Source organism: Solanum verrucosum, unplaced genomic scaffold (genome assembly GCF_900185275.1).
Source record: "Solanum verrucosum unplaced genomic scaffold, falcon-dt-bn FXZP01000163.1, whole genome shotgun sequence".
NCBI classification, from domain to species: domain Eukaryota; kingdom Viridiplantae; phylum Streptophyta; class Magnoliopsida; order Solanales; family Solanaceae; genus Solanum; species Solanum verrucosum.
In genome coordinates this window covers 4,280,481-4,352,569 of record NW_026020379.1, presented here as the reverse complement: position 1 = coordinate 4,352,569, position 72,089 = coordinate 4,280,481, and the positions used below count along the sequence as shown (strand labels likewise).

Genomic DNA, 72,089 nt, shown 5'->3' with positions numbered 1-72,089 from the left:
TGATTGTTAGTTTGAATTAGGGATTGTTTGATTGTTAGTTTGTGTTTGTTGCTTGGGAATTGAAAATTTTAATGTTAGGGTTAGCTAGTTTGAATTAGGGTATCTTAGGATTTGTTTGAAATTCGGTATTTCTTGAGTTAATTAGTTTGATTTTGGAATTGTAAGATTAGATTGAATTAGGGTATTTAAGGAGTTGTTTGAATTTGGGTATTATTTGAGTTAGTTTGAATTATTATTGAGATTTAAGGACTAGTAGTTTGAATTTGGGATTAGGAATAGCTAGCTAATTTGAATTTAGGATTTTAGCACTAGTTAGATTTTGGGATTTTAGGGCTAGTTTGAATTTGTGATTTTAAGACTAGTTTGAATTTTGACTTTAGGACTAGTTTGAATTATTATTGAGATTTTAGGACTTTTAATAGTTTGAATTTGGGATTTTAGCACTATAGTTTGATTTTTGAATTCTAGGAGTACTTTCAATTTGTGATTTTAAGGCTAGTTTGAATTTGGAATTTAGGACTAATAGTTTGAATTATATTTGATATTTTAGGACTAATTAATAGTTTGAAGTTGGGACACTAGCTAGCTAGTTTGAATTTAGAATTTTAGGGATTTAAATTACAATTAATTAGAACTTATAATTAATTATAACTTGAATTTACTATAAATTGAACTTAATTAGGAATATGAACTTGAAATTAGAACTTGAACTTGGAACTAATTAGCTTGAATATATAACTAATTAAGTTTAGAAATTAGATATGAACTTGAATTGAAACTTGAACTTATTAAAACTTGAATATATATATATATATATATATATATATATATATATATATATATAACTAATATTCTTGGATATGAAGTTTACATTTAACTGATTTAAGAACTTTTCGTGCTAGGCAACTGAGGAAGCTCAACATGTAAAAAAGTTGATACAGGACTATATTGCTTCTTGCATCAAAGTTGGAGATAAGGTTGGTGCTTCTAAATTTCTCAAGTTCAAGTACAATTGTTTTGAATAATGTGTTTGTGTCCATCTAGTATTAATACTTAGCTTTAATTCTAGTGATTATAATTGATTGTTTGTTGGTATATTATTGTTTTTGTTTGTTGGTTGTGTTATTCAATTGTTAATTTGATTTGATTATTGTTAGTTAGGTATAGATAATTGAAGATTTTTATTTTAAGGTTTTTTTAAAAAGAAATTAGGCATTTTTAAATTGGGCATTGTTAGTTAGTGAAGAATTAGCATTTTTATATTTTAGAACTAGTTTAAACTTGAGAATATGTAATTTGAGGTTGAATTGAGATTTTTTTGGATTTGATTTTAGGACTAGTTAGTAAAGTGTTAATTTGAAGTTAGAAATTAGTAATTGAAGTGTTATGAGTAGAAGATGAATGTTTGAATGTCATGAATTTGGATGATGAATGTTTGAATGCCATGAACTTAATTAGAATTTGAAGTTGAACTTAGAATTTGAACGTGAACTTAGAACTTGAACTTGAAATTAGAACTTGAACTTGAACTTAGAATTTGAACTTGAACTTAGAACTTGAACTTGAAATTAGATCTTGAACTTGAACTTGAACTTGAACTTGAACTTAGAACTTGAACTTGAACTTAGAATTTGAACTTGAACTTATAACTTGAACTTGAAATTAGAACTTGAACTTGAACTTGAAATTAGAACTTGAACTAAATTTAGAACTTGAACTTGAACTTGAACTTGAACTTGAAAAACTTGAACTTAGAACTTGAACTTAGAACTTGAACTTGAACTTGAACTTAGAATTTGAAGTTTAGAACTTGAACATGAATTTAGAACTTGAACTTGGAACTTGAACTTGAAATTAAAACTTGAACTTGAACTTAGAACTTGAACTTGAACTTGAACTTGAACTTAGAATTTGAAGTTAAACTTAGAATTTGAACTTGAAATTAGAATTTGAACTTAGAACTTGAACTTAGAATTTGAACTTGAACTTAGAACTTGAACTTGAAATTAGAACTTGAACTTGAACTTAGAACTTGAACTTAGAATTTGAAGTTAAACTTAGAATTTGAACTTGAAATTAGAATTTAAAGTTAGAACTTGAACTTGAACTTGAACTTAGAACTTGAACTTGAAATTAGAACTTGAACTTAGAACTTGAACTTGAACTTGAACTTGAACTTGAACTTAGAATTTGAAGTTAAACTTAGAATTTGAACTTGAATTAGAATTTGAACTTAGAACTTGAACTTGAACTTAGAACTTGAACTTGAATTTAGAACTTGAACTTGAAATTAGAACTTGAACTTAGAACTTGAACTTAGAACTTGAACTTGAACTTAGAACTTGAACTCAGAACTTAGAACTTGAACTTGAACTTGAACTTAGAACTTAAACTTGAAATTAGAACTTGAAATTAGAACTTGAACATGAAGTTAGAACTTGAACTTGAACTTAGAACTTGAACTTGAACTTAGAACTTGAACTTGAAATTAGAATTTGAACTTGAACTTAGAATTTGAAGTTAAACTTAGAATTTGAATTTGAATTTGAAATTAGAATTTGAACTTAGAATTTGAACTTGAACTTAGAACTTGAATGTGAACTTGGAACTTGAACTTGAATGTGAACTTGGAACTTGAACTTGAACTTGAACTTGAAATTAGAACTTGAATTTGAACTTAGAACTTGAGCTTGAACTTAGAATTTGAAGTTAAACTTAGAACTTGAACTTGAAATTACAACTTGAACTTAAACTTAGAATTTTAACTTGAACTTGAAATTAGAACTTGAACATGAATTTAGAACTTGAACTTGAAATTAGAACTTGAACTTGACTTGAACTTAGAATTTGAAGTTAAACTTGGAATTTGAATTTGAAATTAGAATTTGAACTTAGAACTTGAACTTGAACTTAGAATTTGAACTTGAACTTAGAACTTGAATGTGAACTTGGAACTTGAACTTGAAATTAGAACTTGAATTTGAACTTAGAACTTGAACTTAAACTTAGAATTTGAACTTGAACTTAGAACTTGAATTTGAAATTTGAACTTGAACATGAACTTATTAAAACTTATATATATATATATATATATATATATAAAACTAATATTCTTGGATTTGAAGTTTATATATAACTAATTTTAGAACTTTTCGTGCTAGGCAACTGAGGAAGCTCAACATCTAAAAAAGTTGATATAAGACTATATTGCTTCTTTCATCAAAGTAGGAGATAAGGTTGGTGCTTCTAAATTTCTAAAGTTCAAGTACAATTGTTTTCAATAATGTGTTTGTGTCCATCTAGTATTGATACTTAGCTTTAATTTTGTGATAATTTTTTTGTGTCCATCGATTGTTTGTTAAGCATAAGTACGAACACTAGTTGATCCTATTGATGACAAAATTGATTTTCTTGCAAAATCGATTTGTGTCCATCTAGTGTTGGCACTTAACTTTAAATTTAGAAATAATATATTTGTTAAGCATAAGCACCAACACTAGTTGATCCTATTGATAACAAAATTGATTTTCTTGCAAGATCGATTTGTGTCTATCTAGTGTTGACACTTAGCTTTAAATTTAGAAATAATATATTTGTTAAGCATAAGTATCAACACTAGTTGATCCTATTGATGACAAAATTGATTTTCTTGCAAGATCGATTTGTGTCCATCTAGTGTTGACATTTGGCTTTAAATTTAAAAATAATATATTTGTTAAGCATAAGTACGAACACTAGTTGATCCTATTGATGACAAAATTGATTTTCTTGCAAGATCGATTTGTGTCCATCTAGTGTTGACGATTAGCTTTAAATTTAGAAATAATATATTTTTTAAGCATAAGTACGAACACTAGTTGATCCTATTGATGACAAAATTGATTTTCCTGCAAAATCGATTTGTGTCCATCTAGTGTTGGCACTTAGCTTTAAATTTAGAAATAATATATTTGTTAAGCATAAGCACCAACACTAGTTGATCCTATTGATAACAAAATTGATTTTCTTGCAAGATCGATTTGTGTCCATCTAGTGTTGACACTTAGCTTTAAATTTAGAAATAATATATTTGTTAAGCATAAGTATCAACACTAGTTGATCCTATTGATGACAAAATTGATTTTCTTGCAAGATCGATTTGTGTCCATCTAGTGTTGACATTTGGCTTTAAATTTAGAAATAATATATTTGTTAAGCATAAGTACGAACACTAGTTGATCCTATTGATGACAAAATTGATTTTCTTGCAAGATTGATTTGTGTCCATCTAGTGTTGACACTTAGCTTTAAATTTAGAAATAATATATTTGTTAAGCATAAGTATCAACACTAGTTGATCCTATTGATGACAAAATTGATTTTCTTGCAAGATCGATTTGTGTCCATCTAGTGTTGACACTTAACTTTAAATTTAGAAATAATATATTTGTTAAGCATAAGTACCAACACTATTTGATCCTATGGATGATAAAATTGATTTAGTTGGTGTATTTAGTTGTTGGAATTAACTCAAAACTAAATTATGTAAAGTTAAAAAGTTATGTTGTTTAAATAAGTTAAAATAAATAATATGGTTTAGTTAGTGAATTTAGTTGTTGGAATTAAGTCAAAACTAATGTAGTTAAAGTAAAAAAGTTGTTAAGTTGTTTAAATAAGTTAAAATAAATGTTGTGGGTTAGTTAGTGAATTTAGTTGTCGGAATTAAGTCAAAACTAAACTAGTTAAAGTGAAAAAGTTGTTAAGTTGTTTAAATAAGTTAAAATAAATGTTGTGGGTTAGTGAATTTAGTTGACGGAATTAAGTCAAAACTAAACTAGTTAAAGTGAAAAAGTTGTTAAGTTGTATGAATAAGTTAAAATAAATGTTGTGGGTTAGTTAGTGAATTTAGTTGTCGGAATTAAGTCAAAACTAAATTAGTTAAAGTGAAAAAGTTGTTAAGTTGTTTAAATACGTTAAAATAAATGTTGTGGGTTAGTTAGTGAATTTAGTTGTCGGAATGAAGTCAAAACTAAACTAGTTAAAGTGAAAAAGTTGTTAAGTTGTTTAAATAAGTTAAAATAAATGTTGTGGGTTAGTGAATTTAGTTGTCGGAATTAAGTCAAAACTAAACTAGTTAAAGTGAAAAAGTTGTTAAGTTGTATGAATAAGTTAAAATAAATGTTGTGGGTTAGTTAGTGAATTTAGTTGTCGGAATTAAGTCAAAACTAAACTAGTTAAAGTAAAAAAGTTGTTAAGTTGTTTAAATAAGTTAAAATAAATGTTGTGGGTTAGTTAGTGAATTTAGTTGTCGGAATTAAGTCGAAACTAAACTAGTTAAAGTGAAAAAGTTGTTAAGTTGTTTAAATAAGTTAAAATAAATGTTGTGGGTTAGTTAGTGAATTTAGTTGTCGGAATTAAGTCAAAACTAAACTAGTTAAAGTGAAAAAGTTGTTAAGTTGTTTGAATAAGTTAAAATAAATGTTGTGGGTTAGTGAATTTAGTTGTCGGAATTAAGTCAAAACTAAACTAGTTAAAGTAAAAAGTTTGTTAAGTTGTTTAAATAAGTTAAAATAAATGTTGTGGGTTAGTTAGTGAATTTAGTTGTCGGAATTAAGTCAAAACTAAACTAGTTAAAGTAAAAAAGTTGTTAAGTTGTTTAAATAAGTTAAAATAAATGTTGTGGGTTAGTTAGTGAATTTAGTTGTCGGAATGAATTCAAAACTAAACTAGTTAAAGTGAAAAAGTTGTTTAAATAAGTTAAAATAAATGTTGTGGGTTAGTTAGTGAATTTAGTTGTCGGAATTAAGTCAAAACTAAACTAGTTAAAGTGAAAAAGTTGTTAAGTTGTTTGAATAAGTTATAATAAATGTTGTGGGTTAGTTAGTGAATTTAGTTGTCAGAATTAAGTCAAAACTAAACTAGTTAAAGTGAAAAAGTTGTTACGTTGTTTAAATAAGTTAAAATAAATGTTGTGGGTTAGTTAGTGAATTTAGTTGTCGGAATTAAGTCAAAACTAAACTAGTTAAAGTGAAAAAGTTGTTAAGTTGTTTGAATAAGTTAAAATAAATGTTGTGGGTTAGTTAGTGAATTTAGTTGTCGGAATTAAGTCGAAACTAAACTAGTTAAAGTGAAAAGTTGTTAAGTTGTATGAATAAGTTAAAATAAATGTTGTGGGTTAGTGGATGCTGAGTTAGAAATGAATTTGGAGCATCCTGATCACATTTTAGAAGAAGTTAATAGAGAAGAGTTAGATATGCCAACAAATATGGAGGACGATGAGGAGTAAACTTTCGAAGAGGATGAATGGATAGATGAGGATGAAACTTCCGAAGATGATGCATGTGAATGGATAGATGATGAAGAAACTTCAGAAGAGGATGAATAACAATTTGTATGTTTAGTTAGTGGATTTTTAGCTATTCATATTTGAGTATAATTTATATTTTAGTAGTTTTAACTTTTGTTTGACTTTGTGATAGACTATTTGGATTAAGCCTTATGTTATGATAACTTTGTTTGATATATTTGTTCGACATTGTGACATTATTTTGTACTACTTTGTTTTAATCTTTACATTTAATTGATATAGATGGTAGATAAAGACAAGGGTAAATCAAAAAAATCCGCTAATCCAAAAAAGAAATTTAAGGCCAATGCTATGAGAAGGCCCACTAGGGTCGTGATATCTGATGAGCCCTCTCGAGTTAATATTTCAAAACGAGCCTCAGTTTCAACTACTCACTCGACACACTAGTCACATAATGCCTCTACTCATGTGGCTCCACAATCTGGTTATACTATATCTACACCCACTGTGGTACCTAGTTCGGGGTACCAAACTTTGCAAGCTATTCACATCTTGGTCGTGGGTCTACCATACCATCATCTAGTGCTAGTCAGTGCAATACTTTGAATACTAGTAGTGGATCAATTGGACTTTCCAATCTTCATCTTGAATCCAATGGCTCAGAGCCTAATACTCCCACCATCCAGCACTCAAATGCACATGGTCCTCAGCCAGACAATGGAGACAATTTTCGGAGACTCGTCATCGAGCCATTAGGATACAAGTATGATTTAATTATGTTTTATCTTTAATTTATCTATTTATATTTTAATTGATTGATTATTTTTTGTTTACTCTACTTTGTCAATGAACTCGTATTTCAGCTTATGTCCGACAAGGAGAGTGAGAGTGATTAGGAGTAGTTGTATCTATTTGACATTTTAGACTTCTATATTTTTGGAATTGTTTAATTGATCGTATTTTAGTTTATTTTGAAGTTGGATGAAGTTTATTTTGAAATACTTTAATGTATATGTTGAAAATATTGTGTTGTTTTGGTTGGATGAAGTTTATTTGGCTTTGGGTTGTTTTGGCATAAATATGCCGTGGGCAACTAAAAATTGCAGCAATTTGCTGCCTGTTTTGTAGCAGAAAACCGACCTCCGGAGGTCAGAATTTCAAAAATTAAAAAATAAAAATACCGACCTCCGGAGGTTGGAATTTTAACATTACAAAAATAAAAATACCGACTTCCGGAGGTCGGAATTTCAACATTACAAAAATAAAAATACCGACCTCCGGATGTCGGAATTTCAACATTACAAAAATAACAATACCGACCTCCGGAGGTCGGAATTTCAACATTACAGAAATAAAAATACCGACCTCCAGAGGTCGGAATTTTACAAATACAGAAATAAAAATACCGACCTCCGGAGGTCAGAATTTTACAAATACAGAAATAAAAATACCGACCTCCGGAGGTCAGAATATCAACATTACAAAAAATAAAAATACCAACCTCCAGAGGTCGGAATTTCAACATTACAAAAATTAAATTACCGACCTCTGGAGGTCGGAAGTTTAAAAATACAAAAATAAAAATACCGACCTCCGGAGGTCGGAATTTTAAAAATACAAAAATAAAAATACCGACCTCCGGAGGTCAGAATTTCAACATTACAAAAATAAAAATACCGACCTCCGAATGTCGGTATTCCAATTCTGACCTCAGGAAGTTGGAAATAATAATATATGAATTTTTCGACATAAAATAAGAGGTCAGTGAATACCGATCTCCAGAGGTCGGTATTGAATAGCGACCAAGCTTTTTCCGACCTAAGTTGGGATGTCGGATTTAGGTCGGTATTTCAAGGAATACCGACCTCCGGAGGTCGGTATTTGTAGGTCGGTATTCACTGTTTTTTTAGTAGTGTTCTATCTATCTATCTAAACTACCTTAATCTATACTCACAAACACAAATGTTAAATTACTATAATACCCCAATTAAAATACTCAATTTATTTTATTTATTTAATTTAATTATGTTTTATTAAAAGTAGATACCTTTTCACACTAAAGGATTGTGACTTTTTCGATGAATTGCTACTTTTCAAAGAATGTGATTTTTTAGAGGGTTGTGACTTCACCAAAGAGTTGTGTCTAACCCGATGAGTTGTGACATTTTTCAAAGGGTTATGACTTTTCCGATGAGCAATGACTTTTCCGAAGAGTTGTGACTTTTCTGATAAGGCACAATCAGTACCTATCATACTACTATTTTTTAGCTATAAATAGGGAGGTTTCCTCTCACTTTTAAACTACGATTTTTTTTAAAGGTTTTCTACTATTCTTCTTCTTAAAATATCCTCAAGTGTTATTTGCAACCGTTGATTAAGTTCAAAATTCAAAGAAATTGGAGGTACCACACAAGAAAGAGTTGGTGAACAAATTGTTATATGGAAATTTGATCAATCTATGTCTTTCTTAAGATGGCTAGTAGATGATCATTGTGTGATAAGTTGCATAGTAATTGAAGAGAAAATATGCAAGATCAAACCAATGAATGGTGAGCCTATTCAACCAAGATTATTATCAGTAGAAGGTAAATCATGCTGAAATATTGCTATCAAATGAATTTCAAAAGTACTATTCAAACAATTTTAAGTACGTAATTTTTTTAAATATATCAAGTATTCAACTTGATAAAAGTTTTTTTAATATGTCACAACACATAATTAATGTGTCTTTTATTGGTTCAAAATATTTCATGTTAATTTTTGCCTTTTTTCTAAGAAATTGTAGCCTCCACCTTTTTATAATCATATATATGTCAAGAAGTTGTTATCGAATGTGAATTGTGTTTTGTTAAAATTGCACATAAATTCGATCAACATTTATTATTCTTATGATAGCTAGTGGATCATTGTCAATTTTGTGGTGTACACCTACAAAAAAAAATAGTTATTATTAGTGATAAAAATGATAATTGCTAAAATATCTAATCGATGTATATAAATCATAATTAATATAGGTACGTGTACCCTTTGCCTAATTCAAAATTATTAGTTCTATCATCTGTGAATTTAACAAAAAAAATATTAATTAAATTATGTAAATTGATTCCTAACCAAAATTTATACAAACAAGAATATACAATGTCATGATACTCCAAGAAGTTATTATTTTTTTAAATAAGTAATCTTACTTGATTTGATATTTGCATGACGAATTTCTATGTTGCAAGAGGTGAAATTATAACTATGATACACACGTTTACCTACCCAAGTAAGATGAACTTTCAACTAATCATAAATAAGTCGAATTTAAGACAATAACTTATAATGTGAATAGAAAAAACAAAGAACATAAACAGAAGTAGAAAAGAGAGACACAAACACAAAATAAGTATGAGAAAATGTCGCCTAGACAAAGTAGGATTGATAATCTAATAATTTGATGAATTGGGATAGTTGTCTTGTGATTTTTCACTATATATACACAACATATAGCATTTAGCAAATAAATGTATTGTATTGAATTGATCAAAAGAATTTACTCCATATTGAATATACCAAACAACTTTTCCAATTTTCCATATGCTTATTAATACAAATAGATTTTTTAATTTTTGCATTAGGAATCGGAAGATAAAACGTTTACAGAAATTGAATACACATAACTCCATGTCTTTTAATTTATCTAGTTCATTCATTTATTATATTATTATTTATATTGATTAGAAGATAGACTTACTTTTTTTTTTATATATATTAGGAGTTAAATAAATTGCAAAATATTAATTGGTATTTTCGTGTATATATTCAATAGCCTAATGCATTGAACTAAGTGTTTATTTATATTCTTGTACAATATTATTGTAGGAATAATATTTGATTGAAGGATATTAATGTCATTCAATATTTTATGGACATTTTGATAATTCAATTTTTAAAATATTTTGGTTCCACTTATAAATATACTTACTATTTACTAATTTAATAGAATTTTTATTTCTCTTTTTTTTTTTTTATGTGAAGTTAATTTATGATTACTATTTAATATTTAATTAATAAAATAGTTTATAACTTTTTTATTTAGTATAAGGGTAAATTGACAATCCAACTTTAAATTTTGGAGTTTTCCACTTTTGATAATTTGTTTATTATTTATTATTTATTTATGATAATATGATGATAAGTTAGGAAAATGAAGAGGTGTAGTTATGAAGTTGGTTTTAAATGGAAAAATATTTTTTTAAATGATTCTAAGAAAATAAATTAATAGGTAAGGAATATTTTCGTAATTTAATTTTTGACTTAGATTCTTTTCACTTTTAGTATATATATATATATATATATATATGATATGATATGATTTTATATTCTTGCATTACTTAAGCATCTTCATTTGTAATATCCTCAAATGTAACAAATATTGAATTACATATCCTTCAAGAAGTTGTCTTCTTAATTTATTATATATATCAAATTAAAAAAAATGTGAGACTCAAATAGTAATTACTACAATGAAAGGTCGTTTCTCGTGTTAATGCAATAAAAGTCGTTTCCCGTGTTAATGCAAGATTGTAGAAGAAAACCAAGATGTTTACATTAATCAACATTTTTCCATCGCAATTTAAAATCAAGATTTTAAAGGATTTGTGTTGAACAATTTAGTAAATGACTCATTTAAATCGGTACATGAATCAAATTCACATTAATAATCAATTTCTCTTTTGCCGTAAAAATCAAGAGTATTTAAAGAGTTTTTCCATTAAATAAATTTGATATGGACTAAAATCATTGAACTAATTTAATGCAAATTAATTTTATTTACTCAAAGTTCATCCTAGCTACTGCTATAAAAAGCCTAGCATGGTCTTTCATGTAAATGATAAGTGGAGGATGAGATATTATCATGCAAAATATTAATCTTGCTCATCATTTTGTTTGTGCAGTAATTTCCTTTTGTTTTTATCCGGTCCTCTTTGTCAAACCTAAGCATTTTATATATCTTTTTTTATATATATTTGATATGTCTTTTTACGATTTTGTTTTTCTATTAGAATATCTTGTGTCCTACATGAAGAAATTAGTGATATACAATTCATGTTCTACTATATTTGTTAATTATTGACGAAGTTCATAATTAAAGATTAATCAGTTAATTTGATATGCTTAATTGGCTCTTGATAGAGTGTTGTACTTTAGTATAAATATACTATGATGAGAAGCTATTTATTGTTGATGTAAAATTTTAACTATGACTGAAAAATTGTGAAACTCCAGTCTCCAGGTTATTGGCTGGACCCAAAAGTAATTAAGGAGTAATTGTCCAAATTAGAATGTCTACTTTTGCCTTAGAGATATTATTTATGAGAATGTGATACATTCTTCTGCCTAATTATTGAATGTTAGTTATTACTCATACCCATAATTTTTTAAAATTAAAAGTTGAATATGAAGAGTCATTCTCCACTATTATGTAAAAACACTTTCAGAATTAAAATTTGAATTTGCTTTTTAAGAACCAATTTACAAAGATTGATGTTATCACAGGAAGAAAGTTGCACAATTCAACACGAGAAGAAAAGAGAATGAGAAACTGCAAATGAATGATAACAAAAAATACTCGAGTATATCATCTATTTAATGTTCTTTTTCATAGTATTTTTTTTTATTTACTGAATAAAATATAAATGGTAAAACTACTATTGTTAATTTCAACATTTTCTATTTTACAACTCAACTTTTTAGTATGTAGAAATTTAATAATAATATATACAAGTACAAAATACGTACATTTAACTAATTATATTAAGAGAGCCACAAATTGGCCCACCATCACATTGTAATCAATGAAACACTCTACCGCTTTCTTTGCAAGTAATTTCTGCAGTCTCAAGGTTAAATTTCATGAATAACGTAACAATGCTAATTAACATGTACGTCAGAGCAATTTCTAACTTCAGTATCTACTTTGGAAGCATATCAAGTCTACTCTTAAGAAAACTAGACTTGATATGCTACCCATTAATGAAGTTACATGGCCTTAATGCTCACGTAAGGCTAGTTTTCTTAAGGGTAGCTAAGTGTCGAAATCTTTTTTCCTGCACCAATATTTGGATCTACATATCCAGGCAATGCTGGAAAAAAGATCCGGACAATTTAGCTACTCTTAAGACAACTAGCCTTGATATGCTACAGGTTTTTTATATGTTTGTTTCCTTTTTTTACAGTGTAGTAGTAGTAAAAGACTAGCAGTACTTCCCTTTTAGACAAACCTATAATGTTTGTTCGTATTTAGATACAAACTGAAATGATATGGGTGAAGGTAATTCATTTCTTTAGTTTAGAAAATGAATCCACTCTAAAAACTAGCCTTCTTCTATAGTAAGAATTTGGTGCAGTTATCAAATGTCATGTAATTCAATTCTTTAGTTTCGGAAAGGAAGTTTAGTCTCCCTCTATCATAAAGAATGTGGTGCAAGTAGCTAATGTCATGATAGTTTTGGTCTTGCGTCTTTACTTATTTTTCTTCTCTTTTGTGTTGTTACACATTCAATATACAAGTTTATACAAAGTTTTACATTATTATATATGTACTACACATGTGCAGTTAAAAATAATTTTTCTTACTTTTTCTCGAACATTCTATGTATAAATCGACTTCTTGAGCACGCAGGAAGCTGTTGTATAATTTATTGCTCTAACCCCTTCACAATAAATTTTTTACTTGGAATTGTTGTGAAATAATCTTGGAAAATTGAGACGGGCACCTAAGTAAGAGAACTTGGACAATCAACCAACTCCACTCGGTCGACACTTGTTCATCCATTTTATATACATCATGTCATGAGTAGAGCAAAATAGGATTACACCTTTTTTCTTATAAGCATCAATGCAGAAGAGTCTGGGAAACCATATTTTCCCACCCAGATGATGGTGATCTCCCTTCCTCAATGCGCGAACTCCCCTATGCTATCCCCTATACTTTCTGAGTGGAACACTAGGTTGCTAATGGAAACCACCCCCGAAACCAGGATTCAAATCTAGCTAAAACCCTTTTAAACCTTTCTACCGTGTTTTCTTTGCTTCCCCGAACACCTTCAGATCTCCACTGACATGAAATTGCATATATGAGCCAAAGGGAATAAGCATTCCTGATCCTATACAATCCATATGTATAAAATGGGGAAGTGATCCCTTTTCGTTTGGCTCATATTCACATGTTTGTGTTCAGTCATCTGGCAATGATTATGACATATATACTCGCAAAAAATCTTGGAGGTCGGTTGTTTTTTGTTGGAGAGGCTACAGTTCGACAACATCCAGCCACCTGGAGCCTATATGAGTGGCTTAAGAGAAGCTTCTCACATTTCCCAATCCATGAAAGCGAGGCAAATTGATCCAAGGAAAACTGTCTCAAAGAATGTTGGACCAAGCAATGATGTATTGGAAGAGTTGTTCAAAAAGCTAGATCTAGCATTTGGGAAGTTCTTGTTTGTATTTGATCCCCTCACTAGTGATTCTAAATCTTTAGGACTCATGAAAGTTACTTTTGGAGAATCCAACCATGAATTTAATACAGAAGAGGCATATAATATGCCTCAACCATTTTTTTAAAAAGAAGGTTGCTAATGAATCTCTAAAACGAATAAAAATGAAATGAGATGGTCACACACCTCAACAAAATGATGTTTCTGAGTGGAACACTAGGTTGCTAATGAAGTGGTTAGAGCAAGAAATTATACAACAACTTCTTGGTATATTCTGCCTTTTATGTATTAAATTCATGGTTTTCCAAAAGTAACTATCATGAGTCCTAAAGATTTAGAATCACAAGTGAGGGGATCAAATACAAATAAGAACTTCCCGAATGCTAGATCTGGCTTGTTGAACAACTCTTCCAATACATCATTGCTTGGTCCAACATTCTTTGATACAGTTTTCCTTGGATTGTTTCGTCTCACTTTCATGAATTGGGAAATGTGAGAAGTTTCTCTTAAGCCACTCAAATAGTCTCCATGCATGGTGGCTGCATGTTGTCGAATAGTAGCCTATCCACGAAAAAACAACCGACCTCCAAGATTTTTTGTAAGTATGCCATAATCACTGCCAGATGACTGAACACAAACATGTGAATATGAGCCAAACGAAAAGGGATCACTTCCCCATTTTGCACATATAGATTGTATAGGATCAGACACACTTATTCCCGTTGGCTCATATATGCAATTTCATGCTAGTGGAGATTTGAAGGTGTTCGGGGAAGCAAAGAATACACGGTGGAAAGGTTTACTCCGAAAGGGCTTTAGCTGGATTTGAACCCTGGTTTCGGGGTGGTTTCCATTAGCAACCTAGTGTTCCACTCAGAAAGTATAGGAGATAGTAAAGGGGAGTTCACGGTTTGAGAAACGGAGATCACCATCATCTGGGTGGGAAAATATGGTTTCCCACAGTCTTCTGCATTGATGCTTACAAGAAAAAAAAAGTGTAATACTATATATTCTGCTTTACTCATGACATGATGTATATAAAATGGATGAACAAGAGTTGATCGTGTGGATCGGAGTTGGTTGATTGTGCAAGTTCTCTTACTTAGGGTCCCCTCTCAATTTTCCAAGATTATTTCACAACAATTCCAAGTAAAAAATTTCTTGTGAAGGGGTTAGAGTAAGAAATTATACAACAGCTTCCTCCGTGCTCAAAGATCCTGACAATTTAGCTACTCTTAAGAAAACTATGCTTGATATTCTTCCCATTAATGAAGTTACATGGCCTGAAATTGCTCTGAGGTACATGCTAATTAGCATTGTTACGTAATCCATGGAATTTAGCCTTAAGTCTGTAGAAATTGCTTACAAAGAAATTGGTAGAGTTTTCATTGATTACAATGTGATGGTGGGCCAATTTGTGGTTCTCTTAATATAACTAGTTAAGTGTATGTGCTTTGCACATGCATATCAGGTCTAAATAAAATAAATGGCCCTTTATATATAGTTGGATTGTTGACTTTGAAAAATGTCCATCATAGGTACCAGGTCCCTTCAATAGGTTTGTGAATCATCATAATCATCATTACAACATTACAACACCGACATTGTTTCATAATGATATCAGGCACAGAGCTAGAACTATTAACCTTGGTTGGTCATGATGCATTTTCCTTCTAAATTTATTCCTTACTAATGGAGTGCACTGATATTTTCCTTGCCCATTCAGGTGGATCTATTCCAGCTCTAGAGACAATGTAAAAGAGGAGAGTCTTTAGAAAATAACCTTGAGAGGTCTCTTTAAGAGTGTTCCCATATGTAATAAAGAATTCAAAATATGAAAAGGCGGCACATCCAAAATAAATATCTCAAATAAAGTTTATTTATTATACTAAGGGGTCATTTTGTGGTTGGTTAAGAAGTAGATTATTCATATATTAGATTAATATTGTGTTTGGTAACAATTTGTTCTTATATATATATTAGTACTATTAATTAATGTGATAAGCAATGTAAAACACGTACACTCAACTAGTTATATTAAGTGAGCCACAAATTGGCCCACATGCCACAATCACCTTGTAATCAATGAAACATTCAGCTACCGCTTTCTTTGCAAGCAATTTCTGCAGAATCAAGGTTAAATTCCATGAATAACGTAACAATGCTAATTAGTATGTACCTCAGAGAAATTTCAGGCCATGTAAATTCATTAATGGGAAGCACTGGAGCAGAGAGCAATAGCTTCCCTTGTTACAAGCAATATAGATCATTGGATGACCACAAATTTGTACAAAAAAATTCTGCAGAGATATATATACTGTGGAGACTAATATCAGAATGAAAGTAAGAAGTTCTCATTCCGTCGATGCGTTTATAGTGTCAACCCTGTTAACAATTTTTTGTGGACAACATACAATTTTCTTTGGATTGTTTTGCCTCGCTTTCATGGATTGGGAAATGTGAGAAACTTCTCTTAAGCCACTCAAATAGGCTCCATCATGGTGGCTGCATATTGTCGAATCGTTGCCTCTCCAGCAAAAAACAACTGACCTCCAAAATTTTCTGAGAGTATGTCATAATCGCTGCCAGATGACTGATCACGAACATGTGAATATGAGCCAAACAAAAAGGGATCACTTCCCCATTTTGTACATATGGATTGTATAGGATCTGACACGCTTATTCCCTTTGGCTCACATATGCAATTTCATGCCAGTGGAGATCTGAAGGTGTTCGGGGAAGCAAAGAATATACGGTGGAAAGGTTTACCTCGAAAGGGCTTTAGCTGGATTTGAACCCTGGTTTCGGGGGTGGTTTCCATTAGCAACCTAGTGTTCTACTCAGGAAGATTTTACATCATTCTGTTGAGGTGTGACCATCTCATCTAAAAGTTTGGGTCACTTATGACTCTATGCGCATCTTGTGTTACGACTAGGGGTAGTCTCGAATCATGACTTGTTCTAATAAACTTCGTAACTATGAAAATGCTCCAGATCTAATTATTGATCTACAACAGCTTCTAATACTATTGATATTCAACATGGGAACTGGCTGTCTTCTTTAATGCCAAGATTACTTTCTTTAATCTTACAGTAAACTTACCATAGTCGGGAAATTCATAAAGGGAAAACCATATATGGAAGAGTTCAGAAATCTATTTATTAGCTAATTTCAGCTATTGGGATCGGTTAAAATAGCTTAATTGGTTATAGAACTGTGTACATTGATTTCTCTGATGAATAGCATATGGTATAACCAGCCACATTGTCCATGTCTCGCTGCTTTCTTACTCAACTCTGTAGCTCTCAATTTCAGAATCATCACTATTGTGTTCCATAGCTAACATTATCAATAGTCTAGGAGTGATATAGTAAATGATCACTATTGTGTTCCATAGCTAACATTATCAATAGTCTAGGAGTGATATAGTAAATGATTTGTTAGGAGTCGACAAATAAATATGCACAGGGAGAGTTAGTAATTAAATTAAACAGTAAAATAGAGATGAAGATCCAATTGAACTAATAAAATATATATAATTGAAGGTAATTAACTAAAATACTAGAGCACGCTGTTGATGTTGAGGGATGCAATCCTGTAGAAACCTACATAGAAAGCATTGTTATCCGGCAAGAATTCTGCTTAGTTTAGCTGGTATGCTCTTTTTGCACTTCTTTTTCTGTCAAATATTGGACGAGACATTGAATAAGTATTTCTCCTTATATTATACTAGTTTCTGGACACGTGCATTGTGCGTAATCATCTATTATAGTGTTTATGTTCTAAAGCAATAAATCTTTAACAATATACATGTGGACTCATTTTTGGTTAGTTGAATGTAAAGCAATAAAGTACTACTGTTGAACTTCTAATTCACCCTATATGTAATTAAATTATTACCGTTTAATTTGATTTTCTTTTACTACTGAGAGATGCAACGTTTAACTTGTTTTGTACTATTGTATTTCAGGAAGTGGAAACTAATGCTGAACACTGAATCCATGGATTGAAGCTAATATCTATTTTGTATAATTAGATATTTGAAGCAAATTTATATCACAGATTCATACCACTGATTCCGAATTGTGGATTGTTCCCTGCTTTTCATTTCAGGGTGAAAGAGTATTATTAGATGTATCAATTAAACTTAGCAATTATGGAAATGCTCCAGATCTAATTATTGATATTTGGAAGTTTATTTTTTGGTAAATAAAGAATTTAGGCAATACTTCTCAATCCCATTGTACTACAAATATCTACTTCTATACAAATTAGGATTTATGTTTATGTACAAACGCCAAAAACAATTTATTTTAAAAAAATAAAATTATTAAAATATTTAACATAAAATCATATTTATTCTAGGAGTAGGAAGCCCCATATTTGGTGGCCAAGTTAAATGACATATTTATGTATTATGTCAATTTGGATTGATGCATAAATAGTAAATTAATAAAATCTCCTTTATTATTAAGGAAAAACAATTAATATTCTCCCTCTATTTCATACATTCAAATTAACTAGAGATAAGATATAGAAATACATTAAAGTTATTTATGAAATTATCCATTACACATCTAAATATACGCGGATCAAGGGCGGACCCAAAGAGGGATGAACCCCTTTAATAGAAAAATACTAATACTATTTCTACATGATTAAAATTATTCTAAATATATACATAATAGATAATGGATCATATTGAATCTCTTTTAAATTATTTCTTATCTTATTTTGTTGAAGGAATATAAATATATGAGCCAGACAAAGTCATTTTAAGAGAACACAATTTTAGACTCAAATCCTACTTCACTGTTCTGCTACTTCCTCACTTCAGAGAAAAATATTCTACCATGTTTCCGTTTCTTGCTTTTCGGGATTGGATTCATCAGACCATTCTATTCAAATTCCTTCTCTCATGGTATCATTTCATTTTCACTAAAAATCATGATTCGATACTCCCAAATGAAATCATAACAGACATTCTCTTAAGGCTGCCCACAAAGTCTCTCTTGAAATGTATGTGTGTGTCAAAATCATGGCATCAACTCATATCTAGCCCCGATTTTGTGAATACCCATCTCAAATTAAAATAACATCATAGAGTTCTATTTCCAGGCATCTTTGAAAATATAAGATTTTGTTCACTCCCTCCTCTATTTAGCAAACAACAACTCACTCACGAGCTATTTCACATGGATCCTCCCTGTTCACCACCTTTCTTTGTGGGTTCTGTCAATGGGCTGATTTGTCTTTTCAATCACAGAAGGGATACATATATATGGAACCTTACCATTAGGAAGTCTAAGAAATTGCTTAAGTCGTCGTGGGGTACCTCTCGCTATACCAAATATGGTTTTGGATAAGATGACTCACGTAATGATTATAAAGCCCTATTTATTGATCATTGTGGTAATTCTTACAATGGTGAGTTTTCCAACACGAGGGTTGTTGTCAATATTTACAATTCGAGAACTGATTCTTGGACAACACTCCATGACCAGCTTCAGGGAATCTTTCTATTAAATTATTCGAGTAAATTTATCAATGGGAAGATGTGTTGGGTTGCATCCACGGGTATTCATGATTACAATGTGTGCAACATCATTTATTTTGATGTAGTAGACAAGACATGGGAATCTTGGAGCTTCCCATTTGTGGAGAAGAAGTTTTTAATATCAAACTGGGAGTTGTGGAAAGTGGCCTTTCTGTGCTCTATACTTGTAATCCAGGTACTTATGATGTCTTGATTTTGAAAGATTGCAGAGTTAATGTATCATGGATGAAACGGTTCACCATAGAATATCCTCAATATGTTGTGTTGTATGGGTTTGATTCACCCATTTTCATATTTTCTATATACCTTCGCCACTCAGATAAGGGTGACATTTTACACTTGATTCCCGAAAAAATCATGATATTTGATGGTTCAACTAAAAAATTCAAGCACACTGCTATTGTTAAGAAATGCAATACTGCAAAAATCTATGAAGAAAGCATTGTTGATCCCCTAACAATATCCTGTAAGAGTTCTGCTTAGTTTAAAATATATATGAATTCATACATCATATTTTCTTGTATAGCTTGTAGTTCTTGTAAGCATTTGTTTGAATTATTAAGTTTTTATGGGAAATAGATTTTGATTTTGTAATAAGTTGATGTGGTCTGTTACACCTTTCACCAATTTCGTGTGAGTGTGTGTATACAACATTCTTCCATGTATGTAGCATTATTGAAGACTAAGGGTGTGTTTGGTAGGAAGGAAAATGTTTTCCTGGAAAACAAGTTGATTTTTGACTTATTTTCTCATGTTTGGTTGGTGAGTAGAAAATATTTTCCGGAAAAGATTTTTAGTGTTTGATTTATGAATGAAAAATATTTTTTATTTTTACTAGAGTAGAAAATAGTTTTTAAAAACAAACTTAAATTTTTTTTGGGGGGTGGGGGGTGGGGGTGGTAGGGAGTGGGTGAAGGGGGGGGGGTCGAGGGTAGGGGTGAAAAATTGAAATTTTGAAGTTGAAAATATTTTTGAAAAACAAACTTAATTTTTTTTTTGGGGGTGGGGGGGGGGGGGGCTGGTAGGGGGTTGGGTGGGTGGGGGTCGAGGGTAGGGGTGAAAAAATGAAATTTTGAAATTGAAAATATTTTTTAAAAACAAACTTGAAATTTTTTATTTTTTTTTGGGGAGGGGGGTGGGGGGCTGGTAGGGGGTGGGTGGGTGGGGGTTCTAGGGGTGAAAAAATGAAATTTTGAAACTAAAAATATTTTTTAAAAAAAAAACTTAAATTTTTTGTGGGGGGGAGGGGGCTGGTGGGGGTGGGTGGGTGGGGGGGCTGGGTAGGAGGTGAGTGGGGGGGGGGGGTCAAGGGTAGGATGAAAAAAATGAAATTTTGAAGTTGAGAATATTTTTTAAAAACAAACTTAAATTTTTTTCTTTTTGAAGGGGGTTGGGGGCTGATAGGGGGGTTGATGTGGGGGGGGGGGGGGGCGAGGGTAGTGGGTGGGGGGTAAAAAAATAAAAAACTGAAATTAGAAATATCATTTAAAAATAATTTTTAATATTTTTTTTGGAGGGGGTGGGGGTAGGGGTGAGGGTGGGGTAAGAAAATTGAATTTAAAAGCAAGCTTTAAATTTTTATTTTTTTTGGGGGGGGGGGGTTGGTTGGGGGGTGGTTTGAGGGTAGGGACAAAATAAATTAATTTTTTCAACAAAAAAATAATTGTAATTTGAAGTTGGAAGAGAGTTTTGGAAAATGTTTTCCTTAAGTTTAGAAGGGAAGTCATTTTCCTTAAATTCGAGGAAAATAAGTTGATTTGGAAAACATTTTCCAAAACATTTAGCCCAACCAAACATGAGAAAATTGGAAAAACATTTTCCGGAAAATGTTTTCCTTCATACCAAACACACCCTAAATTACTCAGACTTACTCTTACCTCGTGGAGATAGAAAGACTGTTTTTATAACTTACAAATCCACATGACAAGTTTTTAGTGTAAAATAAATGTGGTATCTCCAATAGGGAAGTCTTCGACTTCGAGGCAAACTTCTCAAGGGAATGCCTGCTGATGAAACTCAGTTCTTCTATCCATTAACCGTGTATCTATGATCGCAAAGGAGCTAGATGCGAATTCACATGACTTTGTCACTCTATTATTTTCTACACAAAATATTATTATGATTACTTTGATATTATCTGCTCATCGAGGCTTAGACGAGAAGAGATTTGACTCTTGATCTCCCATATTTTTCACTATTACCCTTTGTGAAATCATAAATTTAGCTTTGCAAATTGTGCAATTTATCTCTTAGAAAATACAAAACTTCATTCAAGGAAAAGGGAAAAGTGGAAAAAATTCCAAACATTCATCTTGAACTTTGAATTATAAAATTATTCTAAATATATATAATAGATATTATATCACATTTAAAATTGATCTATATATATAATAAATACTAGATCACATTTAAAATCATTCTAAATATATATAATACATATTAGATCACATTTAAAATTATTCTAAATCTATCTATATCTATACTACCTTAAAAGCATGAACTCCCAAACATGAATGTTGAATTACTATAATACCCTCAATTAAAAATACTCAATTTATTTTATTTATTTAATTATATTATATTATATTAAAAGTAGATACCGTTTTTACACTTAAAAGATTGTGACTTCTCCCATGAATTGTTACTTTTTCAAAAGGTTGTGATTTTACAAAAGAGTTGTGCCTTATCCGATGAGTTGTGACTATTTCAAAGATTTATGACTTTTTCAATGAGCAGTGACTATTTTTAAAGGGTTGCGACTTTTCTAAGAAGACACAATAAGTACCTATTCATAGTACTATTTGTTAGCTATAAAAAGAGGGGTCTCCTCTCACTTTTAAACTACGATTTTTTATGATTTTCTACTTCTTAAAATATCCAAGTGTTATTTGCAACAGTTAATTAAGTTCAAAATTCAATGAAGTTGGAGGTACCACATAAGAAAGAGTTGGTGAACAAATTATAACAAATCATTCATCGATTTACAATTATATTATCCTCTTACGATTTTCATCACACACATACTTCAATATTATTTATATCATTTTAGAAACTTAATAGCCTTTTAATTAACCTACATATTTTATTTATTAAAAAAATACTAATTTCCTACAAATAGTGTCAACAATTTCTACCTTAATGTTTCTTCGGTCATAAATCACAACCATTCACTCCTTATTAATTTTTTGTGATCTCTTTTCTGTGATAATTTGAGATCATTTACAGTTTTCATACATGATTCATTCACAATCCATTGATATGTTTCACCAAAGTTCTTAGTATTGAAATTTAGTTATTGTGTTTCTATTAAAGAAGAAAAGAAGAGAACAAAGAAATGTGCAATTATCTATGAACTTTGTTTCAGACAGAAAACTTCTAGATATAGTGTGCGGAAATTTTCATTTCTTTTTCTTTTTTTTATTTAATTAATTTCTTTTGTATTTTCATTTGAGATAGAAGTTAATAATTAGTGTTCACATAATGAGTGAACAATGACAAATACACACATTGTAGATTATTTTTTCTATTAAAATAAATAGATCAGTTGTGGGAGAGACAATAATAATAAACAAATACGAAAAAAGGCACATGACTGGGGTAAAATATTTCTTCTTTGTTTTTCCTTTTTTTATTCTTTTAACCTCAAACAAATGAATTTCTTCCTAATTTTGGAACACTAAGGTTAATATAGCATGAACATATATTTTTGTCTTCCTTCTTCATTGACTATGAATTTTTCAATATACTTTTTGGAGAAAGTAAAGTGTTGGTGGCAAGAGATTTCAATCAAATTGAACACTAGAGTGAATATAGCATGAACATATATTTTTGTCGTCCTTCTATATTGGCTATGAATTGTTCCATATATATTTTTTTAAATATTTATATTTTGTTGAATTTTTTTATGTATGAATTTTCTGTTATTTGTGTTCATTTTGATCTAAGTAAATGTTATGTCTCAAGATACACTCCTTGTAAGCTATATAAAAATAGATAAGAAAATAGTGCTTGATCACAAAATGATCTTAAATCAAATTAAAGTTTCTATAAATAAATAAATTAAATTGTATTCATCAATTAATTTTTTTTATTGAAAAAGTTTAATATTTTATATCATAATACAACTTCTATAAGATACTAGATACTCTCATCAGACAACAACTACATGAAATGTATGTTGCATAAAAAAAGATAAGACTACAATTCCACAAAGATATGGTAGAAACTTAAAGAATTTTTTTTTTTTCAACATAGGTGATGTAGTTCATATATTAATATTAAATTATGCTACTGAAAAATTGGTCAAGATAAATATTTGACATACACTCAATTCTCTATTTAACCATCATTTGATATAATAACATTTCACTCTAGCAGCCTAAAAAATTTTAGAACTAATTTTTGATGTTATAATCCCCCCCCTCCCCCCCCCCCATAAATCTACTTATAACAGTGTTGAAATTTTCTATAGAAGTACACTTTTGGTAAAATTACATCTCTAAGATAGCCTTACTCAAATATTAATTGAGTAATAATATTTTGTAAAAGATATATTACGTATAAAGATAAAATATTGCACTATTTATGATAATAGTTATTATTCTCATGCACATATCAAATTTGAAGTATTAATATTTAAGAGAAAAATTGTACTTAAATGGTGTCTATCATTTATAGTCATAACCTCAAGAGGAAAGGCTATTGGTGACTTTTTTTTATATTGATATGATTTTTCTTTTTTGCTGGTTAAGTTTGTTTACAAAATTGAGTAAAGTAAAAAAATTGTACTAAAGAAATGTCACTTTCTCACAATATTTAAATTTTGAATGTATTTTGAAATGTTTCAATGAAATCTGGTCATTTTGGTCTTAAAAAATAATTAACTTTATGGCAATCTGTATTAATCATTCAAAAGCACTTGACCACTATTCTTTCAATTTATAATTATTTACTAAAAAACTTTAATGTAGTCATATATTAATTCTATTTTACAACATCGTATACTATATAATATGATACCACTACAAGAAAAAAGGCATTTCCCAACAATTAATTTTGTTGCTATATATAGGATGTTGTTGCAAAAAGTACTTTTGGCAACAATATAAAAGTTGTTGCATGTTGTTGCAATAAACGCTGATGCGAAAAGTTTTTGCAACAACAAAATATATTGATGCCAAAAACTAACTTATTGCAACCAAAATAATTGTTGCCTTACATTTATATAGTTGTGGCTTATAAAAATTTTCGCAACAAAATTTAGTGTTGCCACAAATTAACTTTTTTACCAACAATATCAGTTGTTGTTAAAAATTGACAAAAAGTTAGTTAGGAATGCTTTTAGCAACAATAATTTTTATTGCAATAAAGCTCAAATATTTATTATATACCTTTAGCAACAATTTGTGAGTTGTGGCGACATACATAATACACATTTTCTTTTTAGAAATTTTATACAAATATTTTCTGCACTTTAGCAACAATTTGTGAATTGCTGCTATATACACAATACACTTTTCTTTTAGAAATTTTATACAAATATTTGCTTGTATAGCTTGTAGTTTTGTAAGCATTATTTCTCTAAATTTTGACACACTGGAAGTTCGAAAGGGACCCTGTATCTTTGCTCCTTTGTCTTTTTGGAATAGAGACCGTCAATAGACTTATAGAAGATGGTGGGATGAGAAGGGGTTTTGATATTGTCCCTGAAAGAAGAGAGTTATGGTCACATTCTATCTATTGTTCACTAATGATACTACCATTGGTTAGACAATTTCTATACCAATTACCATATTGAATAATTGTAATGGCTTAAAGTGTTGGCCTAATTTGGTACTGACAGTAGCCAAGCCTTAAAACCAACTATGCATAATCTTGACAATGTCAGTTAAGGACTTCAGCTGAATGTATTATTCATGTAATACTTTTCACTTATGTGTATGTATGGAAATTGTGGTGAGTTAGATGTCAGTTAAGGACTTCAGAATGTGTCTGTTCATTTTCATTGCTAAACAGTTGACCGAACATCCGTTTACATGGAGAAATGATTCGCTCGCATTTATGCTGCCCTTTATTACTAGTCATGTGTTCAAATTTTGTCAGATGCAACCATAACTTGTTTTCTGCTATTGAATTTCAGGAAGTGGAAGCTAATGTTGAACACTCATCGATCTGTACTTGGCTGACTGCATGGATTGAAGCAATTGAAGTGTTTATGTATGTTGTAATTTGTATGAGCAGGTTTTAGCAGGGTTACTATATGGATATCGGAATGATATACTTCTTTTTTATCAAGTAATCTGTTCTGACTAGAGTTGGCGTGACTTACTGTGGAAGTACTCCAAATGTCATAACTACCAATGTGCGGTTTGTTTTTGGCTTCTTCCCTTGCTTTTCCAATAATCGCGGACACCCTCTCTCACATCCAAACCCAACGACTAGTTCTCTTCAAACCACCGGTAACACCTATGTTTCACCGGACCCCTAAAACCAAAAATCTGAACCCTCTCCTTCTGATACCATTAACAACAATATCCACAAAAAGGACTACAATCAGAATGTGCAGCAAAAAAAAAAAACAATGTCCCTGGTGGCATATCAAACACCATTGTTCCATCAAAGCCCACATTTGCTGCTACTGTCCAAATAACTCCGGTAGCTACGACAGCTTCTACTACTTTTAATATTCCAACCTGGGAGTTGGCTGTCTTCTTTAGTGCCGAAGATTACTTTCTTTAATCTTGCCAGTAAGCTTGCCATAGTCGGGAAATTCATAAAGGGTAAACCAACTATGGAAGAGTTAAAAAAGCTACTTATTAGCCAATTTCAACTGCAAAGATTGGTTAAAATAGCTTAATTGATTATAGAACAGTGTACATTCACTTCTCTGATGAATAACATATGGTAATATCATTAAAAGCTTGAATAAGACCATTTTTTGTCGGACATAGAGGTACAGCCAGCCTCATTGTCATGTATATCCAAATCATCAGCCAAAATAATAAAAAAAAAACAAGCCAAATAGAGCCCAGGTGCTCAAATAAAATCTCATTCACATCGTCTTTTCCAATGTTTTTACAACTGCATAGGCTTCAAAATCTGTAGAAATCAATCGCTATCTTTTACTAGACTTTCCACAAATCTCCGCCATCTTTTTAGAGACTAGTTTCTGGGAATGTGCATTGCTTGTGTGTCCAATGTACCTTCTATGTTTTTTGATAATTTACTTATTTTGATCAACCTTGTGAATAGTATGAGTCCTATACACATTTCTGTTTTTGATGTTTATCATGATACATTACTGATCGTTTTTGCTTGCCAAGTTGAACAATGATCTGTTTTGCCTTCTCTATTGTATTCAGTACCAGAATTGTAATACTATCTTGTTACCAGATTTACAATCGTGTTAAAAACTTGGTTTGGTACAAGTCTTTTGTTGTATAATTAGATATTTGAATGTCTCTAGAATGTGAAGATAACTCAGTATTGTTGAGTAACAGAATGAAACAGGTCCGCAATATATGGATATCGGAATGAACCCAACTCCTGTGTTTATGTATGTTGTAATTTGTATGAGCAGGTTTTAGCAGGGTTACTATATGGATATCGGAATGAACCCAACTGCTGTGTTTATGTATTTTTTAATTTCGTTAAAGTATGAAGAGTTCTGTTTTCATTTTCCTTTTCTGATCTGGAAGTGTTTCGTTCTTTTATAACATTGGTGTAAAAGAAGAATCTTTTTTTTATGTATGTTGTATCCCCAATTCCCTTTTTGTGCTTCTCCCCTATCGTAAAGAATTGTTTGTTCAATTCTAAAATTTTAAGGACATCCGCCCTGCGAAACAGAACAGACAGCAAAAATCTGAAGCCCCTCCTACTGATACCACTATTAACATAAGGGGAAGTAGAGGTTTGGAGGTACAAAATGAATGTAGAAATGTTGGGGAGGGAAAGAATAACAAGCTTAGACAATAATAAAACAATGTTTGTGAGATTGGCAAGATCAAGCTTGAAAACATGTGTTGCACTGGGCTAGAAAACAACATATATTTTTCAATGTTTCACAACAACAAGGGTGTTTTCTATTGTTTGGTCAGTCGCAAATATTACTCTTTCGATTACTTGGGCATCAAAGCTTATTCAAGTCCAAATATTTTCAACTTGGTTCAACCAACATCCTGCATTTGGATCGAATCAGGGAATGATTAATTGTACACCCTTTTAGTTGGTGTTTATTTTTTTCCATTAGTTAGCAATGTTGTCCTAATAAGAGCCTAATTATTTTGCCAAAAGAAAAAAAAGATACCGATAACAATAATATCTCAGAGAGGACTATAATCAGAATGGCAAATTGAAGCCCACATTTGCTGCTACTGTCCAAGCAACTCTGGCAGCTACAACAGCTTCTACTACTAATGATATTCAACTTGGGACTCATCTCGGTAAGCCAGCTGTCTGCTTTAATGCCGAAGATTGCTTTTTTTTTTCGTTAAAAAAGGTCCAACATGCCTCATGTATATCTAAATCATCAGCCAAATAAGTCAAGAAGTCCATATCTCGCTGCTTTCTTACTCGACTCTATAGTTATGATATTGGCTCATATATACTCTTACCATTATACAAATGACTCACATATACCCTTATCGTTATATAAATGACTCACATATACCTTTACCGTTATTAAAAGAGCTCACATATACCCTTTATCTAACGGAAGTGAAAAAATTAGTTTCAAATTTATATTTTTTACTTTAATTTTTTTTAAAATCATGTAAGGTATATATATGATTCTTTTAGCCAAGTTCAAGGTATATTTTAATCTTTTTCATACAAAAATTATTTTTTGACTTCTTTGATCATCATTATTCGAGTTTCTTATTCTTTTTTTTCTTTCATTCTTTAGTGTAAAGAAAAAATTTAAAACTATTTTTTTTGCGGCTATATTGTAATTTAGTTTTTGTATTTATAAAAATAAAACAAAAAATGGGTCATCTATATTAATTTTAAAATAAATTAATGAAACATAAATAAATTTGACCATCAAAATAATAAATTTAAATTAGTTGTTGAAACAAAAAAGTAAAAAAAAATATGTGTGAGGAGAATCAAATATACCACATATGGATTATATTTTTTTCAAAAAAATAAAAAATTAAAAAATTAAATTAAAATTAATTTTTCCCTTCTGTTAGAGGAAAATGGTATATATGTGAGTCATTTGTATAATAGTAGGGATATATATGAGCCAATATCAGCTCTAAATGATAGAGTTGAGGGGTATATCAGACCTTTTCCCTTAGTAATTTATTCGCGCAAAAAAAAATGTTTAAAGAAGTTTCGTAAGGGATAATTAGAGAAATTATTCTTTTTATGTATGACTAGGTAATTTAGCCGTGCGAATTTTGCTAAGCTTTTGGACAGTTTTTCCAATAATTGACTGTTTTAAGAAAAAAAAAAGTAAATTTAGTAGGTTTTAAGAACATTTCAACAGAAATTAAATGATTTGACATTATCACATATCTCAAGAATTTTAAAAATATAATAAATGATTTAAAATATCTTGATATCTAATCATTTTTATCTTTTGCATAATTTATCATAATATATGTTTGATGATATAATTGTCTTGTTAAAACTAAGTGATGTTTTTATGTAGCGATTAAACATATTATTTTCTATTTTTTTGTACATGAAAAATATAGAATTAATAATTTTATGGTTAGAATAACTCCTTGTTAAAAACAAATTATATAAAAGTTTTTGATAATCAATATTAGTTATAAATAAGTTAAGACCGTTAAAAATGTACACCATAACAACATAAATATTTTTTTTAGAGACAATCTACTTGTCTGAGGTCAAACGTTCACCACATTTCGTTATTGTTACTTTGTTACTCTAACAAAATTTATAGAAGGAGAAAAATAAATTTGAAACAACAACAAAATAATAATGTTGATCCTTTTAGACCCTTCTAGATGCTTCATCAATGCAACTTTAAGACTTTTTTAGAAATATGTATGTATAGTTGTTGCATTATGAAAGTACAAGTAGATCAAAATGTTGGATTCTAGACTCAATGACTTGGGACATAAAGGACAACAAATCTATGTTAATAGACAAATCTTTTGTAGCTTAAGATATTACTTTTATTTAGAGCAAATTTTGTTTCATATTCTTCAAAATTAAGCTTGCTGAAAATAGTCATAACTCACACAAAAAATATTTAGTAGAGCTGAATGAGAAGGAAAAAACGAAAAACATTAAAAGGACAAAAGCTTTGTCCAAGTGAGATCATATACATACCAAACGAAAAATAATCAATACACTTTTAAGGAGACAACAAAACAACGAGAAAAACATACATTAAAGGGAGTAAACTATGAGATATCCAATGATGATAAGAAATCATTCTAACCAGAAAAGTTCTCATGTTTTAAAATAATATACACTAGAAAATTGACTAACACTTCAATCAACTTTCAATCCTTAAAGTACTCATAATATCCAGTGATAAAATTTAGTAAAAATAGATAACAACAACATAAAAACAAAAAATATGGGCATGCAAAGTTATTAACTCTAAGAGGAATTTCTAAAGAACACAAAATCTCATCCTTGTATGTGAAGAAATGACGTTGTTGATGATCAAATTATAGATTTGTAAGGGGTTTTTTTATTGTACCTTCAACAATTCCAATAGACAAAACTTGCTTGAATACTCAATTAACGTTTGTTATTTAATATGTACTAACAAATACTATAACAATAATATTGCAAAAACATAAACAACAAAATTTAAAGCATGTACTAAAAAATAACAATTAATAATATAAGTATAAATTAATGACTGTAAAAACATACCAGGATCTGTAACAATAGAATGAAACAAAATGGAAAAAATCGAGCCCACTGAATGTACAGTGTCCCCTTAAGAAAGTTATTTCCCCCTAGTACGCGAGATTTAAAGGAATAGATCCTCTCGGGAAAGAACGATTCTATTCACTAGTGTATTGATACCAAAAAATTGTGTCAGTGAGTCATTCAACATGAGCAAAGTACACATTTATTTAATTGTCCAGAAGAAGAAGAAGAAAAAGTTCAAAATTTTCATTGTTTTAAAATGAGAGGAAATTCCTCTATTTATAGACAACAAAAGGTGGTGTGAACAAATGATTATTGTGTCTTATCGAAAAGGTCACAACCTTTCATAAAAATCACAACTTTTCATAAACGTCGCAACTTTCCATAAAAGTCGCAACTCTTCATAAAAGTCGCAACTCTTCATAAAAATCACAACTTTTCATGAAAGGGAAATGCTAGTTTTGGAAATAAAATAAATTAAAAGGAATTCCTGATTTGTGGTGGCTCCACGTAGGCGGGTCTAGGGTTTTCTTTTTATATATATATATATATATATATATATATATATATATATATATGATTTTTTAAGAGGTGCGTAAATGAAAAAATGAACGACTAATATGAATGGAGGGGTATAAATTTTTGCGTAGGCGTAGGTCTAAATATCACTCAATATTAGGAAATTGTGCTACTTCACTGCCTGCTCTGCCTCTGCTGCTGCTGCCTCACTTCACAGAAAAACCCTTTGGGCAATTCACTTTCTGCTTTGCTCTTCTTCACTTGACTGAAAATCATCTGGCGGCGATGTTTCCGTTTGTTTCTTTTTGGGATTGGATTCATCAGGCAATTCACATCATTCTTCTCAAATTCTTCTCATGGTATGATTTCATCTTCACTCCAACTTGTACAACAACAGATTCCGAAATTCCAAATGAAATCATAACAGACATACTCTTAAGGCTCCCCCCTAAATCTTTCTTGATATATATGTCCGTTTCGATATCATGGCATCAACTCATATCTAGCCCTGATTTCGTGAATACACATCTCAAATTAAACAAATCATAGAGTTCTGTTTCCAGGCATCAACGGGAATTTCAACTTTAGTTCTCTCCTCCCTTCCCTGTTTGACAAACAACAAGCCACTGTTCACATGGATTCTCCGGCTTTATCATCTTCCATTGTGGGTACTGCCAATGGGTATTTGTCTGTACGATTACAAAGGGGAGATATATATATGGAACCCCACCATTAGCAAGTCAAAGAAACTACTTAATTTGCCATGGGATTCCTCTTTCTATATGAAATATGGTTTTGGATTTGATGAATCACTCACATCTATGTTGTTGATATTGCTTATACTAGGTGACTATTTTTGCAGTACTATGTTATTTTTAGTTTTGATGATTTGACAAACAATGGGATCTAATAAGGGGACCTGATCCCATAGAGGAATGATGTTCCTATGCGAGAAAGGGACAGTTAGAAAAAGTACACTGCAACCTCTGTCACCTGTAGGGATCTGCAGGAGAAGGTGCACGTCTCTCGTACAACGTGACAGGGCCGTTGGCCAATAGCGTGGCTTCTAAGGTTGTTTCTATCATATATAAGGTTCTTCTCAATAGACAGAACCTCAGTTTTTGCATTCCTGAAAAGTTCAAGAACACAACAAAAACCATCCTTTCCAAAAGTATTTTCCTCAAGAACAATAGGACCTGATAGAGATGTTAGCATCTTTAGTTGTCTTAGGGTTTATACTTCAGTGCTTATCTTTGTAGATCTATTCATAAGCTATAACATAATTAGATCAGTGTTTCATTTCAGTGTTAATCTTGAGTCATTGGTAGAGTTAGCTATGGCTAGTGGATGAAATCTAAGTCAACTAGAGTTAGTTGGGTTAGTGGGCGATAGAGTCGTTGCTTAGTTTGAAAAGAAGTCTGAATCAATTAGAGTTAGTTGATTCAGTGGGCAACAAAGTTGTTGCTTAGAGGTGGAAAAGATTTAGAGACTGAATCGTTGCTCCTTTTGAGATAAATGGAGTTTGGGTTGAAATCCTGTGAGTACGGGTCGTGGTTTTCACCGCTCTTGAGCAAGAGGGTTTCCACATAAACTGCTTGTGTTGTTTACTTTATTGCATTTACTTATTATTGGTGTTCTTGTTGTGTCAAGGGACCTGGTCCATTGATTGATAGTGGAAGCTTACATCCTAACATACTATACACTTTTTTTACGAAATTTTTGAGAGATGCAACCTTAACTTGTTTTGGACTATTGAATTTCAGGAAGTGGAAGCTGATTCCGTACTTGCTGCTGAGTGCATGGATCGAAATGATGAAGCCTTGTCATGATCTATTTTCTTTCTCCATCTTGTCTGCTGCATTTAGGATCAGAATTGTAGTTGTATCGTGTATAATGAGGATTTATATAACTTGATTCCGCCTTGTACACCGAGAATGTTAGAGGAAACCTTGTGGATGGTTCCCCTGCTTTTCAGGGTGAAAGATTATTATTAGTCGTTCTAGTAAACTTAGCAATTATGAAAATGCTCCACATCTAATTATTGATGTACAACAACTTTTACTACAGTTGATATTCATGAGAGTTGGTAGTCTTCTTTAGTGCCAAAGATTACTTTCTTTAATCTTGCCAGTAAGCTTACTATAGTCAAGAAATTCACAAAGGGAAAACCAAATATGGAAGAGTTAAGAAAGCTATTATTAGCCAATTTCAACTTTTGGGATCGGTTAAAATAGATTATTTGATTATAGAACTGTATACATTGATTTCTTTGATGAATAACATATGGCAATATCATTAAAAGCTTCAACATGGAAGAAACGCCCTAAGAAGGCCTCCTCAAAACAAGCCCAACTCGCAGGTGGTGCTCCCTCAACTCGGTTCTTCTTCCATTGGTCGAACCATATCCTAGCGACACCCCTTCATCTGGTATGCTGCTAGTTCCACCCTCTCAGTATCAACAACATGCATGATTTCGAAAACCATCTGAAGCTTTTCAACAAACTTCTCTGGATCCTCCGTAACACTTGAACTTGTGAAGTCTGGAGGATTCATCCTTAAGAACTCGTGGATCCTCGAAGTATCAGCCACTTCCTGATGATTCCCTCTCTGTTGCCCAACTTGATTGGTCACAACTTGGCTCAACATCCAAGTAGCCTCATGAAACTCAGCATTGGTGACCTCTCCTCGGGGTTGCAGGTCCAGTGCATTAGGTACCCCTTGTTCCTATGGTTCAACATTTCTCCTAGCCGGACGACCTCAGACAAATCTTTGTGGAGGCATGATCTGAAAGACACGCGCAAGCACGAGTTAGAAAAAACTTTTTAGAGATCAAACTCTAACGCACGAAATGAGTATGAAAGAAGTGAAAGAATTTCCTGTAACATCCGACAATTTGAAATAACTATGAAAAGGCTTAGAATTGGAAATACTCATTTTTGGAAGGAATTAAAACTCTGGAAAATTTGGTTCAAGTATGGGAAAAAGTGAGTTTACGGCCAACTTTGAACAGTTATAACTCCTAGATCAGGATGAATTAGGTGTAGTTCCAGTTATTTTTGCGAAGCTCGTGGAATGATCTTTCCAACGCCACCGAGTTTGCTCGATTCCGAGTTCGTATGAGTGAGTTATGCCCTTTGGAAGTTGGGCAGTTGGCAGGGAAATTAGTCCGAAAATTTTAAGGGTATTTTGGTCTTTTCCCTAACCAATTCTTTTTGTTATATTGTTGTGTTAGACTGATTTTTAGATCAGTTTGTCCCATTTTAAAGAGTGAGAGTGAGGGTTTGTGAGTGAAGAAGAGAAGAAGAGGAGAAAGAGAAGATCAAGCAAGGTTTCGTCAAAGATCGTCGTGGATATCGTCGGGGGTGATCCCTACTAGGTATGTGAGTTCATAGTGTTGGGCTGGTTCTTCCCCCCACACTCCAAACTCGTTTTATTTCCGAGAAAAGATTGGTTGTGTTGTTGAAGTTGTTGGGTTGTGTTGTTGAAGTTCCTTGTTGATTTGGGACATGTTTCCAGTTGTGTTTTGAGTTGAATCTCTTGTATATTGAGGGATTTTATGATTCTTAGTGTTTGTAGTTGAAACCCTTGAAGTTAGGGTGGTTTAGAGTTGGACAAAGGAGGAAGAAAAGTCGAGTTTTCAGGGAAAAGTGGTGGCGCGTCGCCCCTGCCAGTGCGCCCTAAAAGGGACTCTGAAGTCCAGCCTTTGGGGCGGCGAGCCTAGTAGTTTGCCAGCAGGCCCCTTCTGAGCTTCGATGGCTGGTGCTCCGCGCCTTGCAGAGCGCCAAGGACGCCAAGTTTCCCCATTTTTTTCATACTTTCTCATGCATGTTCCTTGGTATTGTACCTATGTTTCCTAGTTGTTTCCAACACTCCAAGGTACGTCTAAACGTCAAGAACTCATCCGTAAACGTGTGATCATATACCTTGAATCCATAATCCAATTCAAGGCGAGTTTGGATCAAAGTCAAGTGAAATTAGAAGTCAAGTCTAGAAGTTAAGAAGTAAGTCAAAGCAAGTTTTCAAAGTTGTTCAAGAGTCTTTATTGAATGTTTTAACTTCATTTTAAGGCTCAAGTTTCAAGTCAAGCAAAGAGTATAGAGTTTCAAGCTAAGTAAAGAGTCTCAAGTTTCAAGTCAAGCAAAAAGTATCGAGTTTCAAGTTAAGTCAAGAGTTTAAAGTTGAGTTCATTTCTCAAAAGCTATTAGGGAACTAATTATTCCTAAATATGTTTATAAATGTTTTTACTTTTGAGTAAGAGGGGAACCATGTTTTCCAAAAGAGCCTTTGGGCTAAGTTTTGAGTAATTATCTCAACTAAAGAGAGATGTGTTTAAAGCACTTATGAGCCAAAGTATTTTTGGGAGTAGTATTGAGCACCGAATTGGGGACACGAGTTCATATTAACTCAACTCTCCATAAGAACCATGCACCAACATGGGACTTGACATATCATTCTTTTTAGATGATCACGTAAGATTAAGCTAGTGGATCCACTAAGTTAAAGTAAGGTCCTATATCACGGCAAGGTATAGGATGGTCCTTGGGCAACGTGAGGTAAAACATTGTATCATCACTAGGGCTCATAGTGGTGATTGCCGGTTAAAAAATCTCCCACTAAAGTTATATTACTTTTATATAAGTAAAGTTGAGTTTGTTATTGTTTTATCATTAACGAGCTAAGTTGTTTACACTGTTTTATAAGCTTTATATATTGCATGTGTCTTATTGCTTTATATATTGAGTTCAGTTATTCATGAGTCGAGCAGAGCCAAGGTAAGTGTTCTCTTGCACTCTTTTCAAGCTTAAGCTGTTGCTTAGTTTTCCAGCTTGCATACTCGTACATTCAATGTACTGATGCCAGTTGGCCTGCATCTTATGACGATGCAGACACAGGTTCCCAGGATAAGCATGCAGCACGCCGTTGATCCAGCTGAGCACTCCAGAGTCAATGGTGAGCCTCTTTGCATTCCGGAGGACTCAGTTATTTTGTTCTCTTAGTTTTGTTTTGTTAGGATGTTGTGGGGTCTGTCCCAACGTCCATCTCAGTTAGTTAGTTAGTATTGAGTCTCTCATCTATGTATATATGTAAATTCTATTTTGAGACTCTAGATGCCTTTTTGGCAAGATTTTATCAGTTGGTTGTTTTATAACCTTTCATTGCTTTGAGTTATGCTGTTGAGTTAAGTTTCCGCTGAGTTAAGAAAGCCAAGCCAGGGGTTCGCTTGGGGCCAGCAATGGTCTTCGAGTGCCGGCCACGTCCAGGGTGTAGGCTCGGGGCGTGACAAACTTGGTATCAAAACACAGAGTTCAAGAGTCCTAGGGAGTCTATGAAGTCGTGTTTGTAGAGTCCTAGTTATCGGTGTGAAGCGCGCCACATCTTTAATTAGGAGGCTACAACATTTAGGAAGATTTCTCAGTTCTTTCATACTCATCTCGTGCGTTAGAGTTCATCTCTAAGAAAATCATTTTAATTCATGCTTGTGCGTGTTTTAGATAGTCATGCACCTACGAAGAGTTGGCAAAGGGCGTCTTCCTAGACGTTATGTTGATGAGCAAGAGTTACCTTATGCACCGGGAGTACAACTTCAAGGGGAAGTTTCTACTGCCGAGTTCAGAGAGGCAATTAGAATTCTGAGTCAAGCTGTAACTAATCAGATTGGTCAGCAAAGGGGAGCTCAACATGAAGGAGCTGACACTTCTAGGATTCGTGAGTTCTTGGGGATGAATCTTCCGAGTTTCATGGGTTCAAGCACTACTGAGGATCCATAGAACTTCATTGAGGAGCTGAAGAAGATTTTTGATGTGATGCATGTGGCAGATATTGAGCGGGTTGAACTAGCTGCGTATCAATTGAAGGATGTTGCTAGAACTTGGTTCGACCAGTGGAAAGGGGACAGAGTTGAGAATGCACCACCTGCGAATTGGGCCTGTTTTGAAGAAGCTTTCTTGGGGTGTTTCTTTCCTTGAGAATTGAAAGAGGCCAAGGTACGTGAGTTCCTCACACTTAAGTAGGAGTATTTGAGTGTTCATGAGTACAGTCTGAATTTCACACAACTATCCCCCTATGCTCCGGAGATGGTTGCAGACATGAGGAATAAAATGAGTTTGTTTGTTGCTGGGTTGTCTCGGTTGTCAAACAAGGAAGGTAGGGCTGCAATGCTTATTGGGGACATGGACATATCTAGGTTAATGGTCTATGTGCAGCAGGTTGAGAAAGAGAAGCTGAGGGACAGAGAAGAGTTCAGAAATAAGAGAGAGAAGACCGGTAATGAGACCGGGCAACAGAAAGGTAATGCGAACCGTTCATCCTTCCACCAAAGGCAAACGGGACCTGCTCCATCATCTGTTAGAGCACCTCCACCCAGATACATTGGTGAATTTAATGGCTAGAATTAGAAGGATTTCAAGGCTAGACCAGCACAGTCTTCGGGTAGTATGGCACAAGGAGGTAGTTCGATTCCTGCATGTGTTAGATGTGGTAGAACCCACCCCGGTAAATGTCGTGATGGCCAGACAGGGTGTTTTAAGTGTGGACAAGAGGGTCACTTCATGAAAGAGTGCCCTAAGAATAAGCAAGGTAGTGGAAATCTGGGCAGTAGGGCCCAATCTTCATCAGTTGCTCCCCCAGACAGGACGACACCTAGAGGAGCTACTTCTAATACTAGCGGAGGAGCAAACCGCCTCTATGCAAGCACCAGTCGCCATGAGCAAGAGAACTCTCCAAATGTTGTCACTGGTATGATCAAAGTCTTTGCTTTTGACGTGTATGCTTTGCTAGACCCAAGAGCAAGTTTATCTTTTGTAACTCCTTATGTTGCAAATAAGTTTGATGTTCTTCCAAAAAGACTTTGTGAACCCTTTTGTGTTTCTACACCTGTTGGGGAGTCTATTATAGCAGAAAGAGTTTATCGTGATTGTCCTGTTACTATCAATCACAAGAGCACCATGACTGATTTGGTTGAGTTAGACATGGTAGATTTCGATGTCATTTTAGGTATGGATTGGGTTCATGCCTGTTATGCATCATTAGATTGTAGAACCCGAGTGGTCAAGTTTCAGTTTCCGAATGAGACAGTCATAGAGTGGAGTAGTAGTTCAGCAGTGCCTAAGGGTCGTTTCATTTCGTACCTTAAGGCGAGAAAGTTAGTTTCGAAGGGTTGTATTTATCACTTAGTCCGAGTTCATGACTCTAGTGTTGAGATACCTCCTTTTCAGTCAATTTCTATAGTAAGAGAGTTTCCAGAAGTTTTTCCTGATGATCTACCCGAAATTCCTCCTCAGAGAGAAATAGAGTTCGACATAGATCTCATTCCTGATACTCGTCCTATCTCTATTCCGCCTTATAGAATGGCACCAACAGAGTTGAAAAAGCAGTTGAAAGATCTCCTAGATAAGGGTTTCATTTGACCAAGTGTCTCGCCTTGGGGCGCTCAGTATTGTTTGTGAGAAAGAAGGATGGTTCCCTTAGAATGTGTATAGACTACCGCCATTTGAATAAGGTTACCATCAAGAATAAGTACCCTTTTCCGAGGATTGATGATATTTTCGATCAGCTTCAGGGTGCTACCTGTTTTTCAAAGATTGACCTCAGATCAGGCTATCATCAGTTAAGAGTAAGGGAATGTGATATTCCAAAGACAGATTTCAGAACCAATTATGGTCATTACGAGTTTTTGGTCATGTCCTTTGGTTTGACCAATGCACCGGCAGCTTTCATGGACCTTATGAACAAAGTCTTCAAACCTTATTTAGATATGTTTGTTATTGTCTTTATTGATGACATACTAATCTATTCAAGGAATGAAGAAGATCATGCTAGTCATCTCAGAATAGTTCTTCAGACTTTGAAAGATAAAAAGTTGTATGCCAAGTTCTCTAAGTGTGAGTTTTGGCTTAAGTCTGTGGCGTTCCTAGGCCACATTGTGTCCGGTGATGGAATTAAAGTTGATACTCGGAAAATTGAGGCAGTGCAGAATTGGCCTAGACCCACATCTCCAACTGAAATTAGGAGTTTCTTGGGATTAGCTGGCTATTATAGAAGGTTTGTTGAGGGGTTCTCGTCTATTGCATCTCTTTTGACAAAGTTGACTCAGAAGACAGTGAAATTTCAATGGTCTGAAGCTTGTGAGAAAAACTTTCAGAAATTGAAAAAGAGGTTGATTTTTGCTCCAGTTTTGACGTTACCAGAAGGTACTTAAGGTTTTGTGGTGTATTGTGATGCATCTAGAATTGGTTTGGGTTGTGTCTTAATGCAGAATGGCAAGGTTATAACTTATGCCTCCAGACAGTTGAAGGTTCATGAGAAGAATTACCCAACCCATGACTTGGAGTTAGCTGCTGTAGTATTCGCTTTGAAGATATGGCATCATTACTTGTATGGGGTGCATGTTGATGTATTTACTGATCATAAGAGTCTTCAATATGTGCTTACTCAGAAAGAGCTTAATCTCAGGTAGATGAAGTGGTTAGAATTACTCAAGGATTATGACCTGAGTATTCTTTACCACCCAGGTAAGGCTAACGTTGTTGCTGATTCTTTAAGCAGGTTGTCTATGGGTAGCACCGCCCATATTGAAGAAGGAAAGAGAGAGTTAGCAAAAGATGTGCACAGACTGGCATGCCTGGGAGTCAGATTTATAGATTCCGCAGAAGGAGGAATAGCGGTGGCGAATGGGGCCGAGTCATCACTAGTGTCAGAAGTGAAAGAGAAACAAGATCAAGATCCCATTTTGCTTGAGTTTAAGGCAAATGTTCAAAAGCAAAGAGTATTAACTTTTGAACAAGGGGGAGATGGTGTTTTGAGATTTCAAGGTAGATTGTGTGTACCTATGGTTGATGGACTTCAAGAGAGAATTATGGACGAAGCTCATAGCTCCAGATATTCCATTCATCCGGGTTCCACAAAGATGTATCGTGACTTGAGAGAAGTTTATTGGTGGAATGGCATGAAGAAGGGCATTGCAGAGTTTGTTGCTAAGTGTCCAAATTGCTAAGAAGTGAAAGTCGAGCACCAAAGGCCCGGTGGTTTGGCTCAGAGGATAGAACTTCCGGAATGGAAGTGGGAGATGATTAATATGGATTCCATCACAGGGTTGCCAAGGTCTCGCAGACAGCATGATTCTATTTGGGTAATTGTCGACAGAATGACAAAGCCAACCCATTTTCTACCGGTAAAGACTACTTTTTCAGCAGAAGATTATGCCAAGCTATATATTCAAGAGATAGTGAGACTTTATGGAGTCCCAGTCTCCATTATTTCAGATAGAGGTGCACAGTTTACTGCACAGTTCTGGAAATCTTTTAAGAAAGGCTTGGGTTCAAAGGTGAACTTAAGTACTGCCTTTCATCCTCAGACGGATGGGCAAGCAGAGCGCACTATTCAAACTTTAGAGGATTTGTTGAGGGCTTGTGTGATCGATTTCAAAGGTAATTGGGATGATCACCTACCTCTCATTGAGTTTGCCTACAACAACAGTTATCGCTCCAGCATCCAGATGGTTCCATATGAAGCTCTCTATGGGAGAAGATATAGATCTCCTATGGGATGGTTTGAAGTTGGTGAAGCAGGGTTGATAGGACTAGATTTAGTTCACCAAGCTATGGAGAAGGTGAAAGTGATTCAAGAGAGGTTGAAGACGGCACAGAGTCGCCAGAAGTCCTACACTGATGTTAGGAGAAGGGCGTTAGAGTTTGAAGTAGATGATTGGGTATATTTGAAAGTTTCACCCATGAAGGGGGTTATGAGGTTTGGTAAGAAGGGAAAACTTAGTCCCCGGTATATTGGACCTTATCGTATAACCAAGAGGATTGACAATGTTGTTTATGAGTTGGAGTTACCACAGGAACTAGCAGCGGTTCATCCGGTATTCCACATATCCATATTGAAGAAGTGCATAGGCAATCCTTCATTGATCCTACCAGCTGAAAGTATTAGGATCAAGGATAACTTATCTTATGAGGAGATTCCTGTTCAGATTTTAGATCGCCGAGTTCGTAGGCTGAGAACGAAAGATGTAGCATCAGTCAAGGTCCTTTGGAGGAACCAATTTGTTGAGAAAGCTACTTGGGAAGCCGAAGAGGACATGAAGAAGAGATATCCACATCTCTTTGAATCCGGGGGAAATGCAGATTAAGGTACTAATTTCCTTCTTAGTGCTCTTTTAATTATAATGAGTATGTTGTGGTTGTTGTTGTGTTTGCATGGTTGCTTGTTGGGTGTTTGAGTTGATGTTACACCCTTAGCCTTGTAAGAGTAACCTCATTGGAGGACGAATGTTCCCAAGGGGGAGATATTGTAACATTTGACAATTTGAAATAACTATGAAGAGGCTTAGAATTGGAAATACTCATTTTTGGAAGGAATTAAAAATCTGGAAAATTTGGTTTAAGTATGGGAAAAAGTGAGTTTTTGGCCAACTTTGAACAGTTATAACTCCTAGCTCAGGATGAATTAGGTGCATTTACAGTTATGTTTGCGAAGCTCATGGAATGATATTTCCAACGCCACCAAGTTTGCTCGATTCCGAGTTCGTATGAGTGAGTTATGCCCTTTGGAAGTTGGGCAGTTGGCAGGGAAATTAGTCCGAAAATTTTAAGGGTATTTTGGTCTTTTCCCTAACCAATTCTTTTTGTTATATTGTTGTGTTAGACTGATTTTTAGATCAGTTTGTCCCATTTTAAAGAGTGAGAGTGAGGGTTTGTGAGAGAAGAAGAGAAGAAGAGAAGAAGAGGAGAAAGAGAAGATCAAGCAAGGTTTTGTAAAAGATCGTCGTGGATATCGTCGGGGGTGATCCCTACTAGGTATGTGAGTTCATAGTGTTGGGTTGGTTCTTTCCCCCACACGCCAAACTCGTTTTATTTTCGAGAAAAGATTGGATGTGTTGTTGAAGTTGTTGGGTTGTGTTGTTGAAATTCCTTGTTGATTTGGGACATGTTTCCGGTTGTGTTTTGAGTTGAATCTCTTGTATGATGAGGGATTTTATGATTCTTAGTGTTTGGATTTGAAACCCTTGAAGTTAGGGTGGTTTAGAGTTGGACAAAGGAGGAAGAAAAGTCGAGTTTTCGGGGAAAAGTGGTGGCGCGTCGCGCCTGCTAGCGCACCCCAAAAGGTACTTTGAAGTCCAGCCTTTGGAGCGGCGCGCCTAGTAGAGTGCCAGCAGGCCCCTTCTGAGCTTCGAGGGCTGGCGCTCCGCGCCATGCAGAGCGCCAAGGACGCCAAGTTTCCCCATTCTTTTTATACTTTCTCATGCATGTTCCTTGGTATTGTACCTATGTTTCCTAGTTGTTTCCAACACTCCAAGGTACGTCTAAACATCAAGAACTCACCCGTAAGCGTGTGATCATATACCTTGAATCCATAATCCAATTCAAGGCGAGTTCGGATCAAAGTCAAGTGAAATTAGAAGTCAAGTCTAGAAGTTAAGAAGTAAGTCAAAGCAAGTTTTCAAAGTTGTTCAAGAGTCTTTATTGAACGTTTTAACTTCATTTTAAGGCTCAAGTTTCAAGTCAAGCGAAGAGTATAGAGTTTCAAGCTAAGTAAAGAGTCTCAAGTTTCAAGTCAAGCAAAGAGTATCGAGTTTCAAGTTAAGCCAAGAGTTTAAAGTTGAGTTCATTTCTCAAAAGCTATTAGGGAACTAAGTATTCCCAAAGAAGTTTATAAATGTTTTTACATTTGAGTAAGAGGGGAGCCATGTTTTCCAAAAGAGCCTTTGGGCTAAGTTTTGAGTAATTATCTCAACTAAAGAAAGATGTGTTTAAAGCACTTATGAGCCAAAGTATTTTTGGGAGTAGTATTGAGCACCGAATTGGGGACACGAGTTCATATTAACTCAAATCTCCATAAGAACCATGCGCCAACATGGGACTTGACGGATCATTCTTTTTAGATGATCACATAAGATTAAGCTATTGGATCCACTAAGTTAAAGTAAGGTCCTATATCACGGCAAGGTATATGATGGTCCTTGGGCAACGTGAGTTAAAACGTTGTATCACCACTAGGGCTCATAATGGTGATTATCAGTTAAAGAATCTCCCACTAAAGTTATATTACTTTTATATAAGTAAAGTTGAGTTTGTTAGTGTTTTATCATTAACGAGCTAAGTTGTTTACACTGTTTTACAAGCTTTATATATTGCATGTGTCTTATTGCTTTATATATTGAGTTCAGTTATTCATGAGTCGAACAGAGCCAAGGTAAGTGTTCTCTTGCACTCTTTTCAAGCTTAAGCTGTTGCTTAGTTTTCCAGCTCGCATACTCATACATTCAATGTACTGATGCCAGTTGGCCTGCATCTTATGACGATGCAGACACAGGTACCCAGGATAAGCATGCAGCACGCCGTTGATCCAGCTGAGCACTCCAGAGTCAGTGGTGAGCCTCTTTACATTTCGGAGGACTCGGTTATTTTGTTCTCTTAGTTTTGTTTTATTAGGATGTTGCGGGGTCTGTCCCAACGTCCATCTCAGTATTTTAGAGGCTTCATAGACAGTCAGTTAGTTAGTATTGAGTCTCTCATCTATTTATATATGTAAATATTCTATTTTGAGACTCTAGTTGCCTTTTTGGCCAGATTTTATCAGTTGGTTATTTTATAACCTTTAATTGCTTTGAGTTATACTGTTGAGTTAAGTTTCCACTGAGTTAAGAAAGCCAGGCCAAGGGTTCTCTTGGGGGCCAACAATGGTCTTCGAGTGCCGGCCACGCCCAGGGTGTAGCCTCGGCGCGTGACATTTCCTAAATGTTGCAGCCTCCTAATTATAGATGTGGCGCGCTTCACACCGATAACTAGGACTCTACAGACACGGCTTCATAGACTCACTAGGACTCTAGAACTTTAGGCTCTAATACCAAGTTTGTCATGCCCCGAGCCTAAACCCTGGGCGGGACTGGCACTCGAGAACCATGGTTGGCCCCAAGCGAACCCTTTGCCTAGCTTACTTACTCTGTGGAAGACTTAAACATAAGAAATATAACTCATGCAATAACTTAAGAGATAATAAATTAGCCAATATGGCAACTCAAGTCTTAAACGTATACAATTCAAAATGAAAAGACTAAAGAACTAACATCTGCCTATCTATAAAGCCTCTAAAACAACTGAGATGGATGTCGAGACAAGACCCACGACATCCTAATGAACTAAAGATACTAAAAGCAATAAAAGGGGTCCTTCAGAAGCAAGAAGGCTCACCAACAACTCTAGAGCTTAACGAGAATCAACGATGCATTGGATGTTGATCCTGGTTACTTGTCTTTGCATCATAAGAAGATGCAGGCCAAATAGCATCAATACATTGAATGTATGAGTATGCGAGGGGAATTCCAAAACAAGACATAAGCTTGAAAGGAACTGAAGAACTTACCTGGCTCAACTCAACTCAGTTTAACTGAACTCATTTCAATATAAAGTAGTATAGAACAAGTGCAATATAATGAAAAGCTTATAAAACATGGATGTCAATTCTGTGTGTATGCAAAGATACATTATAACTCTAAAATTTATGTAAAAATACAAATAAACTGTGTATATAAGAATACAATTACTTCTGTGGGAGTTTCTCTAACCGACAACCATCACGTAAGAGCTATTGTGATGATACATCGTTTTGCCTCACACTGCCAGGGTCGTCCTATACCTTGCCGAGGGTATAGAACCTGAACTACTAAGTGGATCCACTAGTCTATTCTTAAAAGCACTAAGGAATCATCTAAAAAGTATGACCCTTTTCTACGCATGATGGCTACATGGTTTATGGGGGCAGGTAGTTGTCTGAACTCTCCCCCATATCGGTGCTCAATACTACTCCCAAAATATAACACTAGCTCTTATGTTTAAAAACTTCTTTCGGTGATTTGGGATAATTGCTCAAAAACTTAGCTCAAAGACTATCTTGGAAATCAAAGTTACCTCTTTTGCTTAATTGTGAAAGCGTTTACTCTTTTCTGAAAACTAGCTCAAAGGCTCTTTGGAAATCAAGGTTTCCTTTTCTTGTTTGAATGTGAAAACACTTTAACTCTTTGGAAATACATAGTCCCCATATAATTTTGAAGAAATGAACTTCAATCTTCACTCTTTACTCTTTACTCAACTTGAACTTTAAGTCTTAAAACAAAGTTAAAACAGTTGGAAAGCTCTAAGAACTTTTTTTGACGTGACTCTTACTTCTCTTGACTTTGATCTTAACTTCCCTTGAATTGGATTATGGATTCAAGGTTCATGATCTCATGTTTATGGATGATTTTACTATATTTAGATGTACCTTAGAGTGTTGGAATCAACTAGAAAACATATGTACGTTGCTAAGGAACTAGTACATAAGATGGGGAAAAATGGGAAGAGTTGGCGTCCCTGGAGCTCTGAGAGGGGCGGGGCGCCAACCCTTGAAATTCAGAGAGTGACTTAGGGCGCTTTGGATGGTGCGGCGCCCTAGAGATTAAAGTTCAGAGACCCTTTCTTGGGGCTCTGAGAGGGGCGGCACCCCAGGACCCTACCCAGGTGCTCCTCGACTTTTCTTCTTCGTTTTTCATCTCTAAACCCTCTAATTTCACTTGGTTCTTTCCCCAAACACTTAAAATCGATTATATGTTCAAAGTATGAAAGATTCAACCTGAAATCACACCTAATTACATGAATTCGGATCAAACAACTCCTCAACAATTTCAACGAATTAAGAACTCAAAGGAACTTCAACAAACCCATCAAGAATTCAATTTCTAAACTTTCAAAGACTTAAATTCGCTGCAATAAATCATGATGGGCGCGTGGGTGAACTAACCCAATGCTATGTGATCTCACATACCTCGTAGGATTGAATCCTTGGCGAAATCCACAATCGAACTAGAATGTTCTTGACGAATCTTGCCTTATCTCCTCCTTTCTCTTCTTTTCTCCTTTCTCCAAGCCCTAGGTTAGATTTCAAATTGACTAAACTGATCTAATTCTGATTAGGCCCCAAATAAAATCCTAGAAACGGATTAAAATAATTGGGAAAGGAAAAGACTAAAATATCCTTCCAAAATTCGGTTTAGACTTTCCTTATTTGAACAGCCCAACTTCGAAGGGGCGTATCTCACTCATACGAACTCGGAATTGAGCAAACTTGGCGGCGTTGGAAATATTATTCCAAGATCTTTCCTATGATATCGGGAATCACAAATAACACATCCTGATCTAGGAATTATGGTCATTTGAGTTGACCAAAAACTCAACTTAACATAACAAATTTTTCAGATTTTTATATTCTTTCCAAAAATAACTACTTCCAATTTTTAACTTCTTTCTAGTTACGGGGTGTTACAATTTCGCGGTCCATACCTCATTTGAACTTATAAATACCTATAATTACCCATTCGAACTAACACACATAATTTATCAAATCATCACAAATACCCATAAAACATTTTGGTCAAAAAACTGCATGCAATCAATGTGTGCCTCTCTTGAAGGCAGACAATGTATACTAACATATCTTTTAGTACGTAATGAATTAGGTGAGCCATGACATATGAAATTGTAGGTCAATGAGTTTTCTTTCAAATGCCATAAATTTTGTATCATTTAATGTTTAAAGTAAAGCATTATGACCATTTTACCAGAGACTAGTGTAGTTGTAAATAAGAGAAACTTCGAACGTTCATAATTTTCGCTTTAGATATTAATTTCGGGTATTAAAAAATTCTATTTCACGGTCCATACCTTATTTGAACTTATAAATACCTATAATTACCCATTCGAACTAACACACATGATTTATTAAATCATCACAAACACCCACTAAAAAGTTTGGTTAAAAAACTAAATGCTATCAATGTGTGCCTCTCTTGAAGACAAACAATGTATACTACCATATCTTTTAGTACGTAATAAATTAGGTGAGCCATGACACATAAAAATTGTAGGTCAATGAGTTCTCTTTTAAATGCCACCAATTTTGTATCATTTAATGTTGAAAGTAAAGCATAATGACCATTTTACCAGAGACTAGTGTAATTGTAAATGAGAGAAACTTCGAACGTTCATAATTTTGGCTTTTGATGTTAGTTTCGGTTATAGCAAAACTCTATTTCATGGTCCATACCTAATTTGAACTTATAAATACTTATAATTATCCATTCGAACTATAATTTATTAAATCATCACAAACACCCACAAAAAATTTTTGTGAAAAAACTACATGCAATCAATGCGTGCCTCTCTTGAAGGCAAACAATGTATAAAACCATATCTTTTAGTACGTAATGAATTAGGTGATCCATGACATATAAAAATTGTAGGTCAATAATTTTTCTTTCAAATTCCACCAATTTTGTATGATTTAAAGTTTAAAGTAAAGCATTATGACCATTTTACCTTAGACTAGTGTAGTTGTAAATAAGAGAAACTTCAAACGTTCATAATTTGGCTTTAGATGCTAGTTTCGGGTATAGAAAAATACTATTTCACGGTCTATACCTCATTGAATTTATAAATACCTATAATTACCCATTCGAACTAACGCACATAATTTATTAAATCATCACAAACACCCACAAAAAAGTTTGGTAAAAAAACTACATACAATCAATGTGTGTCTCTCTTGAAGGAAAACAATGTATACTACCATATCTTTAAGTACGTAATGAATTAGGTGAGCCATGACATATGAAAATTTTAGGTCAATGAGTTTTCTTTCAAATGTCACCAATTTTTTATTCTGTTCGACAAGGATTAGATTTGAACCTTGATCTCCCATAGTTTTAGTTTAACAGCTAAATTGTTGGTAATTTGTAATTTCCTCTCTCCATGAGGATTCACTCGCATCTATGTTGTTGATATTGCTTATACTAGGTGACTATTTTTGTAGTACTATACACTTTTTTTGGCAAAAAATTTTCAGAGTTGCAACCTTAACTTGTTTTGGACTATTGAATTTCAGGAAGTGGAAGCTGATTCCGTACTTGCTTCTGAGTGTATGGATCGAAATGATGAAGCCTTGTCATGATCTGTTCTCTTGCTCCACCTTTTCTGCTGCATTTAGTATCAGAATTGTAGTTGTATCTTGTATAATGAGGATTTATATAACTTGATTCCGCCTTGTACACCGAGAATGTTAGAGGAAATCTTGTGGATGGTTCCCCTGCTTTTTAGGGTGAAAGATTATTGATTCAGATCTAATTATTGATCTAGTAAACTTAGCAATTATAAAAATGCTCCAGATCCAATTATTGATCTACCACACCTTCTACTACTGTTGATATTCATGAGAGCTGGCTGTCTTCTTTAGTGCTGAAGATTACTTTATTTAATCTTGCCCGTAAGCTTACCTAGTTGGGAAATTCATAAAGGGAAACCCAAAATGGAAGAGCTGAGAAAGCTATTTATTAGACAATTTCAGCTATTGGGATCTCATCAATAAAACTGTGTACATTGATTTCTCTAATGAATAGCATATGGTAATATTATTAAAAGGCTTCAATAAGACCTTTTTTCTGATGATGACGATGACATGTTTAAAAAGAAAGAATGAGTAATTAATCAGCTAAGATGATAGAGGAACAAATATATATTGCCAAAGCATTTTAACCGATACTTCCCAATACCTTTATACTTAGAATATCAAAGGGCACAAACTGAGATCCTTCTGCTATGGCAAGTGATTCCATAATCCCTTTTCTTCTTCCTGATGAACTCATAAATGAGTTCTCTTAAAGCTTCATATCAAATCTCTGTCGAAATTCATGTTCCTTCTAAATAATGGCTTCAACTAATCTCCAGCCCTTCTTTTGTGATGAACTATATCAAGTTAACTGCTGATGTCAAATGATGCATCTATCACAGACTTATATTTCGAAACGCCAATGATAATTTCAAGTTTTGTTCTTTCCCTCCCTTGTTTACCAAACAACAACACACTGAGGAGCTATTCCACATCGATTCCCCCATCGAAAGATACACTTTATCAACTCACATTGTTGGCTCTGTCAATGGGCTGATTTGTGTTGTCCATGGCCAAAGAGAGGCATATATATGGAACCCCACTATTACCAAGTCAAAGGAATTACCCAAGTTCACAAGTTAGATGTGCTCTGGCACTATCAAATATGGTTTCGAATATGATGAGTCATGTGATGATTATAAAGTTGTAAATCATTCTAGTAGTTCCATTATGACGCCTGTGGTAAACATATATAGTTTGAGGACTAATTCTTGGACAACACTCCATAATCAGCTTAAGGGCATCTTTCTAGTAAATCATTACGGTAGATTTGTCAATGGGAAGCTTTATTGGACTTCATCGACTTGTATTAATAAATTCAAGGTGTGCAACAACACTTCTTTTGATTTAGCAGACGGGACATGGGAAAGCTTGGAGCTTCCCAGTTGTGGAAAAGACAATTCTGATATCAATTTGGGAGTTGTGGGAAGTGATCTTTCTTTGCTTTATACTTGTCAACGAGTTGCTGCTACCTCTGATGTATTGATTATGAAGCATTCTGGAGTTAATGTATCTTCGAAAAAATTATTCACCATCAAATATCCTCAACATAATATTATGACACATAGGTGTTTTGCACCTCCTTTCACATAAGGAGCTTTTAAATAATCAAAGGGGGAACAAACTCAAGGACGACGCCCTACCCCAATCATACCGCTCCAGTCCCAAACTAAGCACAACTTGTGCCAACCTATGGCTACGATGAGCCACAAAGGTCTCAAGCACCAACAAGAGAAGAGCAATCCAAAAGAAGCCCTACCGGAGGCGAATCATAACTACATGGCCCATAAAACCCAACCTAAAGCATCTAAGGTCCAACCTAGTCCGATGCAACAATTTATCAATCCTATAACAAGTATAAGCAAGATTATCTACACTATAAGCGAAGCTACAAGCGTAAACTAAGGATCCCTACACCCATAATAAGCCCAAGGCTCCGATAGTTTCAAGAAAAAATGGAATGACCAAAAGGATCTAATACCTGACAAATACAATTAAAATTACATGTAATATATACTACGCATTATCTAAGAAGCCAAATAAAGAAAGTAGACTGAAGCCTATCTCAAAGCCAATCACGAGAGCTTCAAATCCATTGCACAAGAGCTATCCACTTTTGAAATGTCTCTGAACACCTCTACACTATTATATTATTATTCACAACTTCATTACTAATGCTTAGACACTAAAATCACAGTAATTGTAGACGGACTAAAAATTGAGTCAAAATAAGAATGTGGGACCCATACTAGGAATTCCTAAATTGACTCGGTTAAAAGGTCCTAATTGACTAACCGAGCTTGTGTCCCAAAATGGGGCTCAATTTCATGCCCGGAACAGCTCAAACACACGCAAAAAAATTACCATTTAAAGAGATAAAAAATAGTTGGGCATTCCCTTCGGTGAATAATTACCTCAACTAGAGAGTCCTCGACACTTCCCGATCACTCCAACATGTAGCCACACCAATTTCAGATGAAATGCAACTTGAATTATCCAAAATGGAGCTTGCTAGCTCGAGATATCGAAGTTTGACAATGAGTGTTGAAGCTAATTTTTGACATTTAAATGCCAAAAATTTGGTTGCTAAAAGCCATTTTTGGTCGTTAGAAGCCCCAATTCTAGTCTCTTAAGGTCCGCACCAGCAACACCAAATTCTGCTATTTTTCAAAGTCTCCTAGCGGACCCTTGGAAATCATTAGGGACTTGATAGAAATAAACAAAATATGTTACCCCACTAAATTCGACATTCTAGACTCAACAAAACCGTTGGAACTTCCATCCGAGGTCGTATTGATGAAAAGTGGTCCTACACCAAAGTTTCATTTTTAGCCAAATTCCAAAAAAGGCTCAAAATGATACTAGAAGCCATGGAAACCACACGAAAAGTCATTCAAGACCAAAATTGACATTTTAGAGCTAACCGTGCTGACAAAATTCCCATCTAAGCATGTTTACCAAGAATATTGACCAAAGTCAAATCTTAGCTTAAGCTTCAAAGTTAAGACGCCTAACAACACAAAACTCGCATCAGGAGCCTTGGGGCCCAAACTAACCATGCCCTTATCCATAAATGACGCTCTCGATGAAACCGTCAAAATTGAATTCCAAGGCCATCTTCCTGAACTTTTGGCCGAAGTCAATTGTCCAAGTTTCAAAGGCTCCAAAACACGGGAACTTGTACAAAACTCAAACAAATGACCTGGCAACCAAATTGTCAGTCCCAACTAGTCATAAATAACTTAGGGTCACTATACAAAAAGCTCTAAATGCTGAAAGAATCAAAAATGAAGAAAATAACTTGGAGGGTCATTAAAATGGACTTATGTTTTACTTTTCCTTCAAATCATATTTATGTACGTTATATTGATATTTGACATAAGAGTTGTCATGACCTTAGAACTGAGGTCATGATGGAAAACACCCCGAGATCCTAATAAAATGGTGTTTAAGCCAATAGAAAATATATACTCCCGAAGGGAAGTTAGGCCACAAATGATAGAATACAACAAATAATTTTCCAAAACCTGGTAGCATAAGTATAAAGAGCATCTAATACATTTCTAGAATCTAAAATACATCTCAAGTCTTTGAAAAGGAATTTAAAGACTTTAAATGATAAATGTAAACCAATGACGATCGGGAAAACAATATCTCACTACAACTCTGAAAGAGACAAATCTGTTGTATCCAATCAACCGCTATGAGGATCACCCTAACTAGGATCTACATCAAAGGGGTAACATAAGAAGGGGTGAGTACAATCCACATTTACTTTTTAGTTTAGACCAACAGAGTATGAGCAACTAAACATACTTAAAAATAAACTTTGAATGCCTCCACCTGCACGCAGAAAAGTCCCATTCTAGCATTGGTGAAATAAATTCATATAGAAAGGCATGAATAAAGTAAATACATAAAGGTACAAGTAATATTTAAATCAACACATAAACATGTTAAAGGACACAAAAAATATGGTCAATACGATGCAATGAGATGATGATGTGATGTAATGATGTAATCGTACCAAGGTCATCGCAAAACCTGTCGTACACATTGCCAAGCATTTAGATTCTAGGCAAGGAACCATGGGGGATGTGGAGTCCATATACCAATCTCATAATCTCAATATCTCATCAACATGCCACCCAGCTCGTGGTCAATGATATAAGTAAGGTGTAATATTTTCTTTCTAAAAAGATAGTATTTATCCACTTTCTCATATTTTCTTGAACAATGATATGATGTCAGAGAATGAATGAATCACAATCCATATAATATAAGGTATAATCAGTTAATCAAGGGTTTTTGGATTGTGGAATGCACACTAGGTACCAAATAAGGAACCTTGTGGTATTTTTAGCCTTCACATCCACCATTGAACCCAAGAATGTGCAGGAAGAATGTTGATTGGGTGAACTCCATGCAGGAGGAATTACATCAGTTCGAAAGAAGCCAAGTATGGCACATGGGCCCTAGACCAAAATACCATAATAGGGACCATGTGGGTGTTCAGAAACAAGTTAGACGAGCATGGAGTTATTACAAGAAACAAGTCAAGATTGGTTGTGCAAGGGTATAATCAACAAGAAAGGGTTTGACTATGATAAAACATTTGCTCCTATGTCCAGGTTGGAAGCCATAAGAATCTTAATTGTCTTTGCTTCCTATGTGGGATTTAAACTATTTCAAGTGGATGTAAAGAGTGCCTTCTTGAACAAATACTTGATGGAAGAAGTGTATGTGAATAAACCTCTAGGTTTGAAGAACATTTATATAGCAAATCATCTATTGAAATTGGACAAGGCACTATACGGATTGAAGCAAGCTCCAAGAGTGTGGTATAAGAGATTGTCAAAATTTCTTCTTGATAATGGGTTCAAGAGAGGTGTAATTGATAATACCTTGTTTTTGAAATCAAGAGGAAAGAAGCTTCTCATTGTCCAAGTATACGTTGATAATATTATTTTTGGAGTCACTTTAGACTAACTATGTAAGGAATTTGCTAATCTGATGGAAAGTGAGTTTGAAATGAGCATGATGGGGGAACTTAACTTTTTTTGGGCATCAAATTAAGCAGTCTACACATGGTACCTCAATCTGTCAAGAGAAATATATCAAGGAGCTTCTAAACAAATTTCATATGCTTGAAGTTAAGACAATTGATATACCTATGGAACTAATTCAAAGCGTGATATTGATGAAACAGGTCTAGAAGTAAATGTGACCATGTATAGGGGAATAATTGGGTCTCTTCTATATCATTGCAAGCATACTAGATATTGTGTTTAGTGTGGGGATGTGTGCAAGGTTTCAGGCTTGTCCCAAGGAATCTCATTTGAAGACAATAAACATATCCTAATATATCTAGAGGGAACCCTAGACGTGGTCCTATACTCCCCTTCGGGAGATTATTTAGATCTAGTTGGATATGCTAATGCGGACTATACAGGGCACCTGGTCAACTAGAAAAACACCTCTAGAATAGCTCACTTTCTAGAATCATCATTTATCTCTTGGGGAACAGAGAAGCAAAATTCAGTGGCTCTATCCATAGTTAAAGTTGAGTATGTTGATGTTGCATCATGTTGTACTTAGATTCTATGGATAAAGCAACAACCTGAAGATTTTGGTGTACTCATGACACAATTCCACTTCTTTGTGACAACACAAGTGCTCTCAATATGGTCAAACCTCGGTTCAACATAAGAGAACCAAGCATATGGATGTGAGGCACCACTTCTTAACAGAAAATGTTGAAAAAGGGAATATAATCATGAAGTTTTGCAAGACAGAGGATAAAAATTCTGACATTTTTACCAAAGCCTTGAGCAGATAAAAGTTCGGCAAGAATAGGTCAAAGCTGGGGATAATCAAGTTGAATTGACCTCTCAACCGTGATGCATTAAACCGTCTTATTGGCTATGATTAGGGAGCAGGTATTGTTTTACTCGAAAAAGATAAAAATAAAAATGGACTTGTTTTTGAAAAATCGACTTAACTTATGATTGAAGAGAAATCAAATTTTCAAAAGAATAGAGTTGCCACTTATTTTTTTAGTAAAGATCAAGAAAAAACTTAAGACTTTCAAAAGACTTAAACAGATAAAAATCGATTGAAATAAAAAGGGTTCGAGTTCAATGTACATTCTGAGAAGGTGTTAGGCCCTCAGAATATCCTCTAACTTGTGGTTGACCGGTGATTTGACTAAAATGACTTTATCTAATTTTTAATTTTTTTTTTAACTAAGTCAAAAGAAATTCTTTTTTTTATAGGGGAACACTTAAAGGGAAATCTTCTAAGAGGAATAATTCAAGTGTTGACAAAACTAGTAATGAAAATAAAGATAAGTAATAAATATATATATTTTTGAACATAAAAAAAAGAGAAATGACTATCTATTGGGGATTAATTTAGTTAAAACCAATTCACATAAAGAGTTAGTCACTACAATAACAAATAAATATAAGAGGAGAAGGGAGAAAATTTGAACTTGGGCTTTTTGCCCAAATTCAGGGAAAAATGGACATTTGGGCCCAATTCTTTTTTCCTGTCCTATTTCTAAAAGGGTGTTGTGATTGAGCTTAGCCCAATTTTCCCAAAATCCTGCAGTGCCAAATTTCTGGGCTTTGGCCCATTTCAATCCAAGATTGTTTTTCCTTGGGCTTTGGCCCATTTTTTATGCAATATGGACCTGTTGTATTTCACATTTTTACCATGTATTTCTGTGTTTTCTGACCGTATACGGTAGGTATATCAGCCTATTTTCAATTTTTCGGAAACTGAAAATTTAATTTTCAGCCCATATTTATCGTCTTCTGCCTTGTAAACCCATAGTCTGGCTGACTCAAAGACGAAAAGAGATTTGAGCCTCTATGGCTCGATTCGGAAATGCAATGGAAAGAAATTCATTATGGACTTAGAGGTGGTTCATACAACAAAACAAAAAAAGGAAGAATTAGCATTTGAAATAAAGAAATAATCAAGACATGATTTTAATTTATGAGGAGGCAAGCTAGACAATTCAAAACAACATAAAAGGTTACTGCCAATGAACTTAATAGATTTCCAAATAAACCGAAATTCAAAAAGAAGAAGAAAGCACACACTTGACAAGAAGAAACCACATTTTTTACTTAAGCGAAACAACAAAGTAGCACCACTGCCTATCATACTAGAAAGACACCTCATATCTAAACATTCTAAAGGGAATATTAGACAAATATCAACAAGGTATATCAAATAACACCCCACAATCTGGCATGTTTGAAATATAATAAAAATGTATGAAATTCAAACCAATATGAGCTTTTTGCTACCATTAATCAAATACTTAACAACCTATAGCTAGGCAGTAAACCACTTAGACAAGATCCATATTCAAGTAGAAGGGACAATAACACTTAATAACAACACAATCTTACACAATGGTTTGCGAAGTCGCACTTTTTACACATTACTAGAAAAACAATCAAACATAAAAGGATCTTATTTGTTTCAAAACGGAAGCCATAAATACAACACATCAAAGCCACAAGGAACACATAGGGGGCTGAATATTCAGCAAGCCATACAATGAGAAGTTAACACCAAAGAAATCGCACTTCAAATGATTTTGAACTCTAAACTCCAACAAAACTAAGATTTGGAAAATAAAACAAGAAACTCAGAATTTATACTGACTCGACTTGCAAATATGAGCATTTTCGACTGAGATTCGAATAGCATGAAGACAAAAACTTGATTTACACAAGTCACATTAGGCAGTGAGACCACAAAGACATTTAAGGAAAAAAGATAAAATAAGCTATTAGAATAAGAATGTTACTGCACTATTGTGTTTAGCCATATCAATTACTCTCAAAATTTAGACAAGTCCTAAATCCAAATTCATACATATATCTAAGACCACTAGCGAGTAGAAATTATCAACATGAAAATTTTCACCACCAAAGCACGACCTTGAGTATGAACAACAAAACAAAGAACCTAGGCATAAATCCAAGTAGTTCCCTCGAGTTCAAAGGAACTTGTGACGGAGCAATGAACGACATCGAGAAGAAAATAACACAAATATCCTAAATGAGTTAATTTTCTCTCTTTCGGAGTATTATCAAATTACTTTCACTTAAGTTGCTCTCTGTATTTCCGCTCAAAAATTCAAACTAAAAATCTCCAACCCTTTACAATGAATAAGAGGAGAATATATATAGGGGATTATTAGGGTTCCAAACTTGGGGGGGGGGGGGAAAACAGACGAAATCCGGATAGGAATTGGTCCCATTAGAAATTCAAACTCGAAAAATCTTTCACCATTAAAGGGAAACACCCAATTTCCTACAATTTCAACCCCATTTCGGAAGAGGAAAGGGAAAACAGATGACTTTGATCGATTCATTGTCCTCGGTGCGTGATGTGGCATCATCTCGTGCTGGCGAGAATGAAACAACAACTGGAATCGTGGAAAAAGTTGTGCAAGATCGTACTAGCTTGAGGGAGAAGACGCGTCCTCTGTCTTTGGAGACGTTGGGACTTGCTTTCCGTCTATTGACGATGCTTCCGTGTAGATATCGCTTGGCTTATGTGAACTCGCCCTTGCGTGAGGGAGATGAATCGCGTACTGGGGTCGGGGTGTTGTTCACGCGTCTGTTGTTCATGTCGTTGGAGTAGACGAAGATGCGTGTGTTACTCTATTTTGTCGTTGTTTCCTTTGTGAGCTGCTGTTGAATGTCTGGGTTGGGTTTCTTTTAGAAATACAGAAGGTGGGCTGGGTAACGGAGTTGAAGAGTGGGCTGGAAAATTATTTGTATTGTTGGTATATGGTGTTGCTGGAAAATGGAGGAGAAAATGGGCCCAAATAATTGTTCTCTTCTCTTAAAATCATCAGGCTAGAATTGAATTTGAGCTTGGGTCATAGGGATTTATGTTATAGCCTTTGTGAGTTGTTGCCGAACGTCTGGGCTGGGTTTCTTTTAGAAATACAGAAGGTGGGTTGGGTCACGGAGTTGAAGAGTGGGATGGGAAATTATTTGTATTGTTGGTATATGATGTTGCTGGAAAATGGAGGAGAAAATGGACCCAAATAATTGATCTCTTCTCTTAAAATCATTAGGCTAGAATTGAATTTGAGCTTGGGCCATAGGGATTTATGTTATAGCCAAATGGAAATTAAAAATGTGGCCAAGCTTAGTAGATTAGGATAAGCTCGACCAGTAATTTAAATAAGACGAATTGATGTGATTAACTAAGAAGCTTCTTAATCTTAACGAAACAAAATATTAGTTTAATAAAACTAAAAACTCAAAAATATAAACTACCAATTTAGACAAAAATTAGGTTAAATAAATATTTAAGTAAAAATAAAATCTTTTTGAGAGGATTTTCTGGAAATTCTTAAAGTGACATAATTAATGCACACTTGTAAAAATATACATATTTAGAATTGAAAAAATTATCAAAATTATTAAAAATGACAAAATTACCTTTTGAAGTAACTTGAAAAATATTTAAATTCTATAAACTAATTATTCCGAATTGTTTGAAATTTAGGAAGCTCGGAAATTAATTATTGTTGGAGAGGGTCATAATTGGGTGTCAACAATTGTCCCTCATTTTACTTGGATTGATGAAAGAAATCTGAGGAAAATGAAATTGAAGAATCCAATTTTGATCGACCACATCTTCATCCTTTCGGAAAGGGATTTCGGTATGGACTTCAGGAATTATGGCCGAACCCCGAAGATGGGTTTCCTACATATCTCAGGCTATATGAGAATTCAGGCCACTTTTAGTTCGATACACTTGATTTCACACACAATTAAGAATTCAAAAAATCATTCCGATATCAGACTACGGAGAGACCGAAATGCTCGGGAATAAGATTTGAGAGAAAATATTGGAATACAACTGAGTTTTCAACACTGATCCCGCCTACATATCACTCAACTTAGGGAATCAGGTGACTTGTAGTTCAACTCAATCGGTTGAGAAGGAAATCTTTTATGCTAAGATATCCTTTGGTTCGGGAAAAGTGACAAAGTAAGTCGAGTATGAAAAGGAGGCTTGCAACCTCTCAGCCATGAATGTGGCATGCTTCACAGCCATGAATGTGGCATGCTTCACACCCATAATTAAGAATTTACATGGACATAATTTCTAAAGCCCTTGGTGCATTGTCAGTTGGATTGGAAAGATGCCTCCGGTGGAACCAAAACTTCCGGATGCAAAACTGAAACTGATAAACTTAAAGAAAACCCACATGCCTTCAGATAGGGGTGTGGTTTGATTATGGTCAAAGTCGCTCCCCTGCTCGCGTCCTAAGAGTTTGGCTTTCCTCTTTGGACTATGTCCTAGTTCGCTGCTAAGAAAAAGTTTCATGTTGTGCTACATCCTTTTGATGTCATCCACACCTGTGGTTTTCTTTGAGAATTTACCCTCTTGGGATGCTCTCGATAAAGAATCAGATAAAACTCATTAGCATAAAAATGTAATTCAAATGGGGAGATAGTGTCTTTTACCGTGTTGACACTTAATTTCTTTCCTTGGCCATTTGATGTCAGTTTTCTCCATTCTGACGTGAAGCAAATAAAGCTCATATTTCATGTTTGTAATATAATCTTCAATGTACTCTTCTTTTGATGTTGAAGTAATATAATAGGCTGATGTAATATGTTGATAGTCCCTCTTGACGTTGTTGCTGATGGTTCTCTTGATACTGTTTTTGCAAATGAAAATGATGCAGTTGATGTTGATTTTCTTGAGATGCATCGTCTCCTTTTTTGAGATAAATGAATCTTTCTCTTGCGATGCACGATTTTCTTCTCTTGCTATGCATGATCTCCTTCTCTTTATTTGTATGACTTCTTTCTCTTCCGATGCATGATTTCCTTCTCTTGCTATGCATGACCTCTTTTTCTTGCGATGCATGGTTCCCTTCTCTTGCTATACATGACTTCCTTCTCTTGCTATGCATGACTTCTTTCTCTTGCTATGCATGACTTCGCTCTATATGACTTCTTTCTCTTGCTATGTATGACTTCCTTCTCTTGCTATGCATGACTTCCTTCTCTTGTTGTATATGACTTCTTTCTCTTGCTATGCATGACTTCCTTCTCTTGCTATGCATGACTTCCTTCTCTTGTTGTATATGACTTCTTTCTCTTGCTATTTATGACTTCCTTCTCTTGCTATGCATGACTTCCTTCTCTTTCTATGCATGACTTCCTTCTCTTGCGATGCATGGTTCCCTTCTCTTGCGATGCATTGTTTCCTTCTCTTGCTCTGTATGACTTCTTTCTCTTGCTATGTATGACTTCTTTCTCTTGATGCCATCCCCGGTACCAAACAAAGATAATGCTTCACCGAGTAACATAGGTGATCTTCTGGGTATCTTCTGGGTGGCAGTATTGTCTCAATTGATAATACAATAAAATGATCCTCGGAGTAGTGGTATCATCTCATTTGACAATATGATATGAATGACTCTCCGGGTAATGGTATCATCTCAATCGCAATACAATATAAATGACCCTTAGAGGAGTAATATTATCATATCTGATAATATGACGCCGATAAATGTCCTCCAGGTATCTATAGTTGTTGGAAAACAAATAAAATTTATCTCTTCGAGGTTTTCATTTGTTCGATCTCCAAACATAATTGCATAATCATTATGGACCTTGCCTTGTTGAGAATTTGAATGAAATAATGCTACTCATATTCCCAATTCTTTGCTATAAGAAGCATAAAACTTTTCCTGCATCCACAGAAAAATTGTTATTTTAAAATGAACTGATCTGTACCGATCTCGTCAGTTGTCTGCTCCTTGTCTTGCTATCTCCAGTTGATTTTTCCGATCTCCCGTTTCTTGATAGATAAGACAAAATATTTTTACGCAAAAATAATTGAGACAAGAAATAAAAGCTTTAAGGAAAATAGATTTTCGAAAAATAATATTTGGAAAAGGTCACTGCCAAGTATCATGTCACGTCAAGCTTAATGAATGTTTATGAAGTTGATGTCTCGAAGTCTATTTGATTGTTTGTTGGGAAGTATTCAAAGTTGCTCTAAACTGCCAATGAACCTTATTGAAATTTTTGAGGTCATCTTCAAAAATTTCTGTCCCAGTTAACTGTCTTGTCTTATTTTTAACCGTTGGTGAGCAAATCACAGAATTTTTGGGATCCTCTCAAAAATTCTATCCTAGTTTCCATTGTAAAAAAATAGAAATTATTAACGAGAGATATGACCAAGCCATTGTGGCGCCTACATATCTCGTTGAGGCAGGAATTAGGTCAAACGTAGTTCCCCTTCTTGAGGATTATCAAAAATAGGAAATTTAAACAAGGAACCGACGAGACCGACATAGTCCGCCTACGTATCTCATTCTTGATAATTCAGGTCTAACATAGTTCAAGTATAAGGAAATATTAAAAGGGAATAAAGGGGTGACCGAGGTCGACATAGGCCGTCTATGTATCTCATTCTTGATAATTCAGGTATACGTAGTTCATGTACAAAAGGAAGAAATATTAAAAAGGGATAAAGGGGTGACCAAGGCCGACATAGGCCGCCTATGTATCTCATTCTTGAGAATTCAGGTCAGACGTAGTTCATTACAAAAGGGATAAAGTTTTAAACAAAAATTACAAGCAAATAGAACCATTACAAGGAAATGACACAAAATACAAACTGAAACTTCACACATAATATCCCTTGACAGCATCTGAGTTGATCGGTTTTGGCCATTCGATGCCATCCATCTCTGACAGGACAAAGGCACCTCCAGATAACACTTTGCGGACCATGTAGGGTCCTTGCCAATTTGGTGCAAATTTCCTTTTGTACTCATCCTGATGAGAGAAAATGCGTTTGAGAACCAACTAACCAATTTCAAATATTCTGTCTCTTACTCTCTTGTGGAAAGCACGAATCATTCTCTGTCGATAAAGTTGACCATGACAAACAACAACCATTCTCTTCTCATCGATCAATGTTAACTGATCAATCCGCTTGCGAACCCATTCAACATCATTTAGCTCAGCTTCCTGAATGATTTTGAACGAAGGTATTTCAACTTTGGCAGGTATAACTGCTTCAGTTCCATATACTAACAAGTATAGAGTAGCTTCAACTGACGTTCTGACAGTCGTTCGGTAACCCAACAAAACATACGACAACATCTCATGCCAACCTTTGTGATTATCAATCATTTTCCTCAGAATCTTCTTTATGTTCTTGTTGGCGGCTTCTACAGCTCCATTCATTTAGGGGCGATAGGCGGTTGAGTTTCGATGAGTAATCTTGAATTGTTCACATATCTTTCTCATCAAGTGACTTTTGAGATTTGCTCCATTATCAGTAATGATGGATTTTGGAACTCCAAACCTATATATCAAATTGTTGCGAACAAAATCATCTATAATTTTCTTGGTCACTGACTTATATGAAGCTATTTCCACCCACTTGGAGAAGTAGTCAATGACAACCAAAATGAATCTGTATCCGTTAGAAGCGATTGGATCTATGGGACCAATGACATACATGCCCCAGGCAATAAATGGCTAAGATGAACTCATAGAATTGAGTTTGTGAGGTGAGACTCGAATCAAATCACCATGCACTTGACATTTATGACATTTCTGCACAAACTTGCAACAATCATGTTCCATAGTCATCCAAAAATAACCGGCTCGAATGATCTTCCTAGCCAAAGTGAGTCCATTCATATGAGTACCACAAACCCCGACTTGTATTTGTTCAAGGAGCTTTGCAACCTCAATAGCATCGACACATCTGAGAATGCCTAAATCTGGAGTCCTCCTATAAAGGATTTTCCCCGCTTGGAAAGAAATTGAGGGCCATGCGGCGTATCGACTTCTTCTGATTGAACGTTGCATTCTCAGGATAAATTTCGGTGTCCAAGTATTTCTTGATGTCAAAACACCAAGGCAAACCGTCTGGTTCCGCTTCAACATGTGAACAATGGACAGACTGCTCTTTTACCTCTATATCCAATGGATCAATATAATTTGTATCTAGATGTTTAATCATTGATGCGATGGTGACAAGAGCATCGTCCAACTCATTGATGCGATGGTGACAAGAGCATCGTCCAGCTCATTGTGTTTCCTGGGAGTGTGCCTGAACTCAATCTTGCAAAATCTCTTGCACAACTTCTATATATACCGCACATACGGTGTGGTCTTTGGGTTCTTCACGGTCCATTCTCCTTGAACTTGGTGAATTAGCAAATCTGAATCTCCAATAACCAACAACTCATGAACGCTCATATCAATTGCCATCTTCAGACCGAGAATGCAAGCTTCATACTCAGCCATGTTGTTTGTGCAATCATATCAGAGTTTAGCCGCCATAGGAGAGTGCTGACCAATTTCTGATACTAACCAGCGTACACTTCAGAAATATCTTCACCCACAAATGCTACTTCTTCATCGGGAAAATAAGTTTTGAGTGGTTTGTACTCTTCATCAACCAAATTCTCCGCAAGATGATCAGCTAAGGCTTATGCTTTTATCGCCTTCTAAGTCACATACACAATGTCAAATTCACTCAAAAGCAATTTCCATTTAGCCAACTTCCCGGTCGGCATTTCTTTCTGGAAAATATACTTCAATGGGTCCATTTTGGAAATTAGGTATGTGGTATAAGAAGACAAATAATGTCTCAACTTCTGAGCAATCCAAGTCAAAGCACAACATGTCCTCTCCAAAAGAGTGTAACGAGCCTCATATGGAGTGAATTTCTCGCTCAAGTAATAAATGGCTTGCTCTTTCTTCCTAGTCTCATCATGTTGACCAAGCACACATCCAAATGCGTTATTCTAGACAGACATATATAGTAACAATGGACTTCCTTCCCGTGGAGGAACCAACACCGGTGGATTGGACAAATAGTTCTTGATGGCATCAAAAGCAGTTTGACATTCTCCAGTTCTCTTGGTCAAGGCATTTTTTTCAACAACTTGAAGATGGGCTTACACACCACGGTAGATTGAGCTATGAACCGGCTAATGTAGTTCAACCTTCCCAGAAAACTCATCACCTCTTTTTTTGGTCTTCGGAGGAGGTAATTCTTGAATTACCTTGATCTTGGAAGGATCAAGTTCAATGCCCCTTCTACTTACTACATATCCCAACAGTTTATCAGCCGGTACTCCAAAAGCACATTTGGCGGGATTTAACTTCAAATTGTATCGATGCAGGCGATCAAAGAACTTCCTTAAATGAGTCAAGTGATCCTAACTCTCACAGGACATGATTATGACATCATCTACATACACCTCGATCTCTTTGTGAATCATATCATGAAATATGGTGGTCATAGCCCTCATATAAGTAGCACCGACATTTTTGATTCTAAAAGGCATCACCCGATAATGATATACACCCCAATGTGTAATGAAAGCTGTCTTTTTTGCATCTTCTTCATCCATCGGGATCTGGTGATAACCCACATAACAATCTACAAATGACTGCATCTCATACTTAGCACAATTATCAATGAGAATGTGGATGTTTGGCAATGGAAAATTATCTTTCGGGCTTGCGTTGTTGAGATCTCTATAATCGACACAAATTTTGATTTTTCTGTCTTTCTTGGCAACCGGAACAATGTTGGCCAGCCAAGTCGGATACTGCATCACTTCCACTACTTTGGACTCAATCTACTTCGTAATCTCCTCTTTAATCTTCAAACTCAACTCAGGATTGAATTTTCGAGTCTTCTGCTTCATAGGAGCGAAATCTGGATTGATCGGCAGTTTATGAGACACCATGTTCGTACTTAGCCCTGGCATATCTCTATAAGACCAGACAAATACGTCGATGTATTCTCTCAGAAAATGGACCAAGTCCCTTCTTTGAGCTTCAGTCAGATGGACACTGATTCTGACACTTCTTTGACACATTTCTCATCTCTAAGATTAACAGTCTCAGTTTTCTCAAGATTCGGCTTGTACTGGTTCTCAAATTGCCTAAACTCTTCAGCAACATGTTCAGGCACCACATTTTCATCTTCATATTCCCCGCATTCATCATCACTTGCCTCATTTTGTTCGTTCGGCTCGTGACATGATGACATGACATTGACAGGTTTTAAATTATTATTACTAAAATCATAAACAAACAAAGTTAGGAAAGTAAACGTAAACAAATAAGTAAATAAACAGGATTTTGATAAGAGAGGTTTTTCATTTAAATTAACAAATTGGAATAAACTTTAGCCATGACCAAGGGCCATATAGCCTTTTGAAACACCACAGAGAAATTCAAAAACTAAAACAAACAAGATATGCGTAAAGGGTGGGTCCCGAGACTCTTCCAAACTACCACCGGTTTTCAAAATAAACAAAAGCACATGTCTTTTCTACCAAGTTGCACGGGGAATCAGGAGTGGTGTAGCGGTCCAATTCTGCAATTGCTCCTCTGGCTCAACATCGCGGATTCCTAAGGTTCCGGCTTCATCCTCAATGATTGCGTCAGCTTCTTCGAACAGGCCTCAGATTCCTTCCCTAAGACCATCATCCTTGACATATTCTCGCACCGGGAATGACCGGTACAAATGAGGTATCGGCCTGGCCAATACATGATTAACATTTTTGTTCACCACCTCTGCTTCATCATCGTCTGCGGGGACATACCCCAAACCAAACTTTGCTCCTTTGACAGGAATTTGAATAGGCTCAACAACTCCTTGGAAATGCTTCCCCAACCCGAAACCTGGTTCGAAACCGCTCCGGAGCATAACAACAATAATCATCTTGTACACCGAAGGCATAGAAGGTTGTGGAGCCAAGTCATCACCGGTGGATTTACCAGCTCCACCGTGTAAAAATCACAACCTCGGGAGACCTCATCAACGATCGACGGATACCCATTGGAATGGCTCCCTTCGCCATGAATGACCAATTCATGGTCCTTCCAAATAAATTTCATTAGTTGGTGAAGGCTAGAAGGCACAGCCCCAGCCATGTGGATCCATAGTCTTCCCAGAAGAAAATTGTAACTCGTATTGATATCCAACACCTGAAACTCCACATTGAATTCTGTAGGACCCATCTGAATATCCAAGTTCACCTCACCCAACGTGTCTCTTTGCACTCCATTAAAAGCTCTCACATTGACTTGGTTCTGGTGAACCTTTCCCAAGTCAAAGTTTAGTTGCTTCAGAGTCGAAAGTGGGAAAATATTGAGACCAGATCCTTCAACGACCAAGATACGGTTTACGACCTTGTCTCGGCACATAATGGTGACGTGCAGAGCTTTGTTGTGCATCTTGCTTTCAAAGGGCAGCTCTTCGTCACAAAAACTGATGTGGTGCCCTCGAATGACTTGGTTTATCATGGCCGCCAGATTATCACTATTAGTACCTCCACAGGCACGTAAGTATCATCCAAAGCCTTCAGCAAAGCTTGCCAATGTAGTTGTGAACTCATCAACAAGGCCCACACGGAAATCTGAGTGGGTATTTTCTCCAGATGCTTCACGATTGAGTAATCTTTTGGTTGCATATTTCTCCCGAACTCTTCTGTTTCAGCTTCACTAATCGGCCTTTTAGACTGATCCTTTTTCTACACACCCCGGGCTATCTCTTCTGGTGTATAGCACCTACCGGATCTGGTCATAGCCTGGGTAGCAGCCGTTTCAATCACAAACTTTGGTCGGGCAAATGTTTCTCTTAGCACCAAGGCAACAACCTTCTCGGGTGTCAGAATCACAAACTCTTTCTTCTCTCTAATGCTCAACAAAGCTACATCCATTTCCAGTTCATCAGGAGTGATCGAAACTATTTCTTTTGTCACGCACCAATCATCATCCGTCTCTATCATATTGATAGTGACGCCTCCATGATTTGGCAAAGGATTACTATTGACATTGGGCGCGCTGTCTGGAGAGAGACCACTTTCTAGTCAATCAGGTCTTGGATCTTGTTCTTTAGGTTGATATAGTCTTTGATATCATGTCCAACATAGTTGGAGTGATACGCACACCTCTGATCAGATCTGTAAAACCTTGAGCTAGTGTCAACCGGTTTGGGCCCCACTAGATGAATATATCATGCAACAGTTAATCGCTCGAACAACGTTGTTCGGCTTTCAATGAGCGGAGTGAAAATTCTAGCGGGCTTCTTCTCAAATCTAGGACGGGGGGGATCATAATTGCCTTGTTGAGGAGGAAGAGACATTTGACGATAATTTGGAGCATTTGGACGGGGGGCTTGATATCTTGGATATGAGTTGGTTTGGTAATTTGGCTGTGGAGCTCGGTAGTTCGAGGGAGTATTTTGGTAAAGTGGAGCTGGGGTTTGGTACATTGGGGGAGGCGTTTGGTAATTTGCATGAACGTTGGCACAATTGAGGGTGGCGTTTCGGTAGTGATGAGATGGAATCTGGTAAGCTGGAATGGGAGTTTGGTAAATAAGAGGAGGAGTATTTTGATAACTGGGGTGAGGGGTATTTTGGTAATCAACATGTGCATAACAAGTCGGGTACAAACTCGGTGAAGGTCGAGAACCACCTTGGTATGATGAGGATTTCCTTGGGGTCTTCTTCCCCTCATAAGAGATAGAAGATACATCTTCTCTTTTTTCTTCAAAAAACCTGAGAATCCGGGCAAGGCAGCAACACGGGCAATATTCTCGGTTCTTAATCCATCTTCGATACTCTCACCTACTTTGACTATCTCAGCAAACTTTGCTCCAACGAGCAATATAATTCTATCATAATACTCGGGCTTTTGAACCCGCACAAATACTTCAACAATTTCTTTCTCAGACATAGGAGGTCGAACTCTAGTTGCCTCCTTTCTCCATCTGTATGCAAATTCTCTGTACCTTTTATTTGATTTCTGCTTCATTTTTTCTAAGGAATAACGATGAGAAACGATCTCCACATTGTAGGCGAATCGTTCGATAAAGTCCTTAGCCAGAGTATTCCAGCTAGGCCACTGTCTCGTTTCATGAGATGTAAGCCATTCCAAAGCCTCTCCACTCAAACTTCGGTTAAAAGTCGCATTAATAAAGCTTTATCTCTTCCAACTCTTACGAGTTGGTCATAGTAGGCCCTCAGGTGCGCTAAGGGGTTCCTTGTTCCTCCGAAGACATCAAATTTCGACACCTTTAACCCTTTCGGGAGGTCTAGATTCGGATGGATGCATAGGTCCTCGTAACTCAACCCAACGACTTCAGGAATGCAGTGCAACTCTTTCATGGCCTTTCAGATCTCTTCCTTCATATCCAGCTTGGCGACCTCTTCCTTTGACCGCCACTCTCTTTCTCGTTCCTCATAGTGGTCGATCTCAAAATAATTGGCGTAAGGCTCATTGGGGACTGGGATTTGGAAAGTGGCTTTTTGAGGTAGGGGTGGGGCAATAGAGGGGCTCTAGGTATTTTGAGGGGCTTGGTAGTTTTGAGGGAAAGTCTGGGCTCTGGTATGTTGATTTTGGTGATGTAGGGAGGTGTGCGGGTTGTTAACATTTTAGTTTTGAGGGTGCAGACAAGCTTGGATGTTGGCATTTTGAGGAGGAAGTGGCGCTTTGGGGTTAGTACTTTGAGAAGGAGGTGGTGTTTGGTAAAAGGCGGAGGCATAATGGGGATTTTCGGTGGTTAGGTCGATGATTGAGGGATTCTGAGTAGGACTGGATGGTGGGTTTTGAGCATGTTCCGCGTTTGAAGGAGGAAAGTGAAGTGGAGGCCTTCCGTCTGCTGGAGCATTAAAAGCAAAATCTAGATTAGGCAAATCTTGCTTTCTCTGCATTTCGACCCTCATTTCGGCAATTTGTTGCATCAATTTCATGATTAACTCGTTCTGATCAGCGATGACGAGCTGAGCCACGACCACATCTGTTAAGCCAGTATCCTCAATGTTATCGCCCATTGTTGACTTGCCCTTCCGAGAATTCTGACCGGGGAAGGAATCTTTAGGAGTTTTTGATCTTATAAAATAAGGGTGTTTAGCCAGCTTATCAACACAGATCAGTTCTAACTACTTGTAGAAGAAAACAACTCAAAGGCAAATCTGTTAGTTTTGATTTAGGACCAATAATGCAAAATATCACATAAAGGGCATATAAACACATAAGAGTTGCTTCGTTTGAGAACATATTAACCCACGAATAATGGGGATTGATTTTTTGAACAAGCAGGAATTTGCTCATTTTGTTTTGAGGCTAGTGATTCAAAAAGGTTAAATTGCATTGAGCTAAGGTCTTCTTGCTGCATCTCTCGGCATCTGTTGATGTGAATTCCATGTTTCCTTATATAATGAAAGGGGGAAAAGAAGATTTTAAAAAGATAGGATTCGATCCTTGAAAGGCTGCCTACGTATCTCCCCAGGAGAATTCAGGCCCTACGTAGTTCGAATACAAAAGGAAATTCTCATTTTCATTCATTTATTTGATTGATTACAAGGAAAGTGAAAAGAAAACATGCGATAAAGCTCATAAAGCAAAGATTGTGCATTCAGAAAGGCTTTTTCTTCTGACTCGTCAAAGCACTCTAGCTGCCGCATGGTCAATCAGGGGAGAAACTCAACTTGGATCCTTCCCTCGTTGATTAGGGACTCCAGATCATAGCGGAACTCAAGGCACATTCCAACGTTGTGATCTATGGCGTTGTGATAAGGGCACAATTTCCAAATTTCAATCCCAATGGGATCAAATGTTTCATCATCCCTTTTTATAGGGGTCAAGACCTACTTTCAAACCAACTGACAATAAATATAATAGTGTTCTCTTAAAATGCGTGAAGAAGTGACAGTAGAACACGGTATGCTCTGTGACCGGTATACTGGGCTTCGATTGGTCACAAGTAATGAGAGTGTTATAACCCCACATATAGGGGATTTTTCCAATCTTGATAAGGTTGCGGATCGTGGCCTTAAGCTTCACACATTCTTCTATTGTGTGCCCCTTTTGGTTCGGATGGTACGTGCATGTCTTATGTACGTCCTCTGGTTCAACCTTGGAACTAGTTCCCCTGAGGGGTTTCGGGATGCGTTTAGCCCGAAGATGATCGTAAATGAGAGCACACGAAATGACTTTCACTCCCACCTTATGTTCATGTATATATGCCTCGAGGGTGATCTTCTCGTCCCCTTCCTTCAGATGTCCTTGGAAAGGAGGCCTATAGACAATTTCCTCCTCAGGTTCTTCTTCAACAGTTTCAGGTTTAGTGCCTTCGGGACCACTCACGTTGGCCTCTTGGTTGAAGAAGGAGTATTTTTCACGTAGCTTTTGAAGCCTCATGGTTATATCATCTTTGAAGACATCGTTCTCCTTCCGCATAGCGGCTGTCTCTTCATTCATGATAGCATATCTTACCATCTTAGCTTCCAACTCCACGTTTAGTGCTGCACTTTTGGCTTGCACAGCTGCGGTGGCTAAATCTATTTCTATTCTTCTTTCTCCCATTTCTCAGATCTTTTGTTTGAATTGACACAGTTTCATCCTTAAATCCTCCTTAGTCGTTTTCACCTCGACTTTCTTGTCTTTCTCCATCTTAGCAGAAATTTTACCTTTCCTGAGATGATAGAGTAATGTCTTAGTATTTGGTAATAGGATTTTATCTCTGGCTGAGAAACTCAAGACTCATGGAATTTTGGTCGAACATTTTGGTAGCGACTTGTATTTGGGCATTGTAGAGATTTTTTTCAAATTTTTTTTGATAAGGAGTGGGCTAAAAATGTCCTCATTCAAAGCAACGTACCACATAAACAGTTAAAGCACACAAGTAAAGAGACAAATATCGCTAACTAAACATACTTGTTACCCTTTTGTGCCAAGGGTAGGCCTAGCGAATTGAAGGATGTATATGTCTTTTTAAGCCAATTCATTATCCCCAAAACATTCCATTAATATCATTCAAAAAAAATTCCAAACATAAAATCAGGGAAATGAGTTCGGAAAGTAAATTACAAAATAAAGTACAAATAGAGTAATCCCACGCCGGGGATGAAAACAAACTTCAGGCTCATCCTGATCCTTCACCAAGTCTGGTCTTCTTGGCACTGTTGACCTCTTCCCACATGGCATATATGTTCGCCCATAGGTGATCTCTTGCCAACCGAGCCCCTTTCTTGATTTCTGAACCTCTTGACCGACTGAATCTGCTGCTCCATGCTATCATCTAATTCTGAATGCATTGTCTTGCCCTTCGTAGCTCTTGCTTCAATTGAGTTATGACTCTAGCGTCTTCTGAATTTCGGCATTGATGATCCAATTAATTCTTATCGTACTTCTCTTGGAGGATCGATGAAGTCGAATTTGATGTTTGTCTCCAACATCTGCAATAATATAGGGAACATTTGGACCAGGTTCGATAGTTCCGGCGAGGCTCTTCTTTAACCATTCTTTGTAATCCTTAGAACATTCAGGACAAAACCTATTTGGCACCGGCTCACCCAATACCCTTCGAGCTTTCCATGTTTGAAGCATCTTTTTAGCAAAAGCGACTTTGCCATTTTCGTGATCTGTCACAAATCTTGTCATGTCTTCGATTTGTGGAAGATCTTGTTTCCTTCCTAGTTGTCTAAGCACTCGAGAAGGAGGATATGGCCGATTTCCTCTCAACCCGGCAAGTATCAAGTAGGGGATCTTTTCACTTTGGATCAACATTTATTTTCTTACTACCAAGTTTTGGATCGACCACTGTACATTTTCCTCTCTCAAACCCTGAAGTCTCGGCTACCAAAATTCTTAGTCTCCTGTCATGTTGAAATGATTAAGATACACCTACCAATCGTGACTTTTAGTCTATTCGATTGTTCCAAGGGATCTGGTTCCTTCGGATTATGAGCTTTGATCAAATGTCTCATCATCCACAATTGAAGTATTAGGTTGCACCCTTGAAAGAAACGCTTGCCACTTTTACATCTATCCAACGCCCTGTAAATGTCAGCAAGGATCATGGGAGCCAAATTGTATTACTTGATTGCCGACCCGTAGTCCACTCCATAAAATATAGCGTGAACGACCATTACCACACTTTGATGGATAGTGTAGTTTGGTCCTTGGGGGAATACCATTGTCCCAAGTAGGCATATTGAAAAAGCGAGAGGACGTGTTTCCATCCATTTCTCTTCCGAGACAAACTCTTCTTTGAACTTCTCATAAGCTCTTGCACGTCCAAATTGATAATACAACTTTCGAAGTGGAATGTTCGACCCGGGAAGCCTGACCATCCATTCAGCTTTGACAAGTGACAGTTTTTCTTTAATTTTAGCAAAATCCCATATTTTTTGGGAAAAGGAGATCTATATCAGGTTTGAACCTCCTTTGTTGCACATGCCGACACTCTCGTAACTTGCAAGGACTTCTTCAATAGTCAGCGTCATTTCCACTTCCTCGAACTGAAATACCATGTTGTCGCTGTCCCACAATTTCACCATTGTTCCAATCAAGTCAGGATAAGCCACCACTTCCATTAATGACGGGAGATGGCCTATGTGTCTTTGAACTTTCTTCTTGTCTTCCGCGTTCATAAATTTCCACCAAACTTGTAGGTAAGGATGGGGTATGGTCACCATTCGGGTCCTCAAGGGCTCATGTGTTGGATTCATCCTACAAGAAATATAGACAAAGGTAAGCTTCCCCAACCCCATAGATAATTGATTTGTTTTAAAAGACATATACATCCTTCAATTAAACACATAAGCATGATTGTCTTTTATAGATCAATGGGTTAAATAGACACAAGGTGGGCTTCTAATGGGCCCAACACGCCATGGGTGTTGGGTCAACTTAGTTCAAAATGCGCTAAATTCGGGATTTGGTTTCACTCTACGCTAGTTGACTAAGAGTGGATTTTGAAAGACCGGGAACCCAAGTGGACAACTTAGACTGGAATTGACGACAACCATTGGACGCATGACGTTCCAATAAACTGCCGATCCTTCCGGGAAAGGGTCGAGTATAAAAAGTCCGGATGCGATTATGTAGAAACCATCCTTAATATACTATACATACAACAGGAAATGCCATGAATGAAATGACAGTTATAGCAATTTAAACACATTAAGCAGAGATAAACAATTCAACAATTAATAACAATTAGTCAAATAATCAAATCTTATGGTTAGAACTTAATTAACTCCCTATCAGATTCGTCATTTCTGTTTTACTCGAAAAAGATAAAAATAAAAATGGACTTGTTTTTGAAAAATTGACTTAACTTATAATTGAAGAGAAATCGGATTTCCAAAAGAATAGAGTCGCCACTTAATTTTTTAGAAAAAATCAAGAAAAAACGTAAGTCTTTCAAAAGACTTAAACAGATAAAAATCGATTGAAATAAAAAGGGTTCGAGTTCAATGTACATTCCGAGAAGTGTTAGGCCCTCGGAATGTCCGCTAAGTTGCGGTTGACGGTGCGATTTGACTAAAATGACTTAA

The 72,089-nt window shown here is 35.2% G+C and overlaps 1 protein-coding gene and 3 pseudogenes across 1 annotated transcript; 3 read left to right on the top strand and 1 right to left on the bottom strand.

Annotated features, from left to right (window-relative positions):
* The first annotated feature begins 18,620 nt into the window (after positions 1–18,620).
* On the top strand, positions 18,621–19,807 carry LOC125839061 (F-box/kelch-repeat protein At3g23880-like; annotated as a pseudogene).
* Positions 19,808–25,267: 5,460 nt separating this feature from the next.
* Positions 25,268–41,505, top strand: LOC125839104 (uncharacterized; annotated as a pseudogene).
* A 6,828-nt stretch (positions 41,506–48,333) lies between these two features.
* On the top strand, positions 48,334–49,276 carry LOC125839103 (F-box/kelch-repeat protein At3g23880-like; annotated as a pseudogene).
* Positions 49,277–60,381: 11,105 nt separating this feature from the next.
* Positions 60,382–60,948, bottom strand: LOC125839102 (uncharacterized). The gene is made up of 2 exons (XM_049518082.1): positions 60,595–60,948; positions 60,382–60,534 (listed from the first exon to the last, which is right to left on the bottom strand). The coding sequence occupies exons 1-2, from the start codon at positions 60,946–60,948 to the stop codon at positions 60,382–60,384; spliced, it is 507 nt and encodes a 168-aa protein (XP_049374039.1).
* Between the last annotated feature and the right edge of the window lie 11,141 nt (positions 60,949–72,089).

Bases quoted from the DNA above. Each gene is read 5' to 3' on its own strand.
- LOC125839102 (XM_049518082.1), bottom strand. From the start codon at position 60,948: ATGAATGGAGCTGTAGAAGCCGCCAACAAGAACATAAAGAAGATTCTG. The intron at 60,535-60,594 runs GTAAGAGACAGA...TTCTCTCATCAG, and splicing joins TTCGTGCTTTCCACAAGAGA to GATGAGTACAAAAGGAAATT.